At 49.4% G+C, this 60,948-nt stretch overlaps 6 protein-coding genes across 10 annotated transcripts in view; 3 read left to right on the top strand and 3 right to left on the bottom strand.

The window, feature by feature from the left end:
• Positions 1-472: 472 nt before the first annotated feature.
• KCTD13 (potassium channel tetramerization domain containing 13) lies at positions 473-13,905 on the top strand (the record flags this gene model as incomplete). Its single annotated transcript, XM_080682158.1, has 6 exons — positions 473-924; positions 2,797-2,966; positions 10,879-10,968; positions 11,055-11,107; positions 11,752-11,947; positions 13,669-13,905. Exons 1-6 carry the CDS (start codon positions 681-683, stop codon positions 13,903-13,905), a joined length of 990 nt encoding a protein of 329 aa, XP_080538284.1. The 5' UTR covers positions 473-680.
• Positions 13,906-14,457: 552 nt separating this feature from the next.
• Positions 14,458-18,316, bottom strand: ASPHD1 (aspartate beta-hydroxylase domain containing 1). Its single transcript, XM_080682157.1, has 3 exons — positions 17,004-18,316; positions 15,507-15,620; positions 14,458-14,852 (listed from the first exon to the last, which is right to left on the bottom strand). Exons 1-3 carry the CDS (start codon positions 17,872-17,874, stop codon positions 14,743-14,745), a joined length of 1,095 nt encoding a protein of 364 aa, XP_080538283.1. The 5' UTR covers positions 17,875-18,316; the 3' UTR covers positions 14,458-14,742.
• Positions 18,317-19,328: 1,012 nt separating this feature from the next.
• On the top strand, positions 19,329-39,861 carry SEZ6L2 (seizure related 6 homolog like 2). Of its 2 annotated transcripts, XM_080682131.1 has the most exons (18): positions 19,369-19,927; positions 20,854-20,985; positions 21,651-21,950; positions 22,280-22,419; positions 22,714-22,915; positions 29,086-29,271; positions 29,950-30,118; positions 30,789-30,952; positions 32,626-32,826; positions 33,246-33,384; positions 34,009-34,205; positions 34,331-34,525; positions 36,804-36,995; positions 37,079-37,270; positions 37,771-37,809; positions 37,993-38,110; positions 38,224-38,320; positions 38,774-39,861. In XM_080682131.1, exons 1-18 carry the CDS (start codon positions 19,849-19,851, stop codon positions 38,801-38,803), a joined length of 2,772 nt encoding a protein of 923 aa, XP_080538257.1. In that variant the 5' UTR covers positions 19,369-19,848; the 3' UTR covers positions 38,804-39,861. The 2 variants fall into 2 exon arrangements, with proteins under 2 accessions (XP_080538258.1, XP_080538257.1); XM_080682132.1 differs by lacking the exon at positions 37,771-37,809 and having other exon boundaries at positions 19,329-19,927.
• A 740-nt stretch (positions 39,862-40,601) lies between these two features.
• LOC308252663 (uncharacterized protein) lies at positions 40,602-47,914 on the bottom strand (the record flags this gene model as incomplete). The annotated part of the gene is made up of 6 exons (XM_080677423.1): positions 40,602-40,946; positions 45,559-45,616; positions 45,806-45,839; positions 46,110-46,260; positions 47,222-47,295; positions 47,872-47,914. The coding sequence occupies 6 exons, from the start codon at positions 47,912-47,914 to the stop codon at positions 40,911-40,913; spliced, it is 396 nt and encodes a 131-aa protein (XP_080533549.1). The 3' UTR covers positions 40,602-40,910.
• Positions 47,632-51,313, top strand: CDIPT (CDP-diacylglycerol--inositol 3-phosphatidyltransferase). Of its 2 annotated transcripts, none has more exons than XM_080678510.1 (6): positions 47,632-48,095; positions 48,194-48,328; positions 49,051-49,204; positions 49,655-49,736; positions 50,066-50,147; positions 50,283-51,313. In XM_080678510.1, exons 1-6 carry the CDS (start codon positions 48,053-48,055, stop codon positions 50,426-50,428), a joined length of 642 nt encoding a protein of 213 aa, XP_080534636.1. In that variant the 5' UTR covers positions 47,632-48,052; the 3' UTR covers positions 50,429-51,313. The 2 variants fall into 2 exon arrangements, with proteins under 2 accessions (XP_080534636.1, XP_080534637.1); XM_080678511.1 differs by having other exon boundaries at positions 47,675-48,095; positions 50,046-50,147.
• A 6,167-nt stretch (positions 51,314-57,480) lies between these two features.
• Positions 57,481-60,948, bottom strand: part of MVP (major vault protein) — a 27,012-nt gene continuing 23,544 nt past the window's right edge. For all 3 annotated transcript variants that reach the window (XM_080681927.1, XM_080681928.1, XM_080681926.1), the window contains 4 exons: positions 59,657-59,773; positions 59,157-59,283; positions 58,448-58,636; positions 57,481-57,735 (listed from right to left, as the gene is read on the bottom strand). In XM_080681927.1, coding sequence (XP_080538053.1) covers positions 57,526-57,735; positions 58,448-58,636; positions 59,157-59,283; positions 59,657-59,773 — 643 coding nt within the window. In that variant the 3' untranslated portion in view covers positions 57,481-57,525. The remainder of the gene's footprint in view (positions 57,736-58,447; positions 58,637-59,156; positions 59,284-59,656; positions 59,774-60,948) is intronic.

Below are 60,948 nucleotides of genomic sequence, written 5' to 3'. Positions count from 1 at the left end.
TGCCCCCCTTTCTGCCTTTAAAAACCTTTTATTTCCTGTAGCTTAGGGAGCTCCTTTCTATTTGCTAGATGGGATGCCATCTGATTCATGAATGGTTGAATAAAGCCAATTTGACCTTTACATTTACTCAGCTGGATTTTCGTCTTTTAACAGCATTCTTTAAGAGCTTCCCTTGGTGTCTGCAGCTCTCCTCTGTCCAGTGCGAGGGGCTGGCAGGCGGAATACTTTGCCCAATACCCTGCTCCTCGGGGCCTCAGTTTCCCCGTCACGCTTTGGAATCGCTCTGAGAGCGCAAGCCCAACCAAGTCACCGGGACGTCGCTTTCCACATCAGGCAGGTGGCCAGGCGCCGCCGGGATCTGGTCTCCGGTATTAACGAGGGGCACGCAGCCGCACGTCTCCGCAGCCTGCACCAGGCCCTGTACCAATCAAAGGCCACTGCGCATGCTCCGCACTCCCCGCCGCGCGAGGTTGGGACGGGTCGTTGACGCGCCTGCGCAACTGTTGGGCTGCGCTGCTGGGAGGTGCTGGCCCGCTGGGGCTGTTGGCCAGTGTTTCTCAGTAGCGGCGACGTGTGGGAGTGTAGGCCGGGCTGTCCGGCAGGAGGGGTCGGACCCGTGGTCCTGGGGAGCGGCCGGAGGGCGCGGAGAGAACCTAAGGCCGCCGCCGCCACCACCTGGCATGTCGGCCGAGGCGTCGGGCCCGGCGGCGGCCGGGGCCCTATCCCTGGAAGTCCCTAAGCCCTGGGGACTCGAGCCTGGCTCCGCCGCCGCCGGGCTCCAGCTGCAGACCCCGAACAGCAAGTACGTGAAGCTAAACGTGGGGGGCTCGCTTCACTACACTACGCTGCGTACCCTTACGGGACAGGACACCCTGCTCAAGGCCATGTTCAGCGGCCGCGCCGAGGTACTCACCGACGCCGGAGGTACCGCACGCCCTTACTTGTGCTGCCCTCCACCCTCCGGGTCGCCGCCTCCCTCACTCCTAGTCTTTCGTTGCCCAGGGTCTTCATGTTCCTTCCCTCTTCTTACTGCTCTCCAGTCAACTCACTCTCACATCCTTCCATCCCCACATCCCATCTCGTCTTCCCTTTTTCGTTCATAATCTTCCTCCTCCCCCAGTCTTGACCCCCAGCAACAACCTACACTTAGAAACAACCCCCTCTGCAACGCTGCCAGACCCTGTGGTAAGTGATTTAACATGTCACTTCAGAATTTTCATTCCCACTCCCACCCAATTCTCCCACCCTTAACTCCTCAGCTCAAAAACCTTGGGAACCAGCAGCATCCGTCCAGGCAACCTTAGGTCATTTTTTTTTCCCAGCTGCCCAGCCTTTTGTTCCCCTCTATTTTAGCGCTGCTAACACCCAGCCTGCGGAGTTGGAAGATCTTGTCTGTGTCTGTGTTTCCCCTAATGCACTCTAAGACACCATCTGCAAATGCAGGTTGTAGAAGGAGAGGCTGCGTTTGCTTTTCCAGGGACACCAGAGTGGAGGGTGGAGGGTTCTCTCTGGCAGGTGAACCTTACCTTCTTGGAGTGTTGCATTCAGGTTTGGGCCTCACAGGCCCAAATGGAATCTTACAGTATTGGAGGGGGGGACCCAAGGGATGTTAAAGATTTTGAGTGCAGGAAAATAAACATTTGGGAGGTGGAGCTCAGTCTTCAACTGTCTAAAGGTGAAGAAGTTACTTACTCAGTAAGTATTTGTAAAGTGCCAGTTCATACTGGAGATACTTTGTTTGGGTAAATGAATCTGAGGAGATTAGCCTTATTGAGTTTACCTTTTTTATGGGGACAGGGGAGAACAATAAACAAACATACCAATAAAAAGAGGCATGTGCCCTGGCTGGGTGGCTCCATTGGTTGGAGTGTCGTCCTGTGCCACAAAAGATTGTGGGTTCCATTCCTGGTCAGGGCCCATACCTGGATTGCGGGTTTGATCCCCAGTCCTCTGCGTGCAAGAGGCAGCCAATCAATGATTCTCATCATTGATGTTCGTGCATGGGTGAGGTCCGGCCAGCCTGGCCAGGGGGAGGGGACATGGGCGGTGGCCAGCCTGCCTGCTGGTCGAACTCCTGGTCGAGGGGACAATTTGCATATTAGCCTTTTATTATATAGGATATACACTGAGTGGCCAGATTATTATGCATTCAGAGATCATAATAATCTGACCACTCAGTGTGTATGTGTGTGTGTGTATATATCCTACATAATAAAAGCCTAATATGCTAAGTATCCAGTCGGCCAGTCAGCTGTTCAACCAATCAAAGCCTAATATGCTAATGATATGCTAAGGTTGCTCAGCCGCTCGCTGTGACATGCACTGATCACCAGGGGGCAGACGCTCCGACCGGCAGGTTAGCTTGCTACTGGGGTCTGGTAGATCAGGACTGAGTGAGATGGGCCAGAAACGCCCTGGAGCCCTGCTGCAGTCCCTCCCTGGCTGACCAGCCTCCCGTGTCTCTCCCCGGCCCCGTGCACTGGTGGGGTCCCTCAGCCTGGCCTGCGCCCTCTCGCAATCTGGGACCCCTCAGGGGATGTTGGAGAGCTGGTTTTGGCCCGGTCCCGCAGGCCAGGCCGAGGGACCCCACTGGTGCATGAATTTGTGCACTGGGCCTCTAGTATATATATAAAAGGGGGCACCATGGAAACACTCACTGGACATATTTTAATGGTATTTCCTTGGATAACACAGAGGTTTGAGAAAAATTCAGACTTGTAGCTTTGGAATCCTTTTTTCATAAAAGTTTAGTAGCTCCAGGGCCATTGCTTCTCTTTCTTCTCCCTATCCCACCAGGCTGGGTGCTGATTGACCGGAGCGGCCGCCACTTTGGTACAATCCTCAACTACCTTCGGGATGGGTCTGTGCCACTGCCTGAAAGTACCAGAGAACTGGGGGAGCTGCTAGGTGAAGCACGCTACTACCTGGTACAGGGCCTGATTGAGGACTGCCAGCTGGCACTACAGGTGAGGGTCCTTCCCCCCCACCTCCTGAGTTCCACTCCTATGCCCATGACCCTGGGAGAGCTGCTCAAGTAATTAGATATAAAGGCATTAGAAACAATGAAAGGAAATATGGGCTACTACTATGAGAGGCTGCGTCTGGCTTGGCATTGAGTAGCCATGACCCCAGAAAATTTGGGGGTGCTGTCTTCTGCATCCCTGCTGTTTTAGGCAGGGCCCCTCTCAACATCTCATGCCAAGACTATTGCAGTGGTTAAATGATTGCTCTCTGCTTCTTGCTGTTTCTACCCAGCCAAACGAGCTGTTATGTTACCACCTGATTAATTATCCTCAAAAATAATCGCAATCTAGTCTCCACTTTGCCCAGAAATCAAGTCATAAATAACTCTCTTGTGCCACTAGGGAAAAAAATCTAAACTTAAACTGGAATGTAGTGACTTCCATAATCTGATTCTATCTTGGCAGGCAACACCCCACCCACCCTCAGGGGCTTTAAAATTTTTTTTTTTTGATAGAAGGTTTGGGGTTCCAGAGCCCTACCTGCTGTGCTTCATTTCTGTGGATCTCAGGGTTCTGAGGAGAAGATATTGGGAAGTACAGCCAGGACATATGGGTTAAGTGTCACCTCTACTATAGCTGATTGGCTGGCCTTGAGTGAGTCAATTTCTACCTTGGCATTCTGTCCTCATGTTCCAAAAGATAGAGAAGTGAGAAAAATATGTACAATGTAGTGAGTTTTACATAAAGCCCTTTATTCTGTCCTGTTTTTACAATGTTAAAACATCCTTTCTTTTATGATACAATATTAATGAGACTATAAAGGTTTCTTTTTTGATGTTCTTTGTATATTAAAAAGTGGCAGTTATGAACAAGTGTCTGTTACCTTGGGGAATACTTATTCTTGGAATCCAAAAGTATAGAATTTCTTTGGGCTGTATCCATAGTTTTCAAACTTTGTGACTGCATCCCATAGAAAAAATGCATTTTATATTCATAACTGAAATAAGAGTTTTATAAAATGATACTTTCAGTGAAATACATTCTGAAATATTTTCTTCCTTTCTTTTAATGCTCTTTGAGACCCATTAAGCTTATTTCATGACCCATTAATGGGTAACCACTTGCAGTTTGAATGGGATGATCTTGGAAATGCATTCCTGAGCTATAGTTTTACATTCGTCTAATGTTATCTCACACCCACTCCTGAAGCTAATGTTTACCTAATGTTATCCACACCCACATAATCACTCCTGTGTGTCAGGAGTGATTCTGCTATCTGCTTGTATGTTCATCTTATACCCCTGTTTGACGAATTTTTTTTTTTAAGAGGAAGTTAGGGATGCATCCAAGGTCAAAGAGCCAGTAAGCAGCTAAGCTCACATTCAACCCCAGGTTATCTGACTTCCAAGTACAGTGTTTTTCCTTTTATGCTCCAACTACCTCCCTTCCAGGTTTCCCTGAGACCATTCCCATCCCACCCCACTTGGCTAGTGTTTGCTTGTTTGGAGATTTTTGTTTTTGTTTTGAAGACTTGGGGACAGAATGTTGAGTCCATCATACTCCTCAGTGTGTAGCACTTAATCATCATTGGTCTATGCAAATCTTTTCTCTTTTTATTTTTTTCCCCTTTATTTCCAAACCCCTGCTCACTTCCCTTTCCCCCATAGGTACTCTTCCATATGCTTGGATTATGTTTGTTCCCTTGAAATGCTAAAGCATTATTTTGTATGCATTTAAGTTTCTATAAATGGCATTTGAGTTACGGATCGTGTGTTTTGTTTCTTAATTCAGTACTTTTTTCAAGATTTGTTCATGCTGCTCCATGTACATTTAGTTCTTTGCTTCTAACTATTGCACAGGAATCTACGGTATGCATGCACCATATTTTATATATGCATTCCCCTGAGGTTAGAGACCTAGAGGGACTTTCCACTTTCTGCCCCCACAAATGGTGCCACCGTGAATATCTTCATACATGTGCCCTTGTGGGTCCTGGGCCAGAGTTTCTCATGATTGTAGCTGGGAGTGGAATTGCTGGGTCACAAGACACATACCAAAAAAATTCATCAATATCATCAGATTACTCTCCCGAATGGCTGTAGCACTTTACACTCTTGTTCAGCAGTGCATAAGGGATCTAGTTTCTGCATATCCTTGACAGCACATAGCATGATCCAGTGTTCTAATTTTGCCAATCTGATTTGTATAGAGTGATCTCATTTAAATTTGCATTACTCTCATTACTAATGAGATCTTTTTATATACTAGCTTTTTTGGTTTCCCCTTATGTTCATACTCTGTTATTTTTCCATGTGTTTGTTGATTTTTAGAGAGAAGAAGGGAGAGAGAAAGAAACATCAATCAGTTGCCTCCCATACAAGCCCCAGCCTGCTCCAAGTGGGATGGAACCTGCAACCTAAGTATGTGCCTGACTGGGAATCAAACCCTCAACCTTTTGGTGTATGAGACGATGGTCAACCAACTGAGCTGCCTATTCATATTCTTTACCAAAGTTTCTACTGAAATTTTTTTTTTTAATCTTTTTCTTGGCCGGCCATGTGGCTTAGTGGTTGAGCATCGACACATGAACCAAGAGGTTACAGTTCCATTCCTGGTCAGGGCACATGCCCCCATTGTGGTTCAATCCCGGTAGGGGGCATGCAGGAGGCAGCTGATTGAGGATGTTTTTCTCTACCCCACTTTCTCTCTCTCTAAATATCAATAAAAATATTTTAAAACATTTAAAAAATATATTTTTCTTGTTACTTTACAGGAATCCTTGCATAATTTAGCTTAGTTCCTATGGAGAATTAAGGCCTGTTTCCCTAAGGCATGTATTATGCATAATAAATTTACTGTTCTCCTATGTATCTAGAATGGTACTACTTACCTACCCTCCTTGGAAAAGTTCAGAAAATAGTTACTCAGATTATTTGCTAGGTTTTCAGATTCAGGAGAGGAACCCCAGCTGAAGAAGTTTGGTTCTGAAAATAATTTCTAGTCAGTTTCAGCTGTTGCCAGCATTTTCTCCTAGAATGTCACTTGCCTATAGCAGCTATTGTTGAATGGAAATACTTGGACTTTTTTTTAATTGTAAATAACCATTTATTATTTTTAAAGCAGTATGTATATGTTATAGAAATTTAGAAAACACAGATAATTGAAAATACAAAGTATCAAATGTCCTTCCAGGGGTGTGTGTGTGTGTGTATGTGTGTGTTTGCCAAAATACAATCACACTGTATGTGCTGTTTGTAATCTGCTTTGTTTGTTAATAATTGCCATCTTTCCATGTCAATAAAATTTTATCTAATATTCATGACATACACACATTCTAGACATGTCTTTTATAGCTGATTCATCTAAACAAGGACCCAGTCTAGATCCTTGCACCATCTCTGGTTATTGTGTTCTTCAAGGTTCTTCCAACCCAGTCCCTTTTTTCTCACGATGCTGACTTGTTAAAGACCCAATTTCCAAATTTGCCTGGTTGTTTACTTGAGGTATCATTTGGTTTGTAACCCACCCCATTCTGAGTTTTCTATAAACTACATGATGGATATAAAGGCTTGATATTAAACATTTTGGTTAGGATACATTTTAGGTAATTTTATATTTTTCATATTGTTTGTATTGAGAGATCCATAATATTGCTAATGTGGCTCATCATTAGTGATGCTCAGAATTAGCCCCTTGATTCAGATGATGTTGGTGTGATCCTTCCATTGTAGTTATATTCCCTTGTTGCCAACTATAAAGTAGTCTATATGATGTTATTTTGGCAGTATATGAATGGCAATTACCTATCAACCACACACCAATTGGTAACCCTTACCTGAGTCAGTAATTTCATTGGGGTTGTAGAATAATTATAATTCTATCATACCGTCAACATTATTAAGTGTGGTTATTTGTAAGGTTTCCATTGTCAACCAGAGAAATTCTGAATTTAATGTAGACAAATTCCTTTTTTTTTTTCTTTCTTTATTTTTTTTTTTTTTTGCCTAAAGGTGTATCCTTTAGGATCTTGTTTAAGAAGTTTTTTTCCATTCTGCATTTTTAAAACAGCTTTATATTTCTATCTTTTATATGTGGATCTTTTAATCTAAATGAAATTCACTGTTGTAAATATGAATTATGAAGGGATTTAACTCTTTTTTGTCCTCCTTATAGTGAACTAGTTTTCCCAATGCCATTTATTAAACAGTCTGTGCTAGCCAGTGTCCAAAATGGCCACCAAGCTCAGCTGGCATGGCTCAGTGGTTAAGCGTGGACTTAAGAACCAGGAGGTCACGGTTCAGTTCCCTGTCAGGGCACATGACTGGATTGTGGGCTCGATCCCCAGTAAGAGGCATGTAGGAGGCAGCCGATCAATGATTCTCTCTCATCATTGATGTTTCTATCTCTCTCTCCCTCTCCCTTCCTTTCTGAAATCAATAAAAAAAATTTTTTAAAAAAATGGCCACCAAAATTGTCCAAAATTCTTGCTTCCTGCTTATTCTGGCTCATGTTTATTAATCCCCTCCCACACTGAATAGGGCTAACCTATGTAACCAATAGGATATTGCAGAAATGATAGCATGTGACTTTTAAAGCTAGGTCATAAAAGATATTGCTGTTTCTGCCCTTCTCTGGGATCACTCATTCTGAGGGAAGCCAGCTGCCATGTGAGGATACTCGAGCAGCCCTAGCTTGGTGAGGAACTGAAGCCTCCTGCCAACAGCCAGCACAAACTCCCACTCATATGGGTGAAGTATCTCAGAAGCGGATCCTTGAGGCCTATTCAGGTCTTCAGATAACTACAGCCCTGGCCAACATCTGGACTCCAACTTCATAAAAGACCGTGGTCCAGGACCACCTAGCTAAGCCAATCTCAGTTCCCAACCTCCAGAAACTGAGATAATAAATGTTTGTTTTAAGCCAATAAGTTTGTAGTAATTTGTTGCCCAGAAATAGATAACAGATTTTGATATCTGGAGTGGGATTCTGCCATAACAAAAACTTTAAATGTGGGCATGGTTTTAGACCTGGGAAGTGGGCAGAAGCTGGAAGGACTTTGAAGAGTGTTAATAAAAGCCTAAATAGTTTTTTTAAAGCGTTCGTTTATAGGAGTCTGATGACCTTTAAGGAGGCTGCAGTGAGGAAAATGTTACTGGAAACTGGTGCAAAGGCGATTCCTTGTTCTGTAGTGGCAGAAGTTTAGCAACACTGTCTCCCACAGTAATGTGGAAGGTAGAAACATACCTGATGAACTGGGTGACCTAGCTAAAGAGATTTCCAGACTGTTGAAGTTGCCACAATGTTTCTGGTTGCTTACAGTAAAATAAAAGAGGAGAGGGTAAGCTAAAAGTAAAACAGTTGAACAAAAAGGAGCCAGGAATTACTGAGTTTGGCTCAGTGGATAGAGTGTCAGCCTGTGGACTGAAGGGTCCCAGGTTCGATTCTAGTCAAGGGCACATGCCTGGGTTGCAGGCTTAATCCCCGGGAGGGGGTGAGCAGAAGGCAGCTGATCAATAATTCTCTCTCATCATTGATGTTTCTATCTCTCCCTCTCCCTTCCTCTCTGAAATCAAGAATATATATATATATATATATATATATATATATATATATATATTAAAAAACAAAACAACAAATAGCTTGTAGGCCAAGAGCAAATACAGGGTATTTTCAGTAAAACTTGGTCTAAAGGGGAAGCTGTGGATGCAATTGTAAATCTTTTAAAATCTCAAAAATATCCAAGAAGATATCTCAGAGAATCATTCAATCAAATAATAGTGCATCTAAGAAGCTTAAAGATGCCCCTCAGCAGTCTTGCACAAGCCCAAAGTAGAGAAGAGCTTATTTCACAGAGATTTATATACGTGGCTTTTGCCTAGTGAAGTGAACCCCAAGACACAAGATACCCAATAAATTTTAAGAGAATTCTTTTGGCAAAAGCACTGAAAGGCGCAGAGATAGTGCAAGAGGAGAAGAGGCCTTTAGAACCCCAAAATTCTGCAGGCAGGAAGCAACTAAGGAAACTGTGGAGCTACAAGCATGGACTGTCTTTCATGGAAAAGGAAGGATAACTCAGAGCAGAACCAAACCTATAGAGAATCATTTTGGGGTAAGAGTAGGCATCAGAGAACTCCCAACATTTGTCCAGCTGGATTAAGAATTTTCGTTAAGCAGTGACTTCTAGGTGCCTCCTGTCCCCTGCCCCGCCCTTTTGAACAAGAGTGCCCTAATTTGTATCCTTATGTCTGTCCCACCATTGTGTATTGGGTACTTGGAAAAGAGGCGACTTGTCTTGAGTTCACAGGTCTTCAGATCAAGAGCAAATGTACTTAAGGAGCTAGTTAAGGAACTACATCCAAGGCACCTCATCCCCACCTGGACCTGATTTAGATGGCAAGATTCTGTACTTCAAGCTGATGCTGTAATGAGATGAGACTTTGGGGAATCATTGGAAGCCATAAATGTATTTTGCATGTGGGAGGGATTTGAATCAATGGGAGCGGGCCTCTAAGGCAGTCCCCAATGATCTTATTTTCAGAATTCATTCTCTTGTATAGTTTCCTCCCACACTGAATAGGTCTGACAAAACTAGGTCATAAAAGACATCCAGGTCTCCACCTTGCTACCCCTGGAATTACTTGCTTTGGAGAAGCCAGCTGCCATGTTATAAGGGCACTCAAGCAACTCTGTGGAGAAGTCCAAGGGATAGGGATAAGATATTTCCCGCCAATAACCAGCATGAACTTGACAGCCATATGAACAAGCTTTCTCAGAAACAAATTCTCCAGACTCAGTCATGCCTTCAGATTACTGCAGCCCCAGCTGACTTGACTACAACCCCATGAGAGACCCCATGCCAGGACCACCCAGCTAAACTCCTGAATTCCTGAACCACAGAAACTGAGAAATGTTGATTGTTGATTTAAACTGTTAAATTTTGGAACAGTTTGTTACACAGCAATAATCAATTCACACTCCATACTTTCCCCATTGATTTGTGGTGTCATCTTTGTAAATATCAGTTCTCATATATACATTAGTCTGTTTCCAATCTCTCTATTGTGTTCCATTGTTTTTGTTAGTTTCTGCACCAAAACAACACTGTTTTCATTATTATGGGTTTGTAGGATATTTTAATATCTGGCTATTTTTTAAATTGACTTAAATAATAGTAGACTTTTATTCCATATTAATTTTAGAAAAAGTTTTATGAGTGTCTCAAAAATTTTTTTTAATTTGTGTTAGAATTGCACATCTAGTTTATAGGTTGGGAGAGGTGAGAGGAGCTTTGGCATGACAATTCTAGAAGACAGAAAAAAGGAAAGAAGCCTGTGTGTCTGGTTCTGATTCTGCCTCCAGCCTCTCACCCAGCCAGATTCATTAATTTAACAGATACTTACTGAGCGTCTATTGTACACTGTGCGCTTACCACCTACATGGGAAGAGACAGAACATTAGCAAATAGACTAAAAACTGAGAAAATGTGAGGAACTGAGTGCTGTGAAGAAAGTGAACTGATACTGTGAAGAGGAAGTAGAGGAGGCTGCTGTAGCCAGGGAGCTTAGGGAGGAGGACCAGCACCCTGAGGGGCACTATTTGAGTTGAGATCTGAATGATGTGGAGGAGCCAGCCACGGAAACTTAGTGCAAAGTGTCTCTGGTAGTGGGAACAGCAAAGGGTTAGGTGGGCACAAACCGGATGTGCCACACAGCAAGCCATTGGTGGGATTGAAGCCCAGCAAGCAGGGGAGAGAGGTAGGGACAAGATCAGAGATGCCAGATGCTGCAGAGTCTTGTGGACAGCTAAGGAGTCTGGATTTTCCCCCAAAAGGTGGCAAGTAGCTTTTGATGACTTTTAAGTGGGTAAGTGAGTGACCTTTGGTTGTGCTGTTAACCACCTTCCACTTCTTCTCCAGCAAAAAAGGGAGACCCTGTCCCAGCTGTGCCTCGTCCCCATGGTGACATCTCCCCAGGAGGAGCAGCAGCTCCTGGCCAGCACCTCCAAGGTGAGGCCCTGAGTCCTTAAGGTGGAGGTTGGGGCCTCTCCCTGCAGCCTCAGCCCCACCCTTCTCCATCCTCTCTCCCCCAACAGCCCGTGGTGAAGCTCCTGCACAACCGCAGTAACAACAAGTACTCCTACACCAGGTGACTGCCATGGGGCTAGGGAGGTGCACTGGGTGGAACCCTGGGCTCGAGACAGCTCTGCTCCTGGCCCAAGGGGAGGGCTGTGGCCACACAGAAGGACGAAAGGAGTGCCTGCCTGAATGGGAATTCCAGCTCTGCCACTTAACCACTGGGGACCTCGGACAAGTCATTTTCACTTCTGAGCTTTAGTTTTATCAGTAAACGAGTTTTGGTGAGGATTTGATGATAATGACTAGCATTTACTAAGTGCTTATGTTATAACAGGCATTATTCTAAGTGCTTTACATATATTAATACGTAATCCTCACAATTGTTTGAAGGAGGTATTGTGATCTCCATTTTGCAGCTAAGGAAATTGAGGCACTGAGAGGTGAAGTAATTTGCCTAGTTTCACCCAGTTAAAAAGTGGTGGAGCTAGGATGCCAGGTGACACAGCCTGACTCCAGAGACTGCACAGGTAGCCACTCTGCTATGCTGGGATTTGCTCAGCAAATGCTGCTTCCTTGCAGAGGCCTGCTTGGCCTGGCCCCAGGGGTGGAGGAAGGTCCCTTCTGGGCACCAAACCCCTGGGCAGGACCCTATGCTGGGGGGAACAGAGGGTGGGAAGCCGCTTGTGCTGAGGCCTCCTGGCCCCTGGTCTTCAGCACTTCAGATGACAACCTACTTAAGAACATCGAGCTGTTTGACAAACTGGCCCTGCGCTTCCATGGGCGGCTGCTCTTCCTCAAGGATGTACTGGGGGACGAGATCTGCTGCTGGTCTTTCTACGGGCAGGGCCGCAAAATCGCCGAGGTGTGCTGCACCTCCATTGTCTATGCCACGGAGAAGAAGCAGACCAAGGTCAGAAGGGGTTCAGGGCCTGGTCAGGGAGGGCTATGGTGGTTGGCAGGACCAGGACCCTGGACAAAGGCAGCTGAGCAGATCAGGCAGGGATCCTGACTCACTGAGAGTCAGGATCCAAATTCTGGGGTCTTAACTGTGTAAATCATGATGTCATACCATAGCCTCTGACAGTCTTAGCCTGGTCTCTTCTGACCTTCATGAGGGATGTGCCTCAGATACACCAGAATCTTGAAAGTCTCTACGTACCAAATGCTATTTCACACCTCCCCAACTTTGCACACATTATTCCTTTTTGTTGTTGTTAATCCTCACCCTAGGATATTTTTTTCCATTGACTTTTAGACAGAGTGGAAGGTGGGGGCGGGAGAAATATCAATGTGAGAGAGAGACATTGATTGGTTTCCTCCTGCACGTGCCCCAACCAGGGCAGGGGATCAAATCTGCAACCCAGGTACATGCCCTTGATCAGGAATTGAACCCACTGCCCTTTCAGTGCTCAGCTGATGCTATAACCACTTAGAAACACCAGCCAAGGTTACATTATTCCTTTTTCTTGGGATTATTTTTCCTCATCCCTGTCTGCATGATGAATTTGTACTTAATCTTTAAGACCCAAGTCAAGCATCACTTTATTTGAGACACCTTCACTCATGAATGTTCACCCTAACAATCCCAGACAAAGTTGGTCATTCTTCTTCCTTAGCTAAATAAAGCTGGGGATGCTGAGGGTGGTGAGGGGGAGTTACTTCAGTAGTAAGGTGTTAGCTCCTTGAGAGTAGGGCTGTATCTTTTTTTTTTTTTTTTCCTATTTCTTTAGCACTAGTGGAGGCTCAAAGAAGAGCTTCTCTCACAGTGGAAGCTAGGAAACATTTATTGAATGTGTGAATGAATAACCCAGCTCTAAGAAGCTTCCTCTGTTATTGGGAAGACAAGAAGATAAACCAATAATTAGAAGGTAGCTTGTTAAGAGTTATGTTAGTTATATTCCTCCAAGACACACAAGGGGAACCCCCAGTCACCTCTTTGTTTCATCCCTTTCTACTTCATCACTCTGTGCCGGTGCATTGGCCTTGCTGCTGATGTTCAAATCATACACTAAACCCACTCTTGTGCCAGAGTTTTTACACTTGCTGTTTCCTCTTCCCAGACTGCTCTTCCTCTAGTTACCCACCTAGCTCCCTCCCTCTTCTCCTTTGGCCATTGCTCAAGCATCATCTTCTCAGTGAGGCCTTCTCTGAATACCCTCTAAGAACATTCCTGGCCGTGACTATCCCCACCCCCTTTCCTGCTATAGGTTCCCCCCCACCCCCCATAACATTTGTGATCATCTGACAGTTTGTATTTTGTTAAATGTATGTCTGTGTCCTCCCCCTGGAATGTAAACTTTCTGAGATAGGAACTTTGTTTTGTTCGTTGCTATGTTCCCAATGTCTAGAACAACACCTGGTACAGTGCACTTATTCAATAAGGTTTGTCTAATGAAAGAATATACCAAGAGACTTAGTAGCAAAGGAGAGAAAATAAATAACTGCCCGACTTCAGAGCTGGACCTTGAAGTATAAGTGTGACTTTGCTGAGTTTGCAAAGAGGGCAGTCCAGCCAAAGAACCTGTGATTGCAAAGACTAGGAGGTGTGCCAGTGCAGGAGCAGCTGGGGGAAAGGGGTCGCTGTGTGGCTGGACCAGAGGATGGGAGCTGGGGATTGCTGGCCTTTTACAGGTGGAATTCCCAGAGGCCCGGATCTTTGAGGAGACCCTGAATATCCTGATCTACGAGACTTCCCGGGGCCCAGACCCAGCCCTCCTGGAGGCCACAGGGGGTGTAGCTGGAGGTGGTGGGGTGGCCCGAGGGGAGGATGAGGAGAACCGAGAGCATCGTGTCCGCAGGATCCATGTCCGGCGCCACATCACCCATGACGAGCGTCCTCATGGCCAACAGATTGTCTTCAAGGACTGATCTTGACCTTTCTCCTTGTTTTTCTTCTGCCACTGGGACCCAGTCCCTTTCTTTTCCTCCCCTTCCCATACCTTTGCCCCGACTTTGCTGGCCAAGTCGTGGGTCTCCCTTCTGTCCTTTTATTGCATGGTACTTTCACTTTGGCCCTTTTCCATTCATTCTCACTTCATTGCTAATAACACGGTACATTCCAGCCCCTTCCCTCAGTCAGAGCCCTTCAGAAGGCCTACATTCATTCCCTTATCACCACTCTTGCCCTGCTATTTTCCCTTACCAGCTGGTTTAAAATGATGTAGAGTTCTCTTTCTCTTTTTAGTACATTGTACATGCCAAAGTGTCAAGCCAGCCCTTAATAACACCCTCCACATTCTGAGCTGCCTCTCAACCATTGTGCAGGGTAGTTTGCTCCCTCTTTCCCTTTCTAGTCTCCCTACCTCTTTAACTTTGTATTAGCCTGGGCCTGCACCAGCTCAGCTGTCTTCTCAATCTGTTTCATATTATTTATTATTTTAATTTTCTATTAAATTATTGAAATAAAGTTGAATTGAGGATCTGTTGCTAACTCCCAGGGTGATGGCCAGGGAGATGGCTTATGTTAAGGGGGTACCTAGCTAGCTGAATGGGAATATATGCACCCCTGCTGTGGGGCTGGTAGCTGGGAAGAAAGTAGTCAGGAGTAAAAGAGAATTTAAGATCTGCATTTCGATGTTTCACTGGCAAGTTCCCACCCTCAGCCCCACCCCACCTCCTGCATTGGAGAGGAGGTCCTGGCTACCATGCAACCACGCCTGAGTGCAGCATATCTCCAGCCCAGATGTCTGAAGGCAACACCTTCCTTCAAGGGTCTGGTGCAAAGACAAAGTCAAGGGCCTGGCGCTCAGCTCCAGCCACGTTGGGATGCCAAAGGTCCACGATGAAGACCACTCGAGGTCCATCTTCAGGGGAGCCTAGGGTACATGGGAATGAAGGCAGGAGAGTAGCTGACATTAAGTACTTATATGCCAGAGCACTCACCAAGTAATCAAAAAAAGCAAACACTTGGTAAGTAAATGCCGGGCACTGTTCATTATGTGTATTAACTCTTAATCATCAAAACATACTCTGAGATAGTTCCATAATTATTCCTATTTTATACAAAGTAACAGGCACAAGGAGGTTAAATAACTTGCCCAAGTTCATGCAGCTAGTAAGTGCCAGAGGTATGTGTTGTATGAAAGGAGAGAAGGTTAGCATTCCCCTTGACAAGGGTGGAGGAGGCCCTCAGGCCCGACAACATACCTGTAGTTAAGATGTTGCCACCTACTTGGTGGCATCTAACCATGTAAGTGCCAGAGGAGCACAGGAACCCAGATCCAGGCCCAGGGTCTTGTGCTGTTAACCACTTTGAACCTATATTAATTTATTTAATCCTTCAGCCACCTGATCAACAAAGCAGTTTCCCCATTTCACAGGTGACTGGAAATTATGACTTGTTCAAGGTTATGCAGCTAGAAAATGGTGGTACTTTAACAGCAAGCCAGTGGGCCTGAGTCTGCAGCCTCTCATCTATTCCCCTTCACTCTTAGTCCTTCATCCCTTCTAGCAGAATGGGACCCCATTACCATTATGAGCCACTGTATGCAGGAAGGAGTCATCCACCAGTAGACAGTGTCCCTCAGCCCAGCACTGGGGCTCACCTCCAACCACCAGCTCACAGCCAAGGGGGATCTTCAGACCTGTGGGAAAAGACCCAGGCATCCAACATTCCAGCCTCTATGGAAGGAGCCCATCCCATTCAGTCAAAAAGCAGACTGAGGGTCCTAAACACCAGATTCTATGGCGGTTCCTCTTGCTCTCTGGAAGGTGACTGGAATATAATTATAAAACAACTAGAGGCCCGATGCATGAAAATTAGTGCAAGAGTAGGCCTTCCTTCCCCCGTCTGCCGGCACCAGCTTCCCTCCAGCACCCAGGAACCGGGCTGGCTTCCCTTAGGCCCCGGCTTTGTCAGGAAGGACATCTGGAAGATATCTGGTCTGATTAGCATATTACCCTTTTATTATTATAGATACTGGCTGAAAGAAGTACTGGGAGATAAGGGAAATGCAGTGCAAAGCACAATCTATTCTGTTAGAGAAAAGGGAAGGCTTCCTGGAGAAAGTGGCATCTCCTCCCGGGCTTCTGACAATTTAACTCAAGAACCTATTATGTGCTGGGCCTTCCCTTCCTGCGAGATATAAAACTAATGACTTCATCCTTGCCCAGGGACCACACAGTAGAGTACTGTGAGAAAACTGAGCAGCCACTTCAAATGATGAGGAATAAGAAGACATCCCAGAGGAGGTGTGACACTTGAAAATATGAGTCCTAAAGACTAAGTACGAGTTTTCCAGGAGGTGATAAAATGATAAAGGTAAAGACATTTTAGGTTAAGGGTACAGCATGAATGTGGTGTCTGCCAGGATTAGCCAGAAGGCCTTTATTTTTGAAAGCATGGTGGGAGAAAAGTCAAGGAAGGGAACAGATGGGAGGTGAGGAGAGAAAGAATCTAGACTTGATCCTGAGGCGAGTGTGCTTCAAAGTGGAGGATACATCCATCTGGTAGCACAATAACATCATGGGATTAAATAACCAGAAACTTGTTTTCCTTTCCATTTTCTCAATCTTTAAAACATCAAAAAGAGCATCTCAAGTTTGGTGCTACCATGACATTAACACCCTACCAACATTGCTCCCTTCTAAGTAAAGAGAGTGTAGGCTTGTGTCTCAGACTATTTAGCCAAAAATTGTAAAGCCTTTTTTGAAGTTTAAATTTGTTTTTATGATTACTTTCTATTTAGGACAAGTAATAACGATTATCATTGTTCTATAAAAATTCCTTTTAAGTAAAACAAAATGTGGGGGGAGTCCATATGAAGAAACATAGTTCAGGTGGTAAATGACTATGGCAAAGCTTATGAAGATAGTTTGCAGGTAACTGAAGCTTAGGAAATGCCACTGCTGTGGGCAACAGTTGTAGTGGAAGATTTCTGAGAAGAGGTATGATCAGAACCACAGTGTAGAAAGCTCTAGTGGCAGAGGATAAGCAAGGAGGTTGTCTGCAGGCATCATCTACTTACCCAGATGGCATCTGACCCGGGCATTGGTGGGCCCACAGCGGCCTTCAAGCCGGGCCCCCGGAAGAAGGACAGAAAAGCCAGCATTGCCGAAGGAGTTGGCACTCATGAAGCTCCGCAGCCCCCTCAGTGCCCGATAGGCCCCAGGGCACCGGCGGCAGTTGTTGGGCTGGCACCGGCCTGCTTGGTACAGCAGGAGCTGGTAGCACCCAGGAGCCAGTGGTGGGGACCAGCCCCGAGGCAGAGGGGTAGTTCCTGAGAAATCCCAGCTCACAGCCCCAAAGTCCCGCAAAATAGCAGGGAAGCTGCTTTCCAAGAGCTCCACATCATGTCGCTGGGCATCCCGGGGCACAAAGGGCACAGAGGGCAAGTTTGGCAGGAAAAGCAGGCCTGGGCGCTGAATGCCCAGGACCCCTGGCCCTCCCCCAGGGCCTGGGCCACCCTGAGCTGCCCGCCTCACCCTACCCATCCCTGCCCAGGAGTAGCGCCTGGCGTAGGCCCGAAGGCGGCGGCTCACTAGACCTTCTGTCCTAGGTCCTTCCCCAGGCTCCCCAGAGCTCCCTGGGCTTGGCCTGCCAACCTCAGAGCATCCCCCAGGCCCACCACTGACACCCCCAGCCCGACTCTCAGCTGCCAGGGCTTGCAGGTCCTGGGAGCCTAAGTAGTAGCAGTACCAGAGGAAAAGGGAAGTGAGGGCTCCCAGCAGCAGGGTGAAGGCTGAGGAGACCAGGGGCAAAGGCCACGTAGACATGATGGGCAGGGACGCCATGGCCAAGAGGCCAGGGGCATCTTCCAGACCCCAGTTCCTCTGTCCCCCCAGTTCTTCCTCCATGGCTACTCCCTGGTTCCCCCCGGGGCTGTTTCCCTTCCACATTTCCACTCTGTTCTCCCTCCTTCTGAAGTCTTTTCTCCACCTTGTATCTCCCTCTTTCTCTCCTCCCTTATGTACCTTCAACCCTTTTCCCTTCTGCCTCTCTCCCCACTCTCTTACCTCTCCTTTCTCCTTCTGGCACTTTCCTCTCTCACCCTCCGCCTCTCCTTTCCCCACCCTCCGTCTCCCCCTTTCCTTTCTTCTCTCCTCCCTCCACCCCCACCCTCCGCCCCTTTCCTTCTAGCTTCCCTGGACAGCAGTTCCTACCCCAACTGGACCCGCAGCCCTGGGGACCGGAACCTGCAACCAGTCGTCCTCCGCAGTGGCTTCTCTCCTCTCTCCCCCCTCTCTCTCTCCTACAGCCCTCTAATCTCATTCCACCCAGCCGGCGGGTTCTCTCCCTCTCGCTCTCGCTCTCTCTCGCTCTTTCTCCCCTACTCGCTCCTTCTTGGCTCTCACACATCCTGACGTCATTCCTCCCTACAGCAGTCTGCTCAGCTTAGTTACCCCAGCCCCTGCCCAGTGGCAGCAGACACTCAGCCAGGGGGGAGGGGGGAGGGGGTCGTCGCCGGATTTCCCTCTCCCCGGACCCCGAAGGGGCGCCACGTGCGGCGCCGGGGGCAAGTTGCCAACCTCCAGCCACCCCGCAATGCGTAAAGAAGGGGCGGGACCAGGGGCGGGACAAACCAAGGGGTGGGGCGAGCACGCGGACTGCGGACAGGACGCTGTGGCCTGTCCTTGGGTCTGCAGAACCCTGGACCCATCTGCCGGTGACTCCGCCTCCCCTTCCGCTTTCACTGGAGCCAGCCCCAGGGGGCAGCCTGATAGATAGTGAAGGCGGCTTCAGCCAATCGCCCGCGGCGTTGGGGGCGGGGCCCACTCAGGCGCGGCCGGGAGAGCTGTCCGCGCTCTGGTGGTGCTGAAAAGACGCTTCAGAGGCGTTGTGTGAGAGGCCAGAAATAAAAAATCAAAGTTGAAGCCCCTGCCAGCTGGCCGGGCTCATGTTGCATTGTATGGTAAGATGAAGGGTCTCTCCTCTCCAAAAAAAAACAGCCTTGTTACCCCTTAGGCTTCTCACAAGTGTGGAAACTTGCCATTCTCCTAGAGGAGGGAAGGGAAAGCCGATTGCACATGAGCTTCTGTAGAAAGGAAGGGGAAGTCCATGGAGTGAGGGTCTGGATAAGGGTTGGGGGCATATTGGGAACTGAGCAGCTTTGCCGCCCCTCGGCACCCTGGGAAGAGGAGATTCAGATTCCAGATGTTGCTGTAACAGGGAGAGGGGTCCATAATTATTGCTGGAACCACAGAGTTTCCCTTGCCTCCCCTAGGGGCCGCGGGAGTGAGGATTACAGTCCTGGCTCATATGGTCCCTCCTTCCTCCATCTGCACTTCCTCCTCCCTCCCGCCCCCCAATATATCCCAGGCCCCTCCCTTCGCCCGTCCCCAGGATCTGACGTGGACTCGACACCTTTCTCAGCTTCTCCCTCCCGCAGCTCTAGTGCCGGAGCTTTCGGCTCTCTAGGTTCCGCAACCCCCTCTCCTCCCCGCCAAGCCCCTCTAGAGCTTCCAGTAGATCCTCGACCCCACCCCAGGCCCCTCACACGCTGTCTTGCCTTTCCCCAGCTGGATCACACCTTGGGATCCAGCCAGCCTGGTGGACCCAGGCGCCAGAGCAGGAGGGTAACCCAGGAGGCCCGGTCCTTCGGCCCTCTCGGCTCCACCCCCTGCAGCCGGAGCCGCGCCCCCTCTCCCTCAGATCCCGGAGCAGAGAACAGAGGAGATTGGGCAAAGAGGCTTGGGCTCCAGGCGACCCACCAGCCCAATTCTGCCCCTCCATCCCAAGGGGTAGAGAAATTGTCTTCCTTGCTAACTGCCGGGAAGAAAAAAATAAAATAAAAGGAAAGATAGAGACAGAAGAAAGGTGACAGCTAGATTATTTAAGAGAGGCGCAGAGAAGAGAAATCAGTGTGAGTCGCCATGGGGACTCCCAAGGCCCAGCATCAACCACCTCCCCAGCTGCTGTTCCTAATTCTGCTGAGCTGCCCCTGGATTCAGGGTAAGGACATGGGATCGTGGGGGTGGGCCCATGAAAGCCCCCAGGGGGGGCCCTTTACCCTGCTTTCTCAGAACACCCTGGTCTTTCAAAGCTCCTGAGGCAGGGGAGGGACACAGCTGATGGAAAGGGACTAACCAGGGCTTTCTAGTTTGTACCTAACCCCACTATAGAAGAGGTGGGAAAATGAGTGAGGGTAGCTTTTAGCAGCATCTCAAGGGTTACATACAGGAAGGAGGGCTGGGAAAGTTGGGGGGATGTCTGTGGAGGTGGCAGAACACGCAGAGTACCTGAGTAGGAGATGGAGATGCTGGGAGGGATGCCAGGCACTGCACACACAACTGTTCTTGGATGTATGGACAAAGACAGATGAGCAGAGGCACTGCTCAGAGACCAGATTTTCAGTCCCCCACTCTGCCCCTCAGCGAGACCAGGGAGAGACCACAGAGAAAGGGAGGGAGGGAGGGAGGGAGGGAGGGAGGGAGAGAGAGAGAGAGAGAGAGAGAGAGAGAGAGAGAGAGAGAGAACACGTACACCACACTGCAGAGATAGAAGTCCAGAGAGAAAGCTGGGTACTGCAGAAGCAAGGGCTGGGAGGTGCTGTCAGACCAGGAGACCAGGAGACCACTGAGATGAAAATGAAGGCAGCACCTTCCCCCCTTCTCCACACTGCTGGCATATCCAGGGTTCATTGGAGCCAAGGTACTCACTGAAGGCCCACACAGCCTGGGGGGAAACATGGAGAAGAAGGTGGAAGATTGTGAGGGGCACCTGGGAGCCTCTCCTTCCATCTTAGCTCTCAGCTCAGCCTGGGACCCTGTGAGCTTCTGCAGGCCCAGCTGAGGAGGGAAGAATAACTCCAGAAAATATCTTTCTGGTGAATCGAGGAGTGTGGGCAGTGGAAAGGCTCATACAGCTTCATCTCTCAGGTCTGCCTGTGAAAGAGGAGGTGGCACTGCTGGAGCCTGGAAGCGAGACCCCCACGGTAGCCTCGGAGGCCTTGGCTGAGCTGCTCCATGGGGCCCTGCTGAGGAGGGGCCCAGAGATGGGCTACCTGCCAGGTGAGGCTCCCAGAGTGGCAAGAGTAGCACCGAGGCAGAGGGAGAGACATTCACTCAAGGAATTGGGGAACCAAACCATTAAAATTCAGAGGGAGGTAGAGGGTGATGGTTAGAGAGAGTCAAAACTGAGCAAAGACAGAGAAATAGAATGGTCAAGAGATAGAAAAACAGATAATCAGAAAAAGACAGATGGAAAATCAGAGAACCAGAATCAGAAAAATGGTGGGAGAAAGACACAAAAAGAGGAAGAGAAATACAGAGATAAGTAAACCTAGAATCATAAAATCAGAGACTGATAAGAATACTAATCAGAGAAATAGCAAAGAGTTCCAGAGAGAGCAAAACAGAGGAAAGAGAAAGCGGTAGCTAGGAGAGGAACCAGATCTGAATGGGGAGGCAGAGAGGCTCAAGGAGACCATCAGAGTGGAAGGACCTGGTCCAGATGTGAACAGTGGAAGAGAAAGGGGAGAGGGTGTTAGGGTGTAGAAGCCTTGGGAGGAGGTGGGGAATTGGGGTGAGGAAAATAGAAGTGGAGGGTCTGCACCTTGTTTGGGAGGTCTTTTGGGTTCAGTGGGCAACCCCCAGTTTCCCTCAGCCCTGTGCCCCCCTCTCAGGACTCACCAATTTGCTCTTCCTGTGCCCTGACTTCCCTTGCACTGTCCCAGGATCTGATCCAGACCCCACGCTAGCCACCACTCCAGCCGGCCAGACTCTTGCAGCACCCTCCCTGCCACGGGCCACTGAGCCAGGGACAGGGCCTCTGACAACAGCCGTAACCCCTAAGGAGGGTAGGGGGACTGGCCCCACCGCGCCGGAGCTGCTGACCCCGCCCCCAGGATCTACAGCCCCACCCCTTTCTGGCCCCGCCTCCCCAGGCCCGCCCCTTGGGCCTGAGGGAGGAGAGGAGGAGACCACGACCACCATCATCACCACAACTACTGTCACCACTACGGTGACCAGCCCAGGTGAGGCGATTGAAAGGGAATGGAGTAGTGTTCAAGAGGAGTAGGATATGAATAGGAGAGAGACTGCAGGGAAGGTGTGCAAGAAGGGATCTGGGTACAGACAGAAGAAGAGTTTCTGCTTAATAATATATACCCATATCATGTACCTTTCTATGTTTTATCCATGTTGCAGTTGGGGGAAGGGAATTCTGGGCACAGGGGGAGAGGAGCTTTGGATAAAGATGACGAGGGGTGCGATGGAGAAGAGAGATGGGGCCCCCCAGAGTTGCATGACTGGGAGGACAAAAACACAGAGATTTGTTCGACTCCAGACACTTATATCTTTTTAGTTTTATGTAATAACAACATCTCCGAAGGTGAAGGGCATATTGAGTCTCCAGATTTAGGGAGCAGCACCAGCCGCACCTTGGGACTCCTGGACTGTACATACAGCATCCATGTCTACCCTGGCTATGGCATTGAGATCCAGGTAAGTGGATGCAAGCATATAATTGTGAAACCTCCGAGCCCTTTCCTCTGGGTCCTAGGGTGTGCACAGATTTGACCTAAGAGCCAGAGAACCTGTTTCCTAACACTAATGGGCCTGCTTTCTGATGGTCAGGAAGACACCTGGAGTTCTACAACTTGGCCAGTGTCACTGTGGTGTTTGGGCTGCCACATACAGGGAAAAGGAAAGCAAGCGGGGCGGGGGGAGGGGGGAGTACTTCTGGGGTTTTCCACTCGGGTTGACTTACCCTGGTGAGTCTGGGTCTGGCTTCTGTAGGTGCAGACGCTGAACCTGTCTCGGGAGGAGGAACTCTTGGTGTTGGCTGGTGGGGGAGCCCCAGGCCTGGCCCCCCGACTCCTGGCCAACTCCTCAATGCTGGGAGAAGGACAGGTCCTTCGGAGCCCAACCAACCGGCTGCTCCTGCACTTCCAGAGTCCTCGAGTCCCAAGGGGTGGTGGCTTCAGGATCCATTATCAGGGTAAGAGTCCAGGGTGCTGGTGGAAGGGCAGGGGCCACACTGGCAGAAGGACATCCCTAGGAGACTTCCAGGCACAGGGCAATGTCAGGGACCTTTCCTCCTGACTAGCACCCTGGGGGCAGAACTCTCAGAGGAGACCTGTACACAGTTATTTCACACACTTACAGACCTATGTCTGAGTGTGCATGCATTCCAGTGACAGCTCATCCATTCACTCAGCAAATGCTTAGCTAGTTCCCACTTCATACTGGCCCTGTGTTAGCCTTGGGGAGAGGAATGAACAAGCCACGTGTAAATCTGACTTCAAGGAACTCAGAATCTAGGTAGGAAGATGGACAAGTAATCAGGATGATTATAATTCAGTGAGCTAAGGACCCTTATCCCTATGGTGGAGGAAAACAGGCAGAAGGAGCAAATATCAAAGGGACCTAAATTTCTCCTGTGGAATACAGGGACACCTTCTTGGAGGATATGATGATTAAGCTGAGACCTAAAAGGTTAGTTAGCTAGGCAAAGGGTAGGAGGGAGCAAAAGAGGAAGGAAGGCAGATGTCCAGATGGATGGAAAAGCACACTCCAAGACCCAGAGAGGAGAAAAAATTTGAGCCCCTTGAAGAGTTGAAGTAATTCATCATGGAAGATAGAATTGTCATAGCTTTGTGATCTAGGTCAAGTTACTTAACTTTTCATTGCCTCATCTGAAAAAATGGGAATTATAATACTTACCTTGTGGTATTGTTAAGATGATCAAATGAGTTAATACATGTCAAGTGCTTAAAATAGCAGCTGGTACACAGTGAGAGCTAAAAATGCCAGTCATTGCTATTACAGTACAAGCACAGAGCGGGGAGGGGGGAGAAATAAGCTAAGAGACCAGACCAGGAGGTAGGTTGGATTGGGATCATGCTCTTATCAGCATCAGTGAGGAGTTCAGACTCTTCCCGCAAGGAAGGGGGGGATATTTTGAAATATTTAAAGCAGGATAGTGACAGCCTCAGATTTGAGACCTAGAAAGATCCTGCTTGCTTCTGGGGCAGGGAAGGGGAATATATTTGTGCATGACTGCATTCATGAGCATCTACCCACAGACAACCTACACACGTGTATATCCACACTTGCCTGTGTGCACGGGGAACTTCCCCACAATGCAAGTGTATGTCCTAACATACATGTGTACATGTGTGCAAAGGGCCCAGGCACTGTCCCATTCCACATACTGCTGCCTCTCAAAAAAGCCTTCCTGTGCTCCTCAGGGACAAGGAAACTGGGTTGAGTCAATGTGCCTCTCACATCACCTCACGGCCTTGCCTGCCCCTTTGTTAGCTTTGCTGACCCCATATCCCTTTCCCAGGGCACACACACAACTTATATCCCCACTTCATACCCTCTCCAGCCTTTCCGGAGGCTTCCACTGGGGACCTGCTCCAGGGACTCATATGTGCAAGGTGGAGGCACCCAGTGCCAGACCTATTCGTGGAGAGATCAGTGAACTGAGGGACATATAATTGGTAGTCAGGGCCATATATAGTTGTTGGGGAGCAAGAGCATGCCTTGCGGGCCTAGGGCAGAGGGTTGGACTTCAGATATTACAGAATGTCCCCCTGCTGCCTCCTTTAAGCAGCTACTTCTCTGGGGCATTGAAAATAGGACTCTAGGCTAAGTAGAACATTTGGGGAAGCAGGGTTATTTCATAAATTGGCCTTCTTTACCTATCTCTGTCTTCCCTGCTTTACAGCTTCTCCAGGCACCTTTGGGACCAAAACCCTGTTTAACCCCTTCCAAATGTGCTCTAGCTGGGGCATCTGGTCCAGCGTGGCCTCATTAGCTTCTCTGACAGACCAAAGTCTCCATCATCCCTCACCCCAAGCCCAACAACTATTGTTTCATTTGCTTCCCACAGCAACCCTGGGAGTGGCCATTGTCAACTCAGGTTATGTGGTTTGCTCAGTCACCTGCAAATTCATTGCAGAGTCAGAATTCCAAGTCCCTGACTCCCAGTCATTCATTAATTACGGCTGGTGAGAAGCAGGTGATTAACATTTTCTGAGCACTTTTTATATGCTGGCTGCTTTGCATGTTTGTTTGTTTGTTTCACTTAAAGGCCAATCCTTATTGATAGGGATTATTATTGCCATTTATAGGTTAGAGGCCCTAGAGGCGAAGTCGCCTGCTGAAGGTCGTACAGCTAATAAGTTATGGAGCTAGACCTGGAACTCAGATCTGCCTGTCTCCAAAACCAGTGCTCTTTGCACTGTCACATTGATGCTTGGCTGCACCAATTAATCAGCTAGGCCAGGCTTTTAGAACACAAAATAAATAAGGCTTGGTTCAGTCTCTTAATGGCAATAGACAGTGGTTAATGTGATTATAAACTTACTAAAGGCCCAGTGCATGAAATTCGTGCATGGGTAGGGTCCCTAGAGGCTGCTGGCTGCTGGCTGCTGGCCAGGGCCTTCCTTCATTCCATGCCACCCCCTGGTGGTCATAGCAAGCTATCAAACTCCTGAGGGTTCACTTTGCATATTAGGCTTTTATATATATAGACTAGAGGCCCATTGCACAATATTCGTGCAAGAATAGGCCTTGCTTCCCCTGGCTTCACTCCCAGCCCCCCAGGAGCCGGCAAGTCCTCGCTCCCAGCTGGAACACTGCTCTTGTAGCTCCCTCCACTGCCGCCCCTCCCCCTTATAGCAGGCATCCCACCCCTCCCAGCCACTCCACGCCTGGCATATGCATATTAACCCACCATCTTTGTTGGGTTAATTTGCATACCCACTCCTGATTGGCTGTGGACGTAGCGGAGGTATGGTCAATTTACATGTTTGTCTATTATTAGGTAAGATATGTGTGGGACTGTGTATAGGCAAGAGAGCAACCAACTCTACTGGGGAGAGAAAGGGCCAGGAAGCCTCCCTGAAAGAGATGGCACATCAGTTATTCCTTGAAAGATTAGAAAAAGCCAGCGAGGGCCTTGCAGGTAGGGGAAATGGTATAAAAAAACATGGAGGTGAGACCATAAGGAGTCACAACCTATACTATGTAGGATACATGGGCCGTAGGTGATGAGAATTGGAGGTGGATGTGCTGGGCAGAGCCCTGCTGTGGGGCTTGAGTGTCAATCTAAAGTACTGAGACCTAAAAAACAATAAATAAATAAATAAATAAATAAATAAATAAATAAATAAATAAATAAAGTACTGAGACTAGATTCTGTTGGTCCTGGAGAGCCATCACAGAGGCTAACATTTATTCAAATCAATGTTTCCTAGAAAGTTGTTTTTATGTCTGTCTATCTCAGTAGTCTGTAGATTCCCAAAGAGTAAGGCCTGAGTCTTTTTATTTTATTTTATATTTTTATTGATTTTTTTACAGAGAGGAAGGGAGAGGGAGAGAGAGTTAGAAACATCAATGAGAGAGAAACATCGATCAGCTGCCTCCTGCACACCTCCCACTGGAGATGTGCCCGCAACCAAGGCACATGCCCTTGACCGGAATCGAACCTGGGACCCTTGAGTCCGTAGGCCGACGCTCTATCCACTGAGCCAAACCAGTCAGAGCAGGCCTGAGTCTTTTCATCTCTTTGTCCCCAGGACCCTGCCAAGGAACTACTTGTTGAATTTTTAATATGGGGGAGACCAGGTCTCTTACAGGATCACTGAGGGCTAGAGAGTCAGAAAAAGCAAAGGCCTAGGGCAAGCTGGTATCTCCCAAGCCCTCTGCTAATTGTAGTCTTCCCCTCCTACAAGACCCAGCTTTGATGTATTTCTTCCAAGAAGCCCTTCTCGATGAGCTTTGCCTGGTCTGAAACAGACACACAGAGCTCTGTCAAGATCAAGTTCAGAGTCCATAATTTGCTATCAAGTCACTTTTTAAAATTTTTTTATTTTTATATATTTTTATTGTTTAAAATATTACATATATTAGTACATATATCTCCTTTTTTTCCCCCCCGTTGACCTTCCCCCAGCCTTCTCTATCCCCTGTCGCGTGCCCTCATCCCCCCCACCCCAGTGTCTTGTGTCCATTGGTGTGCTTACATGCATGCATACAAGTCCTTTGGTTGATCTATTTCCTCCACCCCTCCCCAGCACTCCCCAGCCTTCCCGCTGTAATTTGGCAGTCTGTTCGGTGCTTTACTGCCTCTGTATCTATCTTTTTATTCATCAGGTTATAATGTTCTTTATCTTCCATAAATGAGTGAAATCATGTGGTATTTCTTTCATTGCCTGGCTTATTTCACTTAACATAATGCTCTCCAGGTCCATCCATGCTGCTGCAAATGGTAAGAATTCCTTCTTTTTTATAGCAGCATAGTATTCCATTGTGTAGATGTACCATGGTTTTCTAATCCACTCATCTGCTGATGGGCATTTAGGCTGTTTCCAAATCTTAGCTATGGTGAATTGTGCTGCTATGAACATAGGGGTGCATATATCCTTTCTGACTGGTGTTTCTAGTTTCTTGGGATATAATCCTAGAAGTGGGATTACTGGGTCAAATGGGAGCTCCATTTTTAGTTTTTTGAGGAAACTCCATACTGTTCTCCACCGTGGCTGCACCAGTCTGCATTCCCACCAGCAGTGCATGAGGGTTCCTTTTTCTCCGCATCCTCGCCAACACTTGTCGTTTGTTGATTTGTTGATGATAGCCATTCTGACAGGTGTGAGATGGTATCGCATTGTCGTTTTGATTTGCATCGCTCGGATAATTAGTGACTTTGAGCATGTTTTCATATGTCTCTTGGCCTTCCTTCTGTCTTCTTTCAAAAAGATTCTATTTAGGTCCATTGCCCATTTTTTTATTGGATTATTTATCTTCCTTTTATTAAGTTGTATAAGTTTCCTGTAGATGTTGGAGATTAAACCTTTATCAGTGATAACATTTGCAAATATGTTCTCTCATACAGTGGGCTTTCTTGTTGTTTTGTTAATGGTTTCTTTTGCTGTGCAAAAGCTTTTTATTTATTTTTTATTTTTTTAAAATATATTTTATTGATTTTTTACAGAGAGGAAGAGAGAGGGATAGAGAGTTAGAAACATCGATCAGCTGCCTCCTGCACACCTCCTACTGGGGATGTGCCTGCAACCAAGGTACGTGCCCTTGACCGGAATCGAACCTGGGACCCTTCAGTCCGCAGGCCGATGCTCTATCCACTGAGCCAAACCGGTTTCGGCAAAGCTTTTTATTTTGATGTAGTCCCATTTGTTTATTTTCTCTTTAGCTTCCATTGCCCCCAAGTCACTTTCTATTTCTTTGTTTTATCTCATATACAAGAATTTCAGGAGGCTTTCAAAAAAGAATTCAAGCAATAAAATTAAATAGAATAAGTAAGAAAAAATTGGTACCAGGTAATGTTTATTAAAGTTGAGAAAATAGAATGTGGACAAGCCTTTGTTGCCAGGAATAAGCCATAATCTGGTTCTGAGCTTCCTAGCAGCCAGTGCAAAAAAAAAAAAAAAAAGAGAGAGAGAGAGATTGAGAGATTACACAGTTCCCCAACAAGAAAGGAAAAGACAAAACAGTTCTTTAATGAAAGCAAAGCTTTCCCTAACACTTCACTTACACTGGGAGATTCATTTAGGGAGCAGTGAGGATTAAGGCCTTTAATGGTAAAATAGTCAAAGCTTCTAGAGGAGTTTCATTTGGTTCCTCTGGGTGAAAGCTGAGGGCATACCTCAGTAAAAGTCCACTGTGTGTGTAGAGGGGAGAAAATGCTCCAATGCACTTAATAACTTGAATCCTCATTGGCTGCATCTGGAAAATAGGTCACAGTGTTTCTCTGACTACCTCAAAAGCACTGTGTGAACTCACTTTGGAAGGTGAACAAGCTCTGCAAATATATTATTTGTTATTATTAGAGCTGGATGGGGTTCAGAGTGGTCAATTGATTTGCCTGGGGTCACTTAGCAAAAGAATTCTGGGATCCAGAATTTCTTTGAGTCTCAGGTACCTTATCTATAAAGTGAAGGCCAAAATGAGTAAACTACAAAGATTAGAGGAGATAAGAGATGTTGAAATGAGCTCTTCATGAGACGTGTACCCGTGTGAGGACTCCAGTATGAAGCCATTTTGTGCCCCCAGGGGGTCTTGGAAAGAGGGGAGGAAGTGCTGGGGCACTGGGAGGGTGACATGGGAAAATGAACCCCCCTTCTCCCTGCTCTCCTGCTCCAGCCTACCTTCTGAGCTGCGGCTTCCCTTCCCGGCCGGCCCATGGGGATGTGAGTGTGACAGACCTGCATCCTGGGGGCACGGCCACCTTCCACTGTGATTCAGGCTACCAGCTGCATGGTGAAGAGACCCTCATCTGCCTCAATAGCACCCGGCCAGCCTGGAGCGGTGAACCCCCCAGTTGCATGGGTGAGTCTCCTGCCACAATAGGTGGGGGCTTCTGTCCTAGGAACCCCACTGGAAGGGTCCTATCTTGGGGGTCTCCATCTTTGGGGAATATCCATCTTGAAGGGGTTTGGATCCTGAAGCATTGTTACCCTGGGGCCTCCCTCTGGAGCCCTTTACACTGAGGTCTCTATCCTTGGAGTCTCCATCATTGGTTGGGGGATCTCCATCTCAGAATGTCCCACCTGGAAGGTTTCCATATTGGGAGTTACCATTCTGGAGGTCCCTTCTTTTGGAGACTCCTCATCCTAGAAGAAACCATTCTTGGGGTGGGAGGGTGGAGTCTCAAACTGTGGGAGGGTCTCTATCCTGAAGAGTCTTCATCCTGGGGATCCCAACTTGAAGATTTTCCATCTGAGGGCTTAAATTAGGGAGATCCCCCATGGTTACCCATCCCAGCATGTCCACATCTGGGGAGTCTTCATTTTGGTGGAATCTCTATCCTGGGGGTGTCCACTCTGGGTTTTCTTATTCCAGGTCTGGGTGCCTACCTGGGCAGTACCCTGGAAAAGGTCCTGTTCTCTGGGGTGGGCATTTAGGGCAGAGACCATGCTGAGGCCAGGTCCCAGGCAAAGGTGTGGATGCAACAGCTCTGAAGATGGGAGGACAAATCACCTTAACCTGCCCCTCCTCTGCCCACAGCATCCTGTGGTGGCACCATCCACAATGCTACACTGGGCCGCATCGTGTCACCTGAGCCCGGGGGAGCTGCAGGGCCCAACCTCACCTGCCGTTGGATCATTGAAGCAGCTGAGGGACGCCGGCTGCACCTGCATTTCGAGAGGGTCTCGCTAGATGAGGACAATGACCGGTGAGGTTCTGGGCTTTGGGTCAGAGTCCCCACCTCAGGGAAATAGGGAGGGTGCAGTGGGAGACAGACAGACCTTGGGTGGATCCTAGTTGGGATCTGTGTCAAACACAGGTTAGTCATTTTTCTTAGACAGTATAGCTGTGGAAACTTAGATGAATCTCTTCACTCTGTGTGCCACAGTTTCCTCATTGGCAGAACGGAGATAATAGAATCTCTCAAGTTTTCTGTGAGGATAAATGCATTAAGATATGTATTGTGCTTAGAATGGTGCCCAGCACACAGTAAGCACTAGATATGTGTTTGCTCAGCATCATATTATTTATCTAACAAACTGGTATCCCAGCTCTGCCCAGTAGTTGCTATGTGACGTTAGGCAGGCTGCTTAATCTTTCTGGGTCTCAATTTCCTCATCTATAAAATGAGAGATAATAATAATAGTATCAGACTCAAGGTTTCCTGTGAGCATTAAACATGATAAAATATGTAAAGGCTTAGCTAAGTACATGGCATATAATTAATGTTTGAAAACAATAGCTATGAAAATAAGTAAGGCGCTCCAGTGGCGCAGTCAGTTAGCGTGCGGTATTTATAAGAAAATGGAAGAGCAGGTAAGAGATGAAGCAGCTTCTGAGGGGAAACTGAGCTCCTGGCCACCCTCTGTCCACTCCAGGTTGATGGTGCGCTCAGGGGGCAGTCCCCTGTCCCCGGTGATCTATGACTCTGACATGGACGATGTCCCTGAGCGGGGCCTCATCAGTGACGCCCAGTCCCTCTATGTGGAGCTGCTTTCAGAGACACCTGCCAATCCCCTGCTGCTAAGCCTCCGGTTTGAAGGTAACTCCCCCCCTGCCCCCCGGGCCCCAATCCCTGTACCTTCCCCTCTTCCAGATGCCCACACACGGTCACAAGCACATACTCTATCCCTGCTCATCTCCGTGTTTGGATTCCTGAAACCTGACTTGCCTTCCCATCCCAAAACTACAAGGATTCCTTCATATGGACCCCTTTGAATTTCATGAGGTGGTCTTTTCTATTTAAGCTTCATATATTTCTGGATCCAGGTACACAGCCAAGAGACCAGTTACCTTAACCTCTCAGTTCTTTCCTCTGTGTTGGCTTCATTCTCCAGCCTCAGTTTGTGGTGAACCCAGCAGTGCCAAATTAGCATACTACCAACTTAGTAACTCTATCAAAAAGAGAGAAAGCATACCACTTTCCCAAGGGCTTCAGCCAGGAAATGTTCTGATGGCCTGGCTTAGGTCATATGCCTATACCTGAGCCAATCACCGTAGCTAGGGGCAGATTATGATTGGCAGATCCACATCATAAGGCCATCCCTCCTTGGCCCCAACTGAATCTCATGGACTGGAAGTGGGGGAGGCATGTGTGCCAAAATGAAGGGACATTGGATGCTGGACAGGTAGAAATAAGGAGGTCAGTTGTCATGGGAGAAGGAGCATTTGAGCTGGGCCTTACAGATAGAGATAATTTTAAAAGAGAGAAATTGGGAATTAATGTTTCGGGTGGAAGGAACAGTGTGAGCAATGGTAAAGAGGCAGAGAAAGGCATGTTTGGGAAACAGAATTTCAGTGTGGCTGTAGCAGAGGATTTGTGCAAATAGTAGCAGGAGAGAGACAAAGAAAGTGAAATGCTCAGAAATGAAATGAATCAAAAGAGAAATGGAATTGGCTCTGGGCCCTAATGGATGTGTAGGATTTGGCCATGATACCTTATAAGGTTAAGTAACTGTGAAATAAACAGTGAATCTACGAAATAAATTGCATGTTATATTCTGAGAGTGCAAAGAGCATGCCTAGGTAAGAGGCCAGCCTCCACAGTTGTGGGCCACTGCTGATTCATGAGCTCAGATTCCTGTTCTGTATCATAGGCATCTAAATCTGAGCTCACAGAGTTTTGCAGCCAAGGTATGATCAGGTGGGGAAAAACAACAATGCTCTACAAGTGTTCATCTTTGCTGACTTAGTCCAAAGTCAAAACATAGCTTTTGTGTTAGCTGCACTTTTGGGTTTCAGCCCCAGCATGGATAATCAGGGATTATCAAAATCTAACAGTTATTTTTGAGAAGAGAACACACCTGCATGAGCCAGTGTTCCTAAGGCCTGCTCCTCACCCCCCTCCTTTGCAATTTCCAGAGGCTGGTAATCAAGCTACCTGGGTTTCAGACTTGGTTCTGCCACTGCCCTACTGTGTGACCTTGGGCAAGTGGTGTTTTGTCTGTGGACCTTAGTTTCCTCATCTGTAGAATGGTGGCTAGGATTTGACTAGCCCAGGGGCTTCCCTCCAGAGGCCGGGGAGGTGACATAAATGTACGAAAGAGGCGGGTTGGGGTTTTAGGGACACTGGAGAGTGAAAGCTAAATCCAAAGGCATTCAATTTTAAGCAGCCCACTGAGTGGCCAAACAACACTTGAATTCAGCCCAAGTCCCCGTTTGAGACCCTTTTAGGCCTGTCCTAATGCTTAATTTGTGTGATTGACTCTTCCTTAGCCTTTGAGGAAGATCGCTGCTTCGCCCCCTTCCTGGCACATGGCAATGTCACCACCACAGACCCTGAGTACCGCCCAGGGGCGCTGGCTACCTTCTCATGCCTCCCAGGATATGCCTTGGAGCCCCCTGGTCCCCCCAATGCCATCGAATGTGTGGATCCCACAGAACCCCACTGGAATGACTCCGAGCCAGCCTGTAAGGGTGAGCCTTCCATATCCCCAGTAAGACCTTCAGTCTACAGACTATTCCCTGAGCTGGGAATCTTAGGAAGGCCATTCACGGAGACCTGCATATCCAAACCTAATAAACACAGGCCTTGGGTAATCTCTGTCCCTTTCAAAGACTTGGGCTTGTTACAGAATTCAGGGGTCACAACCCAAATGTCTCCAACAGCTAGAAGTGGAGTTGGGCTAAGTGGTGGACTGGGTGGAGAGTGGGCAGGGTTAATTAAGAGCAGGGCTGGGGATTGGATACAGCAGGACTAGGGGTGGCAAGAAAAAACAGGTAGCAGGGAACCTGTGAGGCTGTCCGGTGCAGACAGTTGGGAATGGTGAGGATTGTGGTGAAATGGAGACTACATGCCCACCTGGGTCCTGAATTTGACACCGTTTCTACCCTAGCCATGTGCGGAGGGGAGCTGTCAGAGCCAGCTGGTGTGGTCCTCTCTCCAGACTGGCCCCAGAGCTATGGCCCCGGCCAGGACTGCGTGTGGGGCCTACATGTCCAGGAAGAGAAGCGCATCTTGCTCCAAGTTGAGATGTATGTTTGGGTGCTGCAGAGGATGCGATGGGTGTGGGCTCAGCAAACTGTGGTATAACAACACACTAGCCTGCATCCCCAGCCTGGCTAGCTCCTATGTCTACACAGGATTGGGTGAATGTATGGTCTGATGAATGAGGAGACTAACGGTTCCTGATGGGGTGTGGGTTGACAGGTAGACCTGGGTACAAATCACTAGTTAGCCTGTCTTGGACAGGTACATGGGGTAAATGGGCCTTCCTCCAGGGCTATTGTGAAAAAAGCCATCTGGTCTGGTATCTCTCACTGGGGCTGTTTCTGAGGCCATCCCAGAGCAGATCTCCAGGGACCTAAGCCCAAGTTTGCAGCACCAACAGAACTAAAGTGGGTGTGGGGAGAATGTAGTGAGCTGACTGGATATGAGGTAGTTAACGGGACTGGACAGAACCAGAAGTGGCCGTGGCCAAAAGCTTCCCCTCAGGCGGAGCCTAGAGTTGATCGGGATGATCAAGAGCACGAGGAGCCACAGCACTAGTTGAACCTGGAGAGACTAGCGTAGCGAAGCCCATAATTGGCCAAAACTGAGGAGGGGCCAGATGGATCGGATCGTAGTCCAGCCTCCATATCTGGTCCTACTCCCTGCAGCTTGAATGTGCGCGAAGGGGACATGCTGACACTGTTCGACGGGGACGGTCCCAGCGCCCGAGTCCTGGCCCAGCTGCGGGGACCTCAACCGCGCCGCCGCCTCCTCTCCTCTGGGCCCGATCTCACGCTGCAGTTCCAGGCACCGCCCGGGCCCCCAAACCCGGGCCTGGGCCAGGGTTTCGTGTTGCACTTCAAAGGTACCGAGGTCTAGGGTCCCAAGATGGGCAGGGATCCAGCAGGAGCGAGGCCCCACGAGTCTGGAGTCTGGACGGGTGCCCTGAGTCGCAGGGCAGCCTCTAAACTCGCTGTCTCTACACTGCAGAGGTCCCCAGGAACGACACGTGCCCTGAGCTGCCACCTCCGGAGTGGGGCTGGAGGACGGCTTCCCACGGGGACCTGATCCGGGGCACAGTGCTTACTTATCAGTGCGAACCGGGCTATGAGCTGCTGGGCTCCGACATTCTCACCTGCCAGTGGGACCTGTCCTGGAGCGCAGCCCCGCCGGCCTGCCAAAAGAGTGAGCCCGGGACCGCCCCAGTCCTCTCCTGGCTCCGCCCCTGCCCTTCTGGGTTTCACTGCTCCGCTGGGGCCCCGCCCACTTCCCTCTGCGCCCCGCCTCCGTCCTTTGTCCCCACCCCTATCCTGTCCAGGTTCCGTCCCTTCTCTCTGGGTCCTGCCGGGATCTTTCTCAGGCTTCGCCCTATGCTCTTTGGGTTCCACTCATTTGCTTCTCGGTGCCCGAAACTGTGCCCTCTGGACCTCAATCTCATCCTCTCGGGGCTGCATCCCACTCTCTGGCACTGCTCTGCTCTCTGACCCCGTTTCCTCTGGTCCTGCCTCATCTTTCTACCCTCCCTGGACCCGCCCCATCAGGGCTTGGTTGCACTCTTCCTGCTCTAAGTCCTGCGCCAGTGTCTCAGTCCCCAACCTTTGACATTACAGGGAGTCACTTTGCTAGGACCTAGGCAGTCATTGAAGCCCCATGCTGGATTTGGGTTGGGGTTACACAGAGAGGTTGGGGTCTCTCCCTACCCTGATGGAGTTCACAATCTGAGAGAGGGACAGCTAGTCAAACAACTCAAGAGATTACAGAGTGGTAACCACAAGTACCTAGCATCTCTGAGCCTTAGCTTCTCACCGGTGAAGTAGGAATAGGGGTTGTGAAGAGCAAATGAAGTTTTTCACACAGTGCCTGGTGCATGTAACAGTAAGTAATAGCTGCTGTAAGTATGAAGAGGGCTGTGGGAAAAGGGGTGGGTTATTTGCCCCAGGGAAGAGGCAGGACATTTCACAGAAGAGGTGATATTTGAAGGAGCTGGGAGCCAGGCTGGTGTAGCTCAGTTGGTCGAGCATTGTTCCATGAACCGGGAGGTCACCTGTTTGATTCCTGGTCAGGGCACATGCCTGGGTTGTGGACTTGATCCCCCAGTATGGGGCATGCAGGGGGCACCTGATCGATGTTTCCATTTCTCTCCCTCTCCCTTCCTCTCTCTTTAAAAAAATCAATAAAAACATATATATTTTTAAAAACACACTTTAAAAATAAATAAATAAATAAATAAATAAAGGAGCTGGGAGTTTTTATCTTTTAAAAGAGCAAAAAGGGGTGGCATCGTGTCACTTTCTCCCAGTTGGGGCAGCCTGTTACGAGGATAAGGCATCTTCTACCTGGCCCTTGGGGGCACTGGTGGGACCAATGAGCATAAGTTTCAGGAGGCCAGATTTGGATTGGACACAAGTCTAGTTGCCACAGCTTCCCATATCTGGGAGGATTCATAGGATGTCCAGTCTAGAACCCAGACAGGACAGGGACAGGGACAGAAAAGGATGGAGGCAGGGTCCAGAGTGGGTAGGCCTAGCCCAGCTGCTCCAGGCTCAAGAGGGAATCTGCCCAAAGAGGCACATTGAGCCCAAAGCTGAGCTGAGACCCAAATCTCTGAATTTCAGCCCAGTGCTCCACAGCTGTGCCCCTGAGTGGTTCCAGCTCTGCCATTCCCTGAGTGACTGTGGGCTAATCATTTGACTGCCCTGAGCCCTGGGCCCCAAGGCAAATGACAGTGATATTGACCTCTCAGGATCATCAGAGTATATATCAAGTTTTGGTTGTTGTTGTTGAATCCTGACTGGAGGATATTTTTCCATTGATTTTTCAGAGACAGTGGAAGGGGGGTGGGGGAGAGAAATATTGACGTAAGAGACATTGACCAGTTGCCTCCCACACTTGCCCCAGCTGGGAAGTGAATCGAACCCGAGAACCTCTGGTCCTGGGGCCAATGCTCTAACCTCTGAGAAACACAGACCAGGGTGAGGTTTTTTCCTGGTTTTGTTTTTTTAATTAATCAGAGTATGTATCATGTTTGTAAACATTTAGCACAAGTCTGTATGTAAGAAATGGCTGTGATTATGACTCTTCCACCTGCAGGGGCCAGGCAGGCTCTGTTAGTGAGCAGTGAGTGGGCTGGGAATGATGGGGAGGAGGAGCAGGAGGGCAGCTGCTGTTCTGCTGATGAGCTGCCATGCAGGGCTGACACTACGGGGATTTAGCTGGTATGCTCAGTACAGTGGTTAAATATTTAAAAATTTATCCTAGGATGGGGGCCTAGGTTGCCCTAATCACTGTGTTCCCGAAGAAACCAGAAATATAAAATGCATTGAATTATAAGTTTTTCCAACTATTGCTCCCTTCATTCTGAGGAAATAGTGGGAAGTAGGGGGTTCAGGCATCTCCTAGCCCTAAGCTTCTGGGAGGTCTTTTAAGGCACTAGCTCCCCTTGACTTTGCCCTCTTGCCAACAGTCATGACTTGTGCTGACCCTGGTGAGATCACCAACGGGCACCGTACCACCTCGGACGCTGGCTTCCCTGTTGGCTCCCATGTCCAGTACCGCTGTCTGCCGGGGTACAGCCTAGAGGGAGCAGCCGTACTCACCTGCTACAGCCGGGACACAGGCACACCCAAATGGAGTGACCGGGTCCCCAAGTGCGCCTGTGAGTCTGGGGACACCTGGGAAGGATGGCTGGGTGGCTTGCTCAGCAGTGCAACTGGCATGTGACTGACATGTTCCCTGCAGTGAAGTACGAGCCATGCCTGAACCCAGGGGTGCCAGAGAATGGCTATCAGACACTGTACAAGCATCACTACCAGGCGGGCGAGTCTCTGCGCTTTTTCTGCTATGAGGGCTTCGAGCTCATCGGCGAGGTCACCATCACCTGTGTGCCCGGCCACCCCTCACAGTGGACCAGCCAACCCCCACTCTGCAAAGGTGCCTGGGCAGGCCGGGCAGGAGGGGACATAGTAGTGTTTGGGAGTGACAGGGCTGAGAAAGTCAGGTAGCAAATTTGAGACCAATGGTAACCCTGCCGAGCTCCCTGTTCACCTCCTGTGGGCTCTCATCCAGGAGTCCTGGGGAAGTCATGGTCATGAAATTATCCTTAGGGATGTAGTAGAAGGGGCTTTGGTTTGGAAGTCTCTTGTCCTCTAGAAAGGTCTCAGTTTCCCTATTTTTGAAAATTCTACAGACCTGGATGGTTTAGACTGCCCAGGGTTAGGAACCCGGAACTTTAAGGGGTCTGCAGGGGAAGGAAGAAGGCCCTGCCCTGACTCCTCCTCCCCCTCCCCCACCAAGAGAAAGACAAAGCTTAGGTTAAGCATCAGGCAGAGAGAACCAAGCTGTCCAGCCCAGCCCCACTGGGCTCCGCCCTCTACCCAGCCTCCTTCCCTCCCTGGCTCAGACCCCGTCCCCTCCCCCTCCTCTCCCTGCAGTGGCCTATGAGGAGCTCCAGGACAACCGAAAACTGGAAGGTCAGTGAGGGCACAGGTGGAGACCCAGGCCTGGCTGAGTCGGGAGGGCAAGGTAGAGGCTGGGGGCAAGAGGCCAGGCCCCGGAGGGGTGAGGCCCAGGGTTCAGGGCCCAGGGCAGGAGGCTGGGAGAGCCTAGGGCTCAGCCCAGCACCAGCTCAATGACCTCTCTCCTCCTCCCACCAGTGACCCAGACCACAGACCCATCAAGACAGCTGGAGGGCGGGAACCTCGCCTTGGCCATCCTGCTGCCCCTAGGCTTGGTCATTGTCCTCTGCTGTGGCGTTTACATATACTACACCAAGTAAGTACCATTGAGGGAGCTGTGGCCAGGGCAGACATCCTGCCTGCCTGGTGGGTGAGGTGGGGTTGGGGGGCTCACCTCTCTATAAGCCTCTCCATCTCCTCCCTTCCCAGGCTGCAGGGAAAATCCCTCTTCGGCTTCTCGGGCTCCCATTCCTACAGCCCCATCACTGTGGAGTCGGATTTCAGCAATCCACTGTATGAAGCTGGGGTGAGCCCTTTCCCTGCCCCTGGAGTTCCACATCTCCCAGCTCCCCCAGGACTCCATAACCTTCTCTCACGACCTCTGTAATATCTGTCTTGGGAATTTCAAACTCAGCTGCCTACAAAGGCCATGTCAATGAACAAAGCAAGTCAGGTGTGAACAATAGGAAGTGGTGAGGACTTTGGCCAATTGGAGAATTTGTGCCCCATCTAGTCCATAGTGGAAACAGGCCCAGTTGCCAGATTGTTCAAGACAATCCAGAAATTCAGATTTTTATGTGCTTTTAATATGCTGTAGGATGAACCAAACACATCCATTTCCATCCTATGGTCCCCAAACCACCAATGATGTTACCTTAAAAGTCCAGGTTCTTTCCCCCTCCCTGTGTTCATACTCCATGTTGCTGCCTCCTCCACCACCATCCCACTCTAGCAACTGATCCCATCTCTCTGTCTCCAGGATACACGGGAGTATGAAGTTTCCATCTGAACCCCAAGACTAAGGCTGCAGGACCCAAGATGTCCCTCCCCTCCTCATTCTTGGCAGGGAGGAGTGCAGGACCTGGTCTCTGGCTCCTTTCCTTCCTGTTGTGTAAATAGCCTCCTGGTCCCACAAGGGGGCTTTGTTGGCCCTGGGGACCCTACAGTAAATAAACCAGCATCCTGTCACCCAAAACCTCCTCTTCTCAGTTGCCAAATAAGGGGCCTACCCCACTCTACTGGCTTTTGGATCCTGGCATGGGAACCCAGTTCCACTACAACTCCTGGGGCCCCCCAGCCCAGGGTACCTCATAAGGACTGCCCCTGAGAGCGCCGCTGTTCCCTTGGCCGTGAAGGCTCTGCCCTTCCCAGACGCTCTGGCCCCAGCCTAACCCCTGGGCTTGGAGGGTCAGAAGGATGATGAAGGGAGAGCTGGGACAAGGCCTCTATGCCCTTCCTGCCATCTACTCAACCCACAGTCTCCACCTTTGCTTCTGGATTTTTGTTTTTGAGCAATAAACAGAAAATCACCATTTGTAACTGGGCTGGTGGGGTGTGGGAAGGTGGGTCACTGAGCATTGGAGATGGTGATGGGGGCCTCTCTGGAGAGAGAGTTGGGGAACGGGGAACAATTGGGGGTGGAGGGGGGATTTAAGATTAGGCTCAGGACAATGTCAAGGGGTTAAAAACCTGGCTATAGGGTCAGCCTTTGTGGAGGACTGACTGGGACAAGCCCCTTCTGGGCTTCAGCTTTCTCTCCACCAAGGCTTGATGTTTCTAGAAGGCTCTTCTCGCGAGGAGGTAGCTGACAATAGTCCCATCTCCTCCCTCACTGTTTGGCAGGAGACAAGCAGGTGTCAGTTTATCTCGTTTACGCCCCTCCTGAGAATTTTTGTATCCAAATGTACTGTCTCCACCCACTCACCATTTTGGCACTTAAGCATATCTGCTGTTACCGGTCTACCAAGTATTGGTCATATTTTTGCAGCATGTCATAACCAGTGAGCTTGTTTTGTATCCTGTGTCCATTTCTACTTTAATTTTTAACATTATAAGGAATCTATGGCCTGTTTGTCTCAAGAGTTTCTCAATTAATTGACTTTCCTTAGTTGAAAATGTATATTTAAATACAATTAAATATTTGGATCCTTCAAAAGGATACTGAAATACTCAAAGGGGGTTGAATTTTAGGAGAACATGGGGCAAATTGATCTTGATAATAGTCTGAGTTTGTGGCATTTATTCTGTGCTAGGCATTGTGCTAAGCACGTTGTATGCATGTTTTTAACCCTGTGAGGCAAGGACAATTATTCCCATTTTCAGATTAGGAAACTGGCTCAGAGCTATGAACTGACTTCCTCAGGAAGCTACACTATTGACCAGACTGGAATGTAAATGAAAACTCCACGAAGCCTACTGAACTGCCTTCTGGCTAGTAATGGATGTGACACGTTGCCATAGGCATGAGACCCTAGAGCTCAGCAGGGAGACCACAGCCTGGTTTTGGTGGCAGAGGTGGCAAGAGTAGACCTGCTCAGAGGCCACAGGCCTGGACCTTATGGTGCTCGTTTGGCTAGGAGGCTGGGTTGGGATCCATGAGCTCACCTCTGCCAGCAGGTTGATGGATAACGCCCTGAATTAAAACCACTCCATAATATGTCCACACATCTGGCAAAAAAGAAAAAGGAAGGAAGGAAGGAAGGAAGGAAGGAAGGAAGGAAGGGAGGGAGGGAGGGAGGGAGGGAGGGAGGGAGGGAGGGAGGGAGGGAGGGAGGGAGGGAGGGAGGGAGGGAAAGAGAGAAAGAAAAGCCACTCCTCCTTCATCTCCATGCCAGTAAAGTCACACCGAGCACTGCCTGGGTTGGGAGGAGGGAAGGATCTCTGTCTCTTTATTAAAGCCTTGGTTTTCGGGCGGTGTCCTTGCCAGCTGAGAGTGGAGAGGTATGTGATGGTTCCAGACATTTGGAGGCTTCAGGGGTGATGCTGCTCATGACTGGCAGTCCCCCACAAACGGGAGTGATTAATGAGTTGTGAAAGAGGAGCTCTGAGGCATGTTGTAGAGGGACCGAATGGGGGAGGGCATGAGGGGCCGAGAGCAGCACCAAAAGGGGTTGGTATCATCCTCCAGAGGTCAAGCTGCTAGGCAGAGCTCCCTAGAAAATAAAAAGAGGCTGTGACTCTTTAGATCCAAAGTGCATGGTTCTTTATCCTTCCATCCTTCCCCCATCCATCCAACCCCTACCCCACCTATCCATCCATCCATCCACCATTCTGCTTCCATCCATCAATTCATTCACACATCTACCCAACATTCCCCATCCATCTTTCCACTCATCATCTGTCTGTCCATCCATCTATCCCTCATTCACCCCCCCACCCATGTCTCTACCATCTAATCACCCACTCCCACCCCCATTTAAACTTGAAGGCAGGCACTCTATTTGGCTCACACCTATACTCCAGCTCCTAGAGTAGTGCTGGCACACAGTGAGTGCTTATTAAACTGATGAATTTATCCACCATGTATTTATTCACATATTTACTTACCCTCCCCAATCTATTCATCCATTCCCCCACCCAACATTTTCACCACCTACAATTCAAAGATCTGTAAGCTTCCATGTTCTTTCTTGAGCATAAGGAAAAAGTCTCTTGGGACCACTAGGGGCCAGCAGGTGGATGAAGGGCTGTTATTTAGCTCAGGATGAAATCCCCAATGAAGTATCATTTGGGAAGGAAGATAAACTACTATGTGGGCAGGCAGTACCCTCACAGGGCATTGTGTCCAAGGTTCCCATCTGACACATGGGGCAGGGGGCAGCAACTTGTACAAGGCTATCAAGTAAACAACAAATTAGCTAGTCAGGCCCAGGCTTTCATGCTACTTGAAGCTGCTTCCAACACCAACTGGGAGAGCAAATGTCCCAAAGGCACTGGAGTGAGATCCTGGAGGACAAGAACAGAGGCTGGTTGCGAGCTGTATTTGCCTCTGCTCTTGGTCGTGAACCTTTGAAGCAGCAGCCTCTGTCAAAGACACAACTATTCCCATGGCCTGCTGGACCTGACACATACTGACACTCAATAAACATTTGGGCCCTAACCGGTTTGGCTCAGTGGAAAGAGCGTCGGCCTGCGGACTCAAGGGTCCCAGGTTCGATTCCAGTCAAGGGCATGTACCTTGGTTGCGGGCACATTCCCAGTGGGGAGTGTGCAGGAGGCAGCTGATCGATGTTTCTCTCTCATCAATGTTTCTAACTCTCTATCCCTCTCCCTTCCTCTCTGTAAAAAAAATCAATAAAATATATTTTAAAAAAACAAACAAAACATTTGGTGACTATCAGTTTTTTTCCTGCCTTCTTCATGAATCCCTCTCTTCCCCTCTGCCAGTCTCTTTAAAAAAAAAAAAAAAAAAAAAAAAGTATTGATTTCAGAGAGAGGAAGAGAGAGAAACATCAATAATGAGAGAATCATTGATCATATATGCCTCCTACACACCCACCACTGGGGACCGAGCTCACAACCCTGGCATGCGCCCTGACCAGGAATCGAACTGTGACCTCCTGGTTCATAGGTCAACATTCACTCTGCCAATCTCTTAAAAGGAGATGTTCCCCAAGCTTCCATCCTCAACACCCTCTTCTTATTCTGTACACCACCTCCCACCCTGCCCAGGGCAACTGCAAGGGCAACTGCACACCCTTCAAATGCCACCTCCCTCCTAGATCAGACTGCTTCAGTGAGTTTAAAGCCTTATTTCCAACTGTCCACAGGGTATTTACACCTGGAGTTCCTATGGGCACCTCAAACCCAATCTATTCAAAGGCGGGAGGATGACTTCCATGCTCCAAGAGGACTGAGAAGGCTGGCATGACCGAGAGTGGAGTAAACCAGGGGTGCAGTTCTAGGCAATGAGGTTGGAGGGACAATGGGTGGGGAGGAGAGAGTTCATGTAGCGCCTTGTAAGCCATTGAAGGACTTCGGCTTTTACTCCGAAATGGAAACTACTATAGAGTTCTGATATCAGACTTAGATTACAAATCAGAAACCCAGTCATCTGATTTCTGTATCTCCCCCCGCCCCCCGCCAATATTTCTAATCAATTACCAAACTCAATCTTCCTGGTCTTTATTTTTCTTATTTTTTCAATTACAGTTGACATTCAATATTATTTTATATTAGTTTCAGGTGTACAGCATAGTGACAGTTATATAGACAGTTATGTAAGTTACAAAGTGATTCCCCCTGGTAAGTACCCACCTGGCATCATATATTATTATTGACTATATTCCCTATGCTGTGCTTTATTTACATCCTTGTGACTATTTTTTAACTACCAATTTGTACTTCTTAATCCTTCACCTTTTTCAACCAATCCCCCAAACCCTCTCCCATCTGACAACCCTCAGTTTGTTCTCTGTAACTGTGAGTCTGTTTCTGCTTTGTTTGTTCATTTAGTTTGCTCTTTAGGTTCCACAAATAAGTGAAGTCATATGTATTTGTCTTTCTCTGACTGACTTATTTCACTTAGCATAATACCCTCTAGTTCCATCCATGTTGCAAATGGTAAGATTTCATGCTTTTTTTTATGGCCAAGTAATATTTTGTTGTATATATGTACTAATCATCTATTGATAGACATTTAGGTTGCTTCCATATAATGCTGCGGTGAACACAAGGATGCATATATCTTTTCAAATTAGTGTTTTTGATTTCTTTGTATAAATACCCAGAAGTGCAATTGCTGGGTCATAAGGTAGTTCTATTTTTAATTTTTTGAGGAACCTCCATACTGCTTTCCATAGTGACTACACCAATCTGTATTCCCACCATCAGTGCACAAGGGTTCCCTTTTCTCCACATCCTGGCCAACACTTTGTTGATTTACTGATGGCAGCCATTTTGACAGGTGTGAGGTGATATCTCATTATGGTTTTAATTTGCATTTCTCTGATGATTAGTGTGACTTCATGTGTATGTCTCATTCGGGTCTTCTGCTCATTTTTCAATTGGATTGTTTGGGTTTTTGGTGTTAAGTTGTAAGAATTCTTTATACATTTGGGATATTAGCCCCTAAATTAGCCTCTTAATTGAATATATCCTTGGTGAATATCTTCTCCCAATAGATAGGTCTTTTTGTTTTGTTGATAGTTTCCTTTGCTGTGTAAAAACTTTTAGTTTGATGCAACCCCATTTGTTTATTTTTGTCTCCCTTGCCTGAGGAGATATATATATATATTTTACTAAGTGCAATGTCAAGAGTTTGCTGCCTATGTTTTCTTCTAGGAGGTTTATGATTTCAGATCTTAATATTTAAGTCTTTATTCCATTTTGAGTTTATTTTTGTATTTGATGTAAGAAAGTAGTCTGATTTCATTTTTTTGCATGAATCTATCCAGTTTTCCCAACACCATTCACTGAATAGCTTTTCATTACTCCATTGTACCATATAGGCATGGGTTTATCTCTGGGCTTTCTGTTTCAGTGACCTAGATGTCTGTTTTTATGCCAGTACCATGCTGTTTTGATTACTATAGCCTTGTAGTATAGTCTGGTATTAGGTAGCATGATACCTCCAATTTTGTTCTTCTTTTTCAAGACTGCTGTGGCAATTCAGGGTCCTTTTTGGTTCCATATAAATTTTAGGATTATTCTAGTTCTGTGAAAAATGCCATTGGTATTTTGATAGGGATTATATTAAAAACAGATTGCTTTGGTTTGGTCTTTATTTCTTTTATCTGCCCTTGCTTTCATCTCTACTATCACTGTGACAATTCAGGACCTAGTCATCTTTAGCTTAGTCTCTTGGAATAATTTCTAACTGGCCTCCCTGCCTCGGGTCTCTCCCCTTTCCAATTCACTTTCCCCACTGACCACCAGAATGACTAATCTCAAATTCCAACTTCTCTTGCTCAAATCTCTTCAGTGACTCCTCGGCTAGGAAAACATCTATGGATCTTGCTCTGGCCAGTGTTCTCAGTGGGTAAAGCATTGGCCCACACACCAAAGGGTTACTGATTCGATTCCTGGTCAAAGGCAGGTACCAGGGTGGCAGGTTCAATCCCCGGTCCCTGGTTGTGGTGCTTTTTGGAGGCAATCAATTGATGTGTTTCTCTCATTTAGACGTTTCTCCCCTCTCCACCCGCCACCCCCCCCCCCCCCGGCCCCGCCACACACACACTTCCATTCGCTCTAAAAATCAATGGAAAAGGATTGGGTGAGGATTAACAATAAATAAATAAATAACTATGGATCTTAAGGCACACATAAGGATCTTAGTAAGTTCTCTTGATTAGTCCCTGGCTATAAAGGTCTCTTAATATACTCCCTGACTACCTTGCCTGGATACTCCAACAGTTTAACTACTCTAGTCTCACCTCTCCCCTGCCCTAGGAAGACGCACACACATATACTCACACTCACTCTACTGAAACTCGCCTTTGCTCACACAAGCCTGACACTTGGTATAAGCCCTACCTACTAACACATTTTCCCCTGGAAAATTCTTTTTGTAGTGTCACCTCTTTCAGGAAGCTCCATGATTCCTTTTGTTTCTGTCCCAACTGAGCTGGGATAAGTGCTCCTCTTGCTGTTTCCATCTCTGTTACGGGAACTCACTAACCCATATTACATTGTAATTGGCCATACACGTAACTGGCCCCACACTAAACAGTGAACTCTACAAGAGCAAGGACTGTATCATTCCTTTCTGTGTCCCAAGTTTGGTTACTACTGAATGACCTCGTCATCTGGGGACCCTGTACATACCTGGTCATGATGGGATGGCAGAAGGTGTGCCTTGGTGCAGGTATGGTTCCTGTCAGAGCTAGAGATGGTGGAAGGGAAAGGAGAGGGATGAGAACTCTGAATTCTAGGGTCAGCGCAGAATAGAATAGGAATGCAGGGTTTAAAAATCCCCCTGCCCTGACTGGATGTTGTCAAACCCTCGCTCTCTCCCCACATAGGCTCTTCTTTCTCCCAGAACAATGAGCATCTCCCTTGAACCCTCACTCACCAAGTGTCAGTGCCTTGGGTCTTGGTGAAGAATTCTGGAAGTAGAGGCCCCAGTCAGAGAAATGACTATCCCTAAATACATAGCCACAAACAGATGCAGCTAGGGAGGAGGGGCTGAGGTGATTCTTAGCTAGTAGTGAGGAGTGGGTACTGGTTAGTGGAGGCAGTCTGGCTGTGAGATGGGGGAGATAGGGGAGATGAGCAGATTCCTGGGGAAGTCAGCTATGGTTGGGAGGGAGTCAGGAACTGAACTAGAGTTATGGGAGAGTCTCGGGACACAGTGGTCCTGACATGGGGGGAATCACCATGTTTGTATATCTGAGTCTCTTGGTCTTGTGTCTGTTTTGCCTTGGTGGGCACAGGGTTCACGTGGTAGCCAGCAACAAACAAGGCCTCATCCGTGAGTTCTGTGCTGATCTGGGTCAGGAACTCCTCAGAACGGGATAATGAAGGCTTCTGCTAAAGGGAAAGTCAGAAGGGCTCAGCCTGGGAGTTCCTACAGGGGAGTACTGGGTCGTGGCTCCCAGACTTCGGGCCCTGAATCTAAGGAGTTGAAGCGCTGGGCCCTGAGATTTGGCCTAAAAGGCCCTGTAAGTGGGGGACAGTCTCTGGGGCCTCAGGGCCTAGTGCTGGGGTTAGAGTCTCTTAGGGGGAGTCTCGTGGCCCTCAGCCTAGGCCTCTCTACTTCGGCTCACCCCCATCTCTAGAACTCCCCTCCAATGCTCACCGAACCTCCACCCAAGGACGTTGCAGCTTGAGACAGCCCGCTCCCCTTTCTCTCCTTATTCCTGGTAGGAGAGGCTTCCATCCCCTGGGGACAGTTGGAATCTGTGTTAGGTTGAGAAACCTGCCCACTTCCTCCAAACCCTTCCAATACCATTCCCCAGGCCCAGATTTAAACCAGGCCTTTAGGTAAAAAACCATCCTGTCTCCGTAGTTCTCTGGGGAAGAAAGGGGAGGTAAAAAATAAAATAAAATAAAATAAAAACCGTTGCCTTAAATCTTCCTGGGGTGAGAAGTGGGGTGGGAAGTTCCACAATAATCCCCTCCCCCCTATCGCCGGGGGGCCTCTCTTTCCTTCCCACCCACAGCCCTTCCCAAAACAAGGCAGCCGACTGGCCGCCCCCGACCTGGCAGACGGGTTGAGATCTTGGGCTACTGGGCAGGAGGGAAGAGGGGGGGTTTAAGGGCTCTATTACAGGTCGCTGGGGACGGGGAGTTGGAGTGGGGAAGGAAGGTAGAGGTAGGAAAGAGGGGGACCCAGCGGCGGCGCCGCTGCCCGTTCCTATAAAACCCTTGGTGTTTGCGGGGTTCCGTTGCCAGGAGATCAGGGATTCCAGAACCAAAGGCCGGGAGGGGGCGGGGGAGCATTTTCCCGGCGAGTCGCGAGCGCTCCTCCGGCTTCTCCTCCACCCACCTCAGGTCCCTGCTCGGGGGCGGTGACCCCAGCGACGGAGGCTGGAGAAACCGGCGCAGCACTTAGGGTGGAGTCTGGGACCTAATTCTCCCACCACTAGGGGCACGCGAGGAGCAGCCTCGCCCCAGGCCGCCCTCCAGCCGCTCTAGCCGCCACCAATGAGGCGGGGAAAGAGGGGCGGGGAAGAAGACGGCGCGGACTGTACTACATAACCTCGCCTCCGGGGACGCGCAGACTCAGGAGGACGGAGTTTTTTCTCCTTATCTTTGTCTCCAGGAAGTCACACCCGCCTCAGAAAGCAAAGTATGGATATTTATCTAGGCCTCTACTCTTTGGACCTCCCCTTCTCCGTTCCTTCCTTTGCCCCTTCTCCTCCCTCTGTATCTTGGTACGAGCCGATGGAAAGGGGCGGAGGGAGGAAAAGGAAAAGGAAGCGGGCAGGTCTTAAAGGGGCCGCAGCCATTTTTTAAGGCCTCTTTTCCTTTCTCCAATTTTGGAAGTACGAGCTCAGAAGAGTAGATTCTCGGAAGCTGAGCACAACTGGAGCAGGAGGGACCGCAGCTGGAGACTGCGGCGCCTGCGGGGCGGGCGGAGGCGAGGGTCCGCCCATAGGAAGGGCGGGGTGTGCGCGCCCCCTGCGCCCCGCTCACATCTGGGGTGGCCCGGGCCCCGGCGGGCTGCGAGCTTTAACATCTGGGGCCGGGCGCGGGCAGCGGGGTGTTGCGCGCAGTTGGTGCCGCCGGTGCGCCGGGCAGTAGGGTGAGGCCGCGCGGCGGGGCTGAGACAGCTGGCACCTCCGGATCGGCCCGGGGCGGCAAGGGAGCCGCCGCGATGCCAAGCGAAAATATCTTCCTGTTTGTGCCTAACCTAATTGGTGAGTGCTGCCCACGGCTCCGAGCCGAACGGCAGGGAGAGGGGCCTTGGGCAGCCTTCCTGATCCCGCCCTATCTGTCTCCCCCGTCCCATCCCAAGGTTATGCCCGGATTGTCTTCGCCATCATTTCTTTTTACTTCATGCCCTGCTGCCCCCTCACGGCCTCCTCCTTCTACCTGCTTAGCGGACTTCTGGACGCTTTCGATGGATATGCTGCTCGAATCCTTAATCAAGGTGACAGACAACTCCTCCCAGCCAACCTTGAGGCACAACAACCCACTGCTCCCTTTTCCTGCCTCCTCGGGACCTAAGGGTGGGCAGGTACTCTGGAATCAAAGGACGCTGTCATTCTCATCTCTCTAAAGCAGAACTGAATGGCCTGGTTTTGTAGAAGGGATTTAAGCTAGCTGTTGAGAACCCACTGATAGTGAGGGGCATGTAATAGCAAGACTGGATTGGCAGTGACAGTGCTGGAGGTCTTTGAGTTAATATCATTCAACAGGTGTGTACTGGATGTCTGCTGTGTGCCAGGCACAGCAATCCCGATTCCAGCAGGCCTGTTAGAGGGAAGGTGGAGAGGCAAGGTGGCTTCTGGAGGGTTGAGTCTGTGCTCCAGGCCCACCTCCAAGACTTCCCTTACGACTTTGAGTCTCCTCGTCTTGAGACCTGGGCCCTTGGTTCTGGGATTGATGAGTTGTAAATTTGCTTTTTCACAGCCCCCCACCCCCACCCCCCAACCCCCCGCTGTCCCCCACCTCCACTCTCTCTCCACACTCCCATGCCTCCTCATTTCATGCCATGGTGGCCCTTGTCCATTGACCTTGCACCCTGTGGGGCGCAGCCTGCTTTCCTTCCCAGGCAGTGGATGGTGGACATTTTTCATCTTCTTTGAGACTTTGCATCAGATCCACTGCCCCCTAACAGTTTCTTCCCAACTAATAGCCCCCGTTTTTCAGGGACCCGGTTTGGGGCCATGCTGGACATGCTGACGGACCGCTGCGCCACCATGTGCCTGCTGGTCAACCTGGCCCTGCTGTACCCTCGTGCCACCCTTCTCTTCCAGCTCAGCATGAGCCTGGATGTGGCTAGCCACTGGCTGCACCTCCACAGGTCTACAGCTCTGGGGGTGTTGGCCTGCTGAAGGGAAGGGGTGAGACTGTCTGGGAGGGTGTCTGGGATGGCTGCAGGCTTCTGAGAGGTCTCCTTTTCCACTTGCTTTGAACAACCATGGGCATGTCCTCTCTGGGTGAACTTCAGTTTTGTTTACAGTTGGATTAAGCAATCCCTAAAACTCTTCTGACTGGATAGTTAAGGCTTCCAAATAGCTAACAGCTCTTGGGAGCGGGAAGGGGGCTTTTGAATGTGGCATTTGAATGCTGGCTCTGTCCCCAGCTAGGTAATTGTGTGGCTTTGGGCCAAACAGTGGTGCTCAGCTGGGCTCCAGGTCCTCCTCTGTACAGCAGAGGCAATCCCAGTACCTTCCTCGTGGAGGCTGTTATGAGGATTAGGTGGGTGTCAGTGGTAATGAACGCTCACGGATTCCTCTGCTTTCTCCCCAAGTTCTGTGGTCCGAGGCAGCGAAAGTCACAAGATGATCGACCTGTCGGGAAACCGAGTGCTTCGTATCTACTATACCTCCAGAGTGAGCATTTCCTCCCCACTTACTTACTCAGTTTGTTCCAAACCCTGGGCTGTGCCCTGGTCCCAGGGGAAGAGAGCCCTATAAGCTGAGGTATGGGGGTGGGGAGGACCTGGGAATTGTTTCAGGCAGTAGGTGGTTTTTGAAGAAAGAAGTAATATCCTGAGGTTACTCTTTGTTCCTCCCTGCCAGCCACACCCTTATTTCCCCAGTACAGTTCCAGCTCCTCATCCTCAGAGAGATTGGCCCCCGCTCCTGTGTGTGTGTTGGGGGGCGCGGTTTGCACACTGCCCCACCCTCTTGTTTAAGCAGCCCTTTTTCTATTTGTGCAGCCTGCTCTGTTTACCCTCTGTGCTGGAAATGAACTCTTCTACTGCCTCCTCTACCTGTTCAGTTTCTCCGAGGGACCTTTAGGTAGGAGATGAGGGACAGGGCTGGAGGATGGGGGCGGTTCTGGCCTGCCCAAGGAGATGAAGGCCAAAGACTCGTGGGTCCTCTCCCTCACCTGCAACCCATTTTCTCAGCATTGCCCTTGCTCCCTTCCCACAGTTGGCTCTGTGGGTCTTTTCCGAATGGGACTGTGGATCACCGCCCCTATCGCCTTGCTGAAGTCCCTCATCAGTGTCATCCACCTGATCACAGCCGCCCGCAACATGGCTGCCCTGGATGCGGCAGACCGTGCCAAGAAGAAGTGACCTTGGAATTCCAGCCTCTGGCGGCCCACCTGCCCTGGGAGTCTCCTGTGTCACACGGCTCCCCTCTTCCTCCTAGGAGGTCCAGGCTCATGTCTTCCTAATGTGTTGTTCAACCCGCTGGAAGTGGGTCAGCCTCTTCAGTGATGTCATGTTCTCCAAACTCCAGAAGGCCAATCCCACCCCTGGGCTCCAAATCAGGAAGGATACTCTGGAGACTCCGCCCACACAGGCAGTGCTTCCGGGGCACCAAGGGGCTGGTCTGAGGGCTGGGCATTGTCACCCCTGCTGGCTTAGCTCTGGGGTCAGGCTTGGCCTGAGACTGTAGGGACACTTGTGTGAGGGAGATGGGATAAGGGCCAGTGTCCCAGAAGGCAGGGTAGCTGAACTCTGCCCCTGGCCAGAGGAAGCCTGCAGATACTGTGGCTGGGCACAAGGAGCTGCCTGGGTCCTTCCCCATTGCAGCGTCCTCTGTCCCGTCGGTCCTAGCTCTGAGAACTTGGATAATAAAGGCGGGCTTCACTATCCTGGACTTGCTTCCCTGTGAAATACTCTTGGACTGGGCCCTGGGTTGAGGGGAGCTTGGGGAAGAAGGAAGGTCCCTCAGGCTGCTTCTCCCTCTGTGTTGACTGGTAGCTCCTTCCTCTCATTCCGCAGAGACCCTCCCTGCCACCCAAGGTCACGCCATGTCCTCTTGCCCACCTGCTTCATTTCCTCTACGACACTGTCATGAGCTGTCTGCATTTATTAGTATACCTGGTATTTTCTATCCCCTAGAATGTAAACTCCACAAGGGCACGGGCTTTTCTGGTTCCTTCTCTATCCCTCCAGTGAAGATTAACCTTAACCTGGCCTATTGTAGCTGCTTAATAAATATTCACAAGTAGACCAGTTGGTTTCTCAGTGAAGTCTTTAGACCACCTATGGGGTATTTTTTTTTTTTTTTAATTCAGCTTCTAGAACATTGAGCCAGAGTTGGAGTCTCTAGGGATGGGCCCAGAAGTCTGCAATTTTAGTAAACTCCAGGTGATCAATTCTTCCTGAGCAGGTTGAGAATCACTGTTCCTTATTCAACATTTTTTTGGGCACCTATTGCATGGTAGACATCGTTCTGGGCATCTATTCCAAACAGCCATCTCTACCCTCTGAGCTTTCTCTGTTGTCTGGTACTGGCTTTTTTTTTTTTTTTTTTTAACTATATTGAGCTTACCATATGCCAGATCCTGTGCTGGGGTTGTTTGCAGCTGTTACTCATTTTATTCTTATACTAGTGTAGCCAGGGGGCCCACATGTCCAGGAGAGCTGAAATTGAGCAGGTGTGTGCTGAGCCTCGGCTCCTGTGCTGAGCCCTGGCAGAGGTCACAGGCCAGCAGGGAGACTGGTAACGCGGTTAAGGAGGTGTTTTTTGGGGGACAGGAGTAGGAAGTGCTCAAAGTAGGTGCTGGTGAAGGGTGTGGGCAATGTAGGAAGCTAATAGGCTTTGGAGCCGGAAGAGAGCGCAGAGGCGGGGGCTGGCTTTCCGCTGAGGACAGGCCGGAGAGCTAGTTTCGGAAACGGAACCTGATGAGATCATGTTGCTGGAACGTGCTTCAGGCAGACTAAGGAGCTCAGTAGGGCATTTGGACTGTCCTAGGGCCACAGGGGGCCATTGAAGGAATCTTTCAAAATAATGGCCAAATGTTCACAGGAAGAAAATTAAGTTGCAGACAAAAAAAAAAAAAAAGGATAATGAGCCCTGGCTGGTGTGTCTCAGTTGATTGGGCATCTCCCTGTGTACCATCTAAAGGTTGCTGGTTTGGCTCAGTGGATAGAGCGTGGGCCTGCAGACTGAAGGGTCCTGGATTCGATTCCTCCGGTCAAGGGCACATGCCAGGGTTGCGGGCTCAGTCCCCAGTAGGGGGTGTGCAGGAGGCAGCTGATCAATGATTCTCATCATTGATGTTTCTATCTCTTTCTTCCTCTCCCTTTCTCTCTGAAATCAATAAAAATTAAAAAATTAAAATAAAAAAGGTTGCTAGTTTGATTCCTGATCAGGACACATGCCCAGGTCATGGGCTCGATCCCTGGTAGGGGGCATGCTCTCACATGGATGTTTCTCTTTCTCCCTTTCCATGTCCCTCTCTCTCAAAATCAATTTTTAAAAGGGTGATGAAGTCAACTGGCACCTTAAGCACTCACTTCTCCCAGAAGCGACCACTGCTGCTCATTGCTTATGTATCTGTCTAAATTCACTCTTATACCTATATTTTAAAATATTTTATATATACTGTTCTGCTAACAAGCTACCCCTGCCCCAAGTGCTTTTGACTTGTATTATTCTATTTGAACTGATGCCTACACTGTACTGTGTACTAAACTATACAAGCCTTTTCCAAAAAGGAAAGAAGGAGGCCAACCTGGCTGGCTCGGCTCCAGAGCCTTAACATCCACCACACACAGCAATCCACATAAGTGGTCTTCTTAACGATGGCGTAGAATTCCATCACTTGTTTAACCAGGTTCTGCCAGCATGAACAATGCTGCAGTAAACCACCTGTACTCTCCCGGGGGCACTTGGAGTGTTAGGACGGGGACAGGGACACATTTGTACTCGAGGAAGATAGTCACAAGCTGAGCTGCCCCTTCAGCTCCGCAGGTGTCCTCCTACCTGGCCTGGCCCAGTCAGTCAAGGTGTGAGAAGACCTTCATCCTGTGTCAACTCCTCCAGCCAACGAGCACTCGAGCCCTCTGTCCCTGAATGCCTCCTGGCTCTTGGGCCCTAACCTTTTATAGTAACGTCAGGAGTCTAACTATGTAAACCCAGCTACCTGACCTGAAAAAGATGAGGGAGAGTTGGGCAAGAACGTGAGCATCTTCCACTCAAATAGAATACGGGCCAAGGCCTGAAGACAGCTTGGTGCCTTTGGTCCCATATCCAGGGACCGGACTAAGCTCAGGAGGAACCTGCAGAGGATGAGCCTGTGTGTGCAGCCTAGGGTCAGGTGGCCCTGGGACCTTCTGGAGGAGGGGAAAGTCTAGGCTGAATTGGAGTCACTGTATTTGACCTGGGGAATGTGGTGGAGTCACATTATATATTGCTGTGGTCTGAATGTGTGCTTGCAACATTCATGCGTTGAAACCTAGTACCCTCTGTGATGGTATTTGGAGGTGGGACCTTTAGGAGGTGATTAGGTCATAAGCCCTCATGAATGGGGTTAGCGCCCTGACAAGAGAGACCTGATGACAGAGCTAGAAGGTGCTGGCTGTGAAAAGGAAGAGGGACCTCACCAGAACTTGACCATGCTGGTGCCTTAATCTTGGATTTGCAGCCTTCATAACTGGGAGAGATACATGTCTGTTGTTTATGAGCCACCCAGTCTGTAGTATTTTGTGATAGCAGCCCAGATGGAGTAAGATATGTGCAGCGATAACTTCCTGGAATTCCACCACATGCTTTTAGCCTGAGTGAAGAACCACCGTGCAAGCCTTCCCATTGCCTCACCCACTCACTGGGCTCTGCCTCTGAGCGGCTCCCTCAGGTGGTCTTGCGTCTCCTCCTGCCTATCATACTGTGATGGTTAAAGGTGCCTTAACTGCTGTATCTGACCTCAAGATGTACAGTGGCTCAGACACGACAGTTTATTTTTAACTTCTGTTGAGCCCCAATCAGGTGCTCCTAATTGTGAAGAAGCTCTCCAGACACCAAGATGTGGGACTCTGCTCGCCACCTGTGGTTCCATTCAGCTTGCTCACACGGGCAGCGGGGGGCAGGAAGGGGGGCCTGGAGGGCACACAGGCTGCTTGTTGGGGAGGCAGGGAATGGGCACATACCACTTCCACTCGAGTTCCATGAGCTACAAACTCAGCCATAGGCCATTGCTGCGTGCAAGGGACACTGGGAGATAGAGGAGTTGTGCGCTTAGGAAGAAGAGAAAGTGGGCTTGGCAAACAACATCTTACCACGCTGAATGTGATCTTGCTCTTTAAAGACAGGTTTTTCTTTTTCAAGGGGCCCTTAAACAATTCCATACTCCATCTGGTATTCAACCAAGAAAAGCCATTTGCTCCACTGCTGGAGGAAAACAGGCTGTTCTGTTCTGTGTTTTATGGGCTGTTTAAGGGACCTTCAAGGATAAATTTGGTACCAGGGACTGACTTAGAATCTGGCTCCAGTGCGAGCCGTAACTGCACTGCATTTCCATCAAGGCCAGTTTTCCTGTCACTGAGGTAGATCTTGTCTTCCTCACCATACAATCCGCGTGGAGCCCATCTTCGCGCGCACAGTTTAAAGTGCAGCTTCCTCTCCTGCCTGGTGGTATCTCACAGCTTTGTGAGTGGCATGTAGTCATCAGGATAAGCTGGATTGTACCGTGATAATAACCCCACCCCCCAAATCTCAGTGATGTAATACAGCAAATATCATTTCTTGCTTCTGCTGCATGTTTACTGTGGGTGAGCTGTGCCTCTCCTTCTTGCCACTTTTCTCTCTGGGCCCCAGGCTGATGGAGCAGCCTCTACATGGGATATTGCTGGTCACCACAGAAAAGGGAAAAGAGGAGAGGAAAATACCCCTTGAATTTCATTGGCCAGAGCAAGTCATGTGGTCAAGCCTGATAGCCATTGGAGATTCACGTGGAGACGTCAAGTAAGTCATCAATGGAAATCAGCCCAGACCTCAGGGGTGAGACCTGAGATGGCGAGATGGTTTTGAAGTCAGTGGCATAGAGAGGATCTAAGGCTGTGAGACTGTCTGAGAAAGGGGCTGAGTAAGGGAGCAGGGTCCAGGGTGACTCATGATTTGGACTGAGCAGAGGAAGTGGAGCTGCCCAAGGCAATTGGGGAGCGGCCAGTGAGGTGGAAAGAAAAGTGGAGTAGGCGGCGTCACGGGAACCGTGTGGGAGAGGGGTGGACGAGGAGAACCTAACACTGGGTCTAGGGACAGGGACATCATGCTGATTGAGCTGTTTCCATGAAGCATGAGGAGGAGACAAGAGCTAATTGGAGTGGCTTGAGGGGATAATGAGAGGTGAGGAATGGAAACAGGAATTTGGCTGTGAAGGGAAAATAAAGGTGGGTGGCAGCTGGAAGAAATGTGGGGCGAAGGGAGAGTTCACTTTGGTTCTACAAGGAAGAGAGTGGAGCATGTTTGTGCTGGTGACAACAATCCAGGGGAGGAGGAATTGGCGGCCGAGAAAGGTGATGGATGCAGGAGTGCCCTCCAGACCTAGAGCACAGGGGAGGAGCTGCGTGCCTTGGGAATAGGAGGGAGAAGGGAGATTTGCTGGGGAGGGGCCAGCATTCCTGCCCAACTGTATTTTCCCAAAGAGGTGAGAGAAAGTGGTCAGGGGTGTGGGGGAGGTTGAGAGGAGAGGGGGTGTGAAGAGTTGTCCTGAAGGGGATCTAGCACAAGCTCAAGATGTGTACTCAGAGGGCATTAGGTCTCCTTGAGATTTGTTGCCATGAATTTAACATGAGGTCAGTCAGTATGTGGGCGTTCTGCTTCCAGCAACACACAGCTGGTCAGCGTGGGGTGGGGCTTTGCCACTAAGTACCACAAGGGAGGGGAGAGGTGAGGGAGTTCAGAGAGGTTTTGAGTGAATTACATGGACAGGGTCAAGGTCACCGAAGCCTTGAATTGGAAGGTGAGGGTGAAGCAGCAGGAGTTGAGGGTTCAGAGGTAGAGATGGCCATGGGAGCTGGTGGCTGAGATGGGAAGAAGGAATGCCCCCACCATGACCTTGCCTGCTGTCACTCACCCCAGAGGCCCTTGGCAAGGAACAGAGCTAACATCACTTACCATGAGCCAGGTACCAGAGGAGGAGCTTTAAATTCATTACCTCTCTCAAGGTGGAGGAGAGTTGGGAGGAAGCAGAGGTGAAGGGGCTGAGCCAGCACCACCAAGTGCTGTGGGCTACACAGAGCCCCTGGCCTCCACAAGCTCAGACGTGAGTGGAGCCACTGGCCACACAAATGCAACTCAACTTGGAAAGGGGCAAGGCTCATGGGGTCAGGCGCCACTGGGGTGGAGGGTAGGAATAAAGACCCTAAAAACAAAACAACTGCAGCCCTGCTCAATAGGGGACTTGCTGGCCCATCACAGACAGGAAGAGATCAGAGAGGCTGGTTTGCCCCTCTAGCCACACAGCCAGTGAACCTGAGCTTCTCTCCACCTTGGATCTTTTGCTTCCGCAGCAGAGACCAGCAAGCCTGACAGCTCCACCTAGGCTGAAGGGACAGTTCACCTTGCAGCCTCCACAGGTGCCCACACTGATGGCACCTGGGCTCTTCCCTCAAATAGTCATGGGGGAGGGTGGGGAGGAGACACCCCTCCCCCAATGCTCTCGAAGAGCCCACACTAGAAACCCAGGGAGGCGCTCCAGCTCCTACCTCCCCTGGGCAGGATTCTCCTCCGGCCTGACATCCCCTTTTGAGAGGGACAACTTTACAGGCCTGCCAGTTGTGACCAGCAGGTGGCGCCAAAGGAGCCTCCCACGTGCTGAGGGCAGGGTGCATGCACCTGCAGCTGGGGTCTTGGAGGAATCACAGAGATGCTGCCAGTGCAGGCCCCATCCTCTCACCAGGGCATCTCTCCCACCTGGAGCCCAAGGCCAAGCTGCTACCAGGAGGACAGTCTGGCTCAAGAGTAGGACTTTGGCCCTGACCGGTTTGGCTCAGTGGATAGAGCGTCGGCCTGCGAACTCAGGGGTCCCAGGTTCGATCCCGGTCAAGGGCATGTGCCTTGGTTGCGGGCACATCCCCAGTAAGGGGTGTGCAGGAGGCAGCTGATTGATGTTTCTCTCTCATCGATATTCCTGACTCTCTCCTTCTCCCTTCCTCTCTGTAAAAAATCAATAAAATATATTTAAAAAAAAAAAAAAAAAAAGGAGTAGGACTTTGGGGCCATGTCTGTCAGTGTGACTTCGGGTTAGGGTTCTCCGGCCTCTGTTTTCTCTTCACATTACACGTGGGGGTAGTCTCTAGCAACTATCTCCAGATGTCAGGGTATTCTCTACCCCTCCTCCCCTGCCCCCACCTTCACATTAAGCTCCCCCATGACATAGACTTGAGACAGGGTTTAAATGCCCAGAAGTGTATGTTTTATTTGTCGACGCTGTATGGCACTAAGGCACAGTGTGTTTGCTCCCAAGAATTTGAGAGGAATGGAGAAGTAAGTGTTCTTCAGGGCCAGGACCTCCAGCCGCCTTTTTGGCTGACGGCTGGGCCTCGGACCCTAGCCCCAGTAGACCCAAGGCTGTGCTGAAGAGGTTGATAGGAGTGGAGCCATCAGTGATGAGGGTCGATTTCAGGCCCAGGCTCTGAAGCAGTTTTACCTGGAGGGAGCAGGAGGGTGAAAAGACAGAGTCAGACCCCGGCCCCTTCTCTCATCCCCTTGGCCGCTTCTCTAGGGCAGCCTACCACCCACTCATCTGACACTGCAACTGCCACCCAAGCCGTCCTCATGGGCTCAGTCAGTGATCGGTGAGGGGCATCAGCGGGGCCTGGGGGCTCCTCACCCTCATCCTTGGGTCACAGAAGGCCTGAAAGCTCGGTCCCTCCCTGCAGCTGCCCCCAGGAGCTCGCCATTCCACACTTCGCTTGCCAGACCCTTCTGGTCCTTAAACGCAGCAAGTTTCATTCTTTGTGTCTTTGCACTTGGACCCTCTCCTGGGAAGCTCTTGTCAATTCTGCATGGTGCTCAAGGATCCCCTCTTCAAGTGACCTTCCTTAGACCAACTAACTTGAAATGTCACCTCCCCTTTCACTGTATCACCCCACTTGACTTTCTTTGAAGCACTTGTCACACGGATGCCCCAGCTGTTTATTGTGCCCCCAGAAGCTCCAGTCCACTGCTGAGTCTAGTGCAGTGCCATATGACACCATGCTCCAATGACACAGGTCAAGACCTGGGATACAGGGACAGCTCCACCACTCCCTCACCTCACCCCTCTACCCTCAACATCTCTCTAGATGTTGTATTGGCCTCCCTGGCTCTGCCTTCTTGGTTCCCAAGACACACACACATGCCCCTCTCCCCACTCTCACCTGCATCTCTGGTCCTGCAATGGCAAGGTCCCTGATGGTGCTGGGGCCCAGGGCCTCCGTCATCTGCTTGAACTTCTTCACCTCCACCTCAGCCAGCTGCTGGGCCTTGCTCACCTCTAGCTCCAGCTGGGACCGGGCATAGGCCAGTTCTAGCTCTCGTACTTTCTTTACCCGCTGGAGCTCAGCCTCCTGAAAGGGGAAAACCCAGCATTCTTTCAATCATGTGGGCCCCCAGGAACAGTCCAGCAAGCCTGAGGGAACTGAGGTAGAAGCGATGGGATTGTAAACTTACAGTCAACTAAGTGTGAATCCTGACAATGCCACCTTTTAGATAGTGACCCATGGGAGGCCCTTAATCCAAGTCTCAGTCCCCTCATCTGTAAATGCAATAATACCTACCTTCATGGGCTTTCGAACATTAAATAAGATCATGAATGGAAAACATATGCAATACCTGAAACAAAACTGTCCAATGCTCTCGAAGAGTTTGAGCACATATTACACGTAAGATAAGTATAATAATCATCTGTGTCTTCCAGGCAGGTAGGAAGTGAATTGATAGAGGACAAAGGACTTTATAAACCACAAATATGTGAATAGAGCTGTATATTAGGGCACTTGGTATCCCACTCGGCTTCAGGGACAGCAGGGATTGGGCGTCTTTCAGACCCCAAGGCCACACCCTTCCAGGGGCATCTCCCCCACTCACCGTCTCAATGGCCAAGGCCTCTGCTTTCAGCTTGGCCTGCAGCACAGAGCCCTGTCCCTCGATGCGTGCTGCCTCTGCACGGGACTCAGCTTCCGCCTTGGCAGTCCCAGTGCTCTCCACGGCAGTGCTGGAGACATCCCCACAGTCAGCGAGACTCAGGAGAAAGCCCTGCCCTGCCCTGCCCTCCTCCAGCTTTGACTTGTGCTGCAGCCACTTTCGCAAGCACACCCCTGGCTTCCCCCACCAGCTGCTTTGTCAGAACCCTCAGCAGGCCATCTTTTCTTTTAGTGCTTTTTTTTCTTTAATTATTTATTTTTATTTTTATTTTTATTTTAGAGAGAGAGGGAAACATCAACGCATTGTTCCACTTGTTTATGCACCCATTGGTTGATTCTTGTATGTGCCATGACTGGAGCTCGAACCTGCAATCTTGGTGTATAGGGACGACGCTCTAACTAACTGACCTACCCAGCCAGGACTTCCTTTAGTTATTGACCCACCTCAGAGCCTCCAGCTCCAAGAGTTCCCTGCGAGCTTTCTCGGCTTCTGATTGGTCCAAGATCTTCTGGCGCTCAAGCCGGCCACGGGCTTCTTGTTCTAGTCTCTGAGCCTCATGCCTGGATGGGAGAGAGAACAGAGAAGATGCTGGTATGGGGCAGAGCTGGAACAGGAGCTCCAAGGGCAGGGACCACTGATCTACATGGGACAGAACCTGGCCCATGGGAGGCACCCAACATGAAATGAAGAATGGTGTGCGCACTGCACGCCTGGCACGATTCTGGGCTCAAGGGAATGTGGTCATGACCAAGGCCCCTGCTTTCATACAACTTGCCTTCCAGTGGGGAAAGAAACAAGTAAAGGAGGATGATTTCAGACAATGACCAGTTCTCTGAAAGTAAGGACACAATAATGACTTGGCAAAGAGGATGCTGCTTAGTTAGGGTAGAGAGCAATGGGCTCTCCAAGGAGGTGACCTTTGGGCTGAGGCCCGAGGAGGAGCCTGTCCTGCAACTCCCAAGAGGCGAACACTGGGCAACGGGAGCAGCCAGTGCAGAAGGCCTTCAGCCCACCTGTGCATTTGAAGAGCAGAAAGGAGCTGGTGGTGTGATGCCAACAGCAATCAAGGCTCAACTACAACAAGGCTGTGCACAGAGCCCACACAGGAGTGCACCTAGAGTGCCCAGCTCAGGTGACTGGGGAGGTGGAGCCACTGGGCCCTACAGGACACCTACTACACAAGGCCACTCTTCCAATTCCAGGAGACATAGCAGCTCTACCCAATACATAGAAACAAACACAGGGAAGCAGCCAAAATGCGGAGACAAAGAAACATTGTCACAAATGAAAGAACAGAAGAAATTTCCAGAAAAAGAACTAAATGAAATGGAAGCAAGCAAAGTACTAGACACAGAGTTCAAAACAATGGTTATAAGGATGCTCAAGGATCTTAATGAGAGCTTCAAGGGACTTACTGAGTATTTCAAAGACATGAAAAAGGACCAGTCAGAAATTAAGCATATACTAATTAAATGATTTACAGGGATTCAACAGTAGAGGATTCTGAGAATCAAATCAATGATTTGGAATCCAAGGGAGCAAAAAACACCCCATCAGAAGAGCAAAAAAGAAAAAAGAATCCAAACATATGAAGCAAGTGTAAGGAGCCTCTGGGACAACTTCATGTGTACCAATATTTGCATTATGGGGGTGCCAGAAAGGGGGAGGGGAGCAAGATATTGAAAACCTATTTGAAGAAATAATGACAGAAAACTTTCCCTACCTGGTGAAAGAA

The sequence above is a fragment of the Plecotus auritus genome, assembly GCF_963455305.1.
Source record: "Plecotus auritus genome assembly, chromosome: 7".
Lineage (NCBI taxonomy): Eukaryota > Metazoa > Chordata > Mammalia > Chiroptera > Vespertilionidae > Plecotus > Plecotus auritus.
Note: the sequence above shows the minus strand (reverse complement) of the source record. Positions and strands in the feature narration are given on the sequence as shown.

Bases quoted from the DNA above. Each gene is read 5' to 3' on its own strand.
- ASPHD1 (XM_080682157.1), bottom strand. From the start codon at position 17,874: ATGTGGAAGGGAAACAGCCCCGGGGGGAACCAGGGAGTAGCCATGGAG. The intron at 15,621-17,003 runs GTAAGTAGATGA...CTTTTCCCACAG, and splicing joins CCGGGTCAGATGCCATCTGG to GTCTGAAGATCCCCCTTGGC. The intron at 14,853-15,506 runs GTAATGGGGTCC...CATGTACCCTAG, and splicing joins GCATACAGTGGCTCATAATG to GCTCCCCTGAAGATGGACCT.
- SEZ6L2 (XM_080682131.1), top strand. From the start codon at position 19,849: ATGGGGACTCCCAAGGCCCAGCATCAACCACCTCCCCAGCTGCTGTTC. The intron at 29,272-29,949 runs GTGAGTCTCCTG...CTCTGCCCACAG, and splicing joins TGAACCCCCCAGTTGCATGG to CATCCTGTGGTGGCACCATC. The intron at 30,953-32,625 runs GTAACTCCCCCC...ACTCTTCCTTAG, and splicing joins GCTAAGCCTCCGGTTTGAAG to CCTTTGAGGAAGATCGCTGC.
- CDIPT (XM_080678510.1), top strand. From the start codon at position 48,053: ATGCCAAGCGAAAATATCTTCCTGTTTGTGCCTAACCTAATTG. The intron at 48,329-49,050 runs GTGACAGACAAC...CCCGTTTTTCAG, and splicing joins TGCTCGAATCCTTAATCAAG to GGACCCGGTTTGGGGCCATG. The intron at 50,148-50,282 runs GTAGGAGATGAG...CCCTTCCCACAG, and splicing joins TTTCTCCGAGGGACCTTTAG to TTGGCTCTGTGGGTCTTTTC.